Genomic DNA, 72,089 nt, shown 5'->3' on the forward strand with positions numbered 1-72,089 from the left:
TGTGCTTCTGAGGGCATCTTCATCTTGCTGCATATACCTTCTTATTTTTCTAAAGTTAACTCAACATGATGACTTCAGGGAAATTTCCTGGACTACTCTGATTTAGACATTCCTCTCCCAGGCTCGCTTGAGTCCACCACTCTTGCAGAAATCATTGCAGTTGGACTGTGAACACTGCTTGACTTGTCTGTCTCCATTCTTAGGATAGAAGCCAGGTGGGGGCCATGCTGGTTGGACTTGCTGTCCCCTAATAGAAAATATAAAATCAATGAATGAGCACAAGTTTACTGAGTACCCGCGATGTGTCAGTCACTGTGCGAGGATCTACAGGTACCAAAATCTAGAGGAAAGATACATACTAGATTAATAATCATACACCTCACTACATAATCTTGAACTGATCAGTGCTTTGAAGGAAAAGAACAGGATGTTAGAAGACTGTGTGGTAGGAGTCCTTGAATACTCAGGACTTTCACCTTGGTAGGAATGGAGAGGGAAAGTCAGCAGGTGTACTGGATGAGTCAATAGATAAGTGAGGGAGTGAAGGGGAAGGGGAACTTCGTAGCTGCTTCTGCTGACTTGGCTTCTCCTGTGTACCTTGTTCAGGTGAGCGTACTTCAATTTTTTTCTTGGAAATCCAAGCCTCTTTCATTTTCATCCTGACCTATGCCTCTTTCTAGCAATGGGTGCTTGACCTAAACAAATTGGATATGTCATCTCTCAGGCCCTCTCCCATGTGATTAGTCTAGGGATCTTGGCAAAACTATGGAGAAAAACATTTCTTTCTTTGAGCACTTGGGAGTTTCTGCTCAAAAGAGAAGAGAAAAGATGGATGGAGAAAAACAGATTACTGATAATTCTTTTCTTTAGCACCTCCTGAATCCAGACATGCCTGAAACTCATGTAGATACAGCTGTGACTAAATTCATATATGTATGGCTCTTAAGTCTATTGACTAAACAATTCTCTTTATTTGGCTTAAGCTCATTTTCATAGGGCTTCAGTTACTTGCAACTTAAAGTGTCTCTTTCTTTTTTTTTTATGGCTACACCACATGGCTTGTGGAGATCTTAGTTCCCTGACCAGGGATTGAACCCCGGGCCCTCAGCAGTGAAAGTGCAGAGTCCTAACCACTGGACCGTCAGGGAATTCCCTAAAGTGTCTCTTTTAATACATTGATTTTAACCAATGTCAGTTGTTTGCTATATCCAAAGGTAGTAGGGGAGGCCTGCTAAAGCAGTTGAGGAGGTCATTGAGCCAGGAAGAGCATAACCCAAACACACCAACATTTCCTGCACCAGGAGGGATTCCTCCTCAGGTTCTATGTTCTACAGTCTCTTTCCCATGGACCCAGACCCTTGGGTCTGCATCAGTGTTTGAGTGTTGTAGATGTGAAAGTCGATCAGTCGTGTCCGACTCTTTGTGACCCCATGAACTGCAGCACTCCAGGCCTCCCTGTTCATCACAAACTCCCGGAGTTTACTCAATCTCATGTCCATTGAGTCAGTGATGCCATCCAACCATCTCATCCTCTGTCATCCCCTTCTCCTCCTACCCTCAATCTTTACCAGCATCAGGGTCTTTTCAAATGAGTCAGCTCTTTGCATCAGGTGGCCAAAGTATTGGAGTTTCAGCTTCAGCATCAGTCCTTCCAATGAACACCCCAGACTGATCTCCTTCAGGATGGACTGGTTGGATCTCCTTATAGTCCAAGGGACTCTCAAGAGTCTTCTCCAACACCACAGTTCAAAAGCATCAATTCTTCGGCACTCGGCATTCTTTATAGTCCAACTCTCACATCCATACATTACTACTGGAAAAACCATAGCCTTGACTAGACAGACCTTTGTTGACAAAGTAATATCTCTGCTTTTTAATATGTTATCTAGGTTGGTCATAACCTTCCTTCCAAGGAGTAAGCGTCTTTTAATTTCATGGCTGCAATAACCATCTGCAGTGATTTTGGAGCCCAAAAAAATAAAGTCTGACACTGTTTCCACTGTTTCTCCATCTATTTCCCATGAAGTGATGGGACCAGATGCCATGATCTTAGTTTTCTGAATGTTGAACTTTAAGCCAACTTTTTCACTCTCCTCTTTCACTTTCAAGTGGCTGTTTAGTTCTTCTTCACTTTCTGCCATAAGGGTGGTGTCATCTGCATATCTGAGGTTATTGATATTTCTCCCAGCAATCTTGGTTCCAGCTTGTGCTTCTTCCAGCCCAGCGTTTCTCATGATGTACTCTGCATATAAGTTAAATAAGCAGGGTGACAATATACAGCCTTGACATACTCCTTTTCCTATTTGGAACCAGTGTGTTGTTCCATGTCCAGTTCTAACTGTTGCTTCTGGACCTGCATACAGGTTTCTCAAGAAGCAGGTCAGGTGGTCTGGTATTCCCATCTCTTTCAGAATTTTCCACAGTTTACTGTGATCCACATAGTCAAAGGCTTTGGCATAGTCAATAAAGCAGAAATAGATGTTTTTCTGGAACTCTCTTGCTTTTTCGATCATCCAGTGGATGTTGGCAATTTGATCTCTGGTTCCTCTGCCTTTTTTAAAACCAGCTTGACATCTGAAAGTTCATGGTTCACATATGGTTGAAGCCTGGCTTGGAGAATTTTGAGCATTATTTTACTAGCATGTGAGATAGTGCTATTGTACAGTAGTTTGAGCATTCTTTGGCATTGTCTTTCTTTCAGATTGGAATGAACACTGACCTTTTCCAGTCCTGTGGCCACTGCTGAGTTTTCTAAATTGGCTGGCATACTGAGTGCAGCACTTTCACAGCATCATCTTTTACGATTTGAAATAACTCAACTGGAATTCCATCACATCCACTAGCTTTGTTCATAGTGATGCTTCCTAAGGCCCACCTGACTTCACATTCCAGGATATCTGGCTCTAGGTGAGTGATCACACCATCGTGATTATCTGGGTCGTGAAGATCTTTTTTGTACAGTTCTTCTATGTATTCTTGCCACCTCTTCTTAATATCTTCTGCTTCTGTTAGGTCCATACCATTTCTGTCCTTTATCGAACCCATTTTTGCATGAAATATTCCCTTGGTATCTCTAATTTTCTTGAAGAGATCTCTAGTCTTTCCCATTCTGTTGTTTTCCTCTATTTTGTTGCATTGATCACTGAGGAAGGCTTTCTTATCTCTCCTGGCTATTCTTTGGAACTCTGCATTCAAATGGGAATATCTTTCCTTTTCTCCTTTGCTTTTCACTTCTCTTCTTTTCACAGCTATTTGTAAGGCCTCCTCAGACAGCCATTTTGCTATTTTGCATTTCTTTTTCTTGGGAATCATCTTGATCCCTGTCTCCTGTACAATGTCACAAACCTCCGTTCATAGTTCGTCAGGCACTCTGTCTATCAGATCTAGTCCCTTAAATCTATTTCTCACTTCCACTGTATAATCATAAGGGATTTGATTTAGGTCATACCTGATTGGTCTAGGGGTTTTCCCTACTTTCTTCAATTTAAGTCTGAATTTGGCAATAAGGAGTTCATGATCTGAGCCACAGTCAGCTCCCAGTCTTGTTTTTGCTGACTATATAGAGCTTCTCCATTTTGGCTGCAAAGAATATAATCAATCTGATTTCAGTGTTGACCATCTGGTGATGTCCATGTGTAGAGTCTTCTCTTGTGTTGTTGAAAGAGGGTGTTTGCTATGACCAGTGCATTCTCTTGGCAAAACTCTATTAGCCTTTGCCCTGCTTCTTTCCGTACTCCAAGGCCAAATTTGCCTGTTACTCCAGGTGTTTCTTGACTTCCTACTTTTGCATTCCAGTCCCCTATAATGAAAAGGGCATTTTTTTTAGTTGTTAGTTCTAAACGGTCTTGTAGGTCTTCACAGAACTGTCAGCTTCAGCTCCTTCAGCATTACTGGTCGGGACATAGACTTGGATTACCATGATATTATTGAATGGTTTGCCTTGGAAATGAACAGAGATCATCCTGTCATTTTTGAGATTACATCCAAGTACTGCATTTCAGACTCTTTTTGTTGACTATGATGGCTTCTCCATTTCTTCTAAGGGATTCCTGCCCACAGTAGTAGACATAATGGTCTTCTGAGTTAAATTCTCCCATTCCAGTCCATCTTAGTTCGCTGATTCTTAGAATGTTGATGTTCACTCTTGTCATCTTGCCAGATACCCCACGTCCAAGGTAAGGAGCAGCGGCTGTGCTTTGCTGGAGCAGCCATGAAGAGATACCCCACATCCAAGGTAACAGAAACCCAAGTAAGACGGTAGGTACTGAGAGAGGACATCAGAGGGCAGACAGACTGAAACCACAATCACAGACAACTGGCCAATCTGATCACATGGATCACAGCCTTGTCTAACTCAATGAAACTAAGCTATGCCGCATGGGGTCACCCAAGACGGACGGGTCATAGTGGAGAGGTCTGACAGAATGTGTTCCACTGGAGATGGGAATGGCAAACCACTTCAGTATTCTTGCCTTGAGAACCCCATGAACAGTATGAAAAGGCAAAAAGATAGGACACTGAAAGAGGAACTCCCCAGGTCAGTAGGTGCCCAATATGCTACTGGAGATTAGTGGAGAAATAGCTCCAGAAAGAATGAAGGGATGGAGCCAAAGCAAAAACAGCACCCAGTTGTGGATGTGACTGGTGATAGAAGCAGGGTCTGATGCTGTGAAGAGCAATATTGCATAGGAACCTGGAATGTTAGGTTCATGAATCAAGGCAAATTGGAAGTGGTCAAGCAGGAAATGGCAAGAGTGAATGTTAACATAGACTATACAGTCCATGGAATTCTCCAGGCCAGAATATTGGAGTGGGTAGCCTTTCCCTGCTCCAGGGGATCTTCCCAACCCAAGGATCAAACCCAGGTCTCCTGCACTGCAGGCAGATTCTTTACCAGCTGAGCCACCAGGGAAGCCCTGGAGTGTTGAAAGCAAACAGCAAATTAGCCAAGATAGTGGTGGTCAGGCTTTCTCACCCCATAGCCTCTCGCCCCACGTTTTGTAAACACATGGTTATGTAATGGTTGGGATCACTTATAGCACTGCATATGCACGTCACAGTGTACTCACTTGGCCACAGGTCGCTTCTGTTCTGTTTGCCTATATAAGCTCCACCTGGAAAGCCCTCGTGGCTGCATTATGGCTGCGTCCGCTGGGTCCACTGTGAGAGAATACTGCATGTCTGCAGCTACAGCTGCTGTGCTAGTCAGGAGAAAATAAACATATTTGCAGTTCCTACGGCTCCTTGAGTTTTCTTCCAGCTTCTCCACTCTTGCCTTGACTACCGTGGGTTCAGCGAACAGTGAGATACAACAAGACAAGGGTCTAGCAATAGATGTATTGAGGGAGGGCTGATAGAAGGAGATACAAATAGGAACCTTCCCAGGCCCTGGCCCAAGGTTCTGAAACACCACAAGCTGCTTCTATGTTGGAGGAATGTGGAATAACCCTCATTTAAGAGTGGAGAGCTGGCAGGCGAACTGGCCCTTGCTGGACTGTGTGAATCGAACCTGCAGGGCCAGCAAGCCTTGGACCGTCAGTGGCTTCCGTGAGCAGCAGCACCAGTGGGTGTGACTGCCATCTAGTGCCAGATGTCACCTTCTGCAAGTTGTTTCCTTGCTGTTTCCAGCTGAAGGGCATTTTGGGAGCCAAATGGAGGTAGGAGGTCATTACCTCTATCATCAGGAAGAACTTAAAATCAGGCTTTTGATATTATCTCTAATTTATCTTATTATACATAGAGTCCAGAATCAAACTGATTGGATGGAATAAAAGGGCAATCATTCCACAATATAAAATTTGTGTCTCATTTCAAACCTCTAGGTTACTGTGAATTTCATAGATGATAGATAATCATTTTTATAAAGAAATCCTGGAATGGTCACATTTATGATTCAGGAGTCTTGTAGCAAACAGGCAGCACACTTCAAAGGGGTGTCTGGGAAGAGTTTAATGAAAGGGCTGTTCAAAAAGGATGGGAAGGGACTCAGGGAAGCAATCAAGACCAGGAAAGTACTCTAGAGTTAGTGACAGTCGGAAGCAGCTAGCACTCATAGGCCAGATGGAGCAAAAGCAGCAGAGGACCCAGAAGGGCTGTTCCAGGGAGAGAGCCAGTTGACAGTTGCGGTGGCTTCAGCTGCGGTTCTTGGTTGGGAAGCACACCCTTAGAGGAGGATTCACGTGAAAGCAGTGTGATAAGGAATCCTTGGGCAGATCGGAAGGGGTGGGGGCGCAGAAGCGGGGCAGAGAAGGAGAGATCAGCAAGATGTTCTCTCAGGCAGAGTTCTGTGGATGGCGGTGTTAGCCTGACCCCTCAGAGGAAATTTGAGGGGTAGGTTATTACTCAGAAGGTCTACCTGGAGGCAAAGAGGCTTGGCACTGAGACTCTTAACTTGCAGTCATTGGTCAGGTGGATGGGGATGAGAGGAAGCAGGGCATTACATAGGACCTGGACCTTCTAAATATTCAGTTAGGGTGAAGCGCTAACTCCGGGGCTCTGAGAGCACCACCTGGGCACAGCTGAAGGTTCTGGGTGTTAGAAGAGCATGCTGAAAATCACTACAAAGTCATCTAAAGGGATCTGTGTGAAGCAAGAGCATCTGTTTCTACCGGGGATTAAGTCAGTGAGACATGATGGTTCAGTTAACTCCTGAAGGAGGAAGACACTGAGATGGATTTGGAGTACAAGAGGTTTATTTAGGGGAAAGGGTAATGTCTGATAAAGGGGGGCCTCAACACAGTCTGAGCTGACATTCTCAGCCAGTCCCACAGAAACTCTAAAACAAGGATTGTCCATTAGAGGAGTTATGCAGTAGGCAGAAGTGACCAGGCCCTCATACCCCTTGCATGTCCAGGAATTGATTGGTAGCCGACCAGGAAGGGCACGGATCCTGAAGGTCTTACCGCTGGAGGCTCTCGGGTAAAGGTGCTCCTTGTGGCTGAATGGCAAGTTCTTTTACAAGGGAGGTCCAAATGGAGCACTCCCTCAGCTGCCACACTTAATCAAATGCGGTGTTTCTGTTGTCTCAGCCACCTCCCCAACATCAGGAAATTAGAGCTTGCCTGCATGGAGTAGAGAAACAAAAGGCTGAGGGACCTTCCTGGTGGTTCACTGGCTAAGAATCTGCCTGGCAATGCAAAGGATGTGGGTTTGACCCCTGGTTAGGGAATTAAGACTGAGTCTACATGCTGCAACTGAAGCCCAAACATCACAAAAAAGATCCCATGCCCTGCAACTAAGACCCAGTGCAGCCACATAGATGAAATAAATAAACCCTAAAAGAAAAGAAAAGAAACAATAGGCCCAGAGAGAAATGTTGTCTTGGTGGCTCACTTGAGTACATAGATGCAGCCCAGTCACATGCTTGGCTTTTTTAGTTATGTGAACCAGTGAACAGTCTTTCTGCTTAAGCCAATTTGAGTTTGGGTTTTCTTTTTCAGCAAAAGAAATCTTCTTGATTAATATGCTCTTTGAGCTTTACTTTCCTTAACTGTAAAATGTGACTCGGGGTTTGAGAAGGAAGAAGGACAACTAATGTAAAACACAGGCGCAGAGTAGATGTCCCCAAATAGTATTTAAAACTATCACAGAAAAAGGAAAAGGAGGCAAAGCGAGGCAGGGACATCTCCGGAGGGCCCTCTGTGTCCAGGGCCCGCCAGTGGGCTGAGTTCGGTGCTCAGCAAAGGCTGGTACCTGTCTTGCACCTTCCAGAGGCACTCAGCTATAAAACAGGGCTGGCCTCTTAAGTTGCTTTGAGCCTGTGACTTTCCTGCAGCAAATACTCCCTGATTCAGTGTGTTACTGGCCTCATAGGAAGAAAAGAAAAGCTCTCTTTCAGGACAAGATATGAGAGAGTCTTCTCACTCTCTTTTTCTTTATATGGACAGTTCTCTGTATTTATTTTTGTTACTATTACTGTTTGTAGACTATTCCTTTGTGGAAACATGTGAAGTTTATAACAAAATAAAAAGAATAAATATGAAATGACTACCTTTGCAGTGTTGTGATGATGCCAAAGATTTAGGGGGAAAAACCAAGAAAGAACAAAGACCTATAATTTATAACTCAGGAGTTATTTTTGGTTTTCCAAGAGGAATAAAAAATTTTATATTTTAAAGATCTGCTGAGTTTCCCACTGTTCTTCTTCTCATCTCCCTCCAAAATTACAAAAATTTTGACTCCCCAGTAGAGATTTTGTGTTCTGAATGTTAAAACAATGACAGGAATTGGGGAGAGAAGGTGTTGTTACATCTCAATTCTCCCAATCTCCCTGAGGAAGCACATGTCCTAATTACAGGAGCGAACAAAAAGTGGCTTTGAATAGCCATTTTGGTTCATCAAGTATTTAATACCTATTATTAAAGAAGCTTCTGACTGGGCTAATTGCATATTGTGAGACTAGAGCAACTACAGGTATTTTAGCAGCACACGTGAAAGATCTTGAACAAAGTTAGAAATAGCATCAAAAGCCAGAGGAAAGTGGACTTCTCTGCCATCTGTCCTGGTTCTTTCTTACTTTCTGTCTTTAAGTCAGGGATAAACCAGATAACCTTTACTGATCCTTCTCATTTTTCTCAGTATCTGTGAGACCCCAAAAGCCCATCTCTATATAATTTCTTTATGAAGCCCACCCCAGAATTTTCTGGTAGAGTTAGTTATTACTTCCTGGATCCCTGTGGTTGCCAGCACCCAGGATGGCTCTTAGTCATGTTCCTGGGATACATGCCCTCATTTAAAGTCTTGCCACCTTGGATAAAGCTGACCTGTATAACCAATAGGAAACTGCAGAAACGACAGAGTATAGCTTCTGAAGTTAGACCATAAAAGATACTGTGGATTCCTTATTGTTCTTCCACCTACTTCCACACTGAAAGACCAGCTACCATGTCATAAGGACACTCAAGCACCCAATGGAGAAGTCCACATGGCTTTTCAAGAACTGAGGCTTCTTGCCATTAGCTAGTGTGGTGGTTTTAAAAGATGTCCACCATTTCTTTGATACATCTCTCTTAAAAGGTAGAGCTTAATTCCCTTCTTGAGTATGGACTGGACTTGTTAACTCACTTCTTTTTAAAATAATTATTTACATTGTTATACTGTCTTTGCTTATTTTGAGCATTTTTTTTTTTTTTTTGATATCCTAAACTAATGGGAATGGAATTTTTATTCACCACAGTAGTTTAACAAAGGTAAGAATTACAACTCTTTTTCTGGCCATGCCTTGTGGCATGAAACTCTGCTCCCAGCAATGGAAGCACAGAGTCTTAACCACTGGACCACCAAGGAAGTCCCAACTCACTTCTAATAAATAGAATATTGAAGACAGGATGGTTTGTGACTTCTGAGACTTGGTCATGGGTGAAATTGCAACTTTACCCGAGCCCTCTCTTTTAGATCACTTGATCTGGAGGGAATCTGCTGACATGTCATGAGGGTACTCAAATATCCCTGTGGATAAGACCACGGGGTGAGGAACAGGGGCCTCCTGCCAACAGCCACATGTGAGTCACCTTGGAAGCATATCCTCTAGCTCCAGTCAAGTCAGATGGCTGTAGCCCTGCTGACAGCTTGATTGCCACCTCCTTATGAGACGTTCTGTGCCAGAACCATGTGGTTAAGCTGCTCCCAAATTTATAGTCATTTAAGCTTTTAATTAAGTCTTAAAACTACATGTCTAGTTTAATATTGATACCATTAACTAAACTAGAGAAGGAAAATTTATTTATTTTCACTTCTAATGTATCAAAACAAACTTTATTATTTCTGGGTTATTTTTGTCCATTTATATGTCATACTTAACAGTTAAGAGCTAAGACTGCGGTGTATTTTTTGTGCAGGTATACTGACCAATGAAACAATGAAACTGTCAGCACTTAAATAGCATATACAAACAAAATGAAAATAAATAAATTAAAAATAAAAATAATCTTTTCTAAATGGAAGTACAATCAACAAATTGTTTCAGGTATACAACACAATGATTTGATATTTTGTAAATACTACTAAATATTAAATCATTAAATGATCACCACAATAAGTTTAGTTAATATCCAATACCATACATAGTTACAAAATCTTCCTTTCTTATCAAAATAACCTTTCAAGAGAAAGATTACTGAATTAAAGAGGCAACAGAAAAATAGCTGAACTGCTTTGAAAAACAGTTTGGTGGTTCCCAAAAAGTTAAATGTAAAGTTACCATGTGTGCTTAGTCCGTCAGTCTTGTCTGACTCTTTGTGACCCCAAGGACTGTGCCTGCCAGGCTCCTCTGTCCATGGGGATTCGCCAGGCAAAAATATTGGAGTGGGTTGCCATGCCCTTCTCCAGATAAAGTTACCATATTATCTTATAATTCCAAACCGTGGTATATACTTATGAGAAAAGAAAACATGTCTACATAAGAGCTTTTGAATGTTTATAGCAACATTATTTATAACTAAAAAGTGGAAACAACCCTTCCATCACAAAAGATGTCCATCAACTGTGAATGGATAAACAAAATGTGGAATACCCATACAATGGATGTAATACAGCTTTAAAAAGAAACAAAACACTGATACTTGCTACAACAGAGAAAAACTTTGAAAACATTATGTTACATAAAAGAAGATAGTCATAAAAGACAATGCACTCTGTGTGATACAATAAGAACTATATTTGGTCTTCTCCCCAGTTCCTGTCAGAGTTTCAAAAGCCCTTGGAATTTCCTGAGTGATAAGGGCAACAGGAGCAGCTTTTGTTATTCATAAGCCCCTTTTGACTATACCAAGCTTTATGCTAGTGAGATATCTCTTGGTGAGGCTCTAGGTAGCATCAGAATGGAGGCTGGTTGCTAATACAACCAAACATATGAATCAGAGGGTTGGAACTTTCAGTTCATCTCTGGACCTCTTGGGAGGAAGAGGGTTGAACACTGAGTTCAATCACCAATGGCCAATGAATTAATCAGTCTGCTTATGTAATGGAACAGCTATAAAAAACCCTAAATGATAAGGTTTGGAAAGCTTTCCCATTGAGGTACCAGGAGGGTGGTGTGCCCAGAGAGGGAATGGAAGCCCTGTGCCCATAGCCCCATACCTTGTCCTATGCATCTCTTCCATTTAACTGTTACTGAGTTGTATCCTCTTCTAACAAACTGGTAATAGTAAATGATATGTTTTCCTGAGTCCTGTGAGCTTTTCTAGAAAATAACTGAAACTCTGGAGGGGCTCGTGGGGACTCCAGATTTATAGTGGACTGGTCAGAAGTACAGAAACTTGCAACTGGTATCTAAAGCTGGGGTAGTCTTATGGGACTAAGTTCTTAAAATATGGGTTCTGTGCTAACTCCAGTTAGCATCAGAAATGTTAGTGTCAGAAAAGTATTGTCCTATCCATTTCCCTGGTAGTCCAGTGGTTAGGAATCTACACTTTAACTGCCAAGGGCCTGGGTTCAATCCCTGGTTGGGGAACTAAGATCCTGAAAGCAGTGCAGAGTGGCCAAAAAGAATAAATGTATAATTGTAGGACACCCAGTTAGTGTCTAGTGAGCTAGGGAATTGGTTAATGTGGGGGAAAAAACTCCCCTCACTTGGTGCCAGAAGGGGTGTTGGAAAGCACTACAGGCTATATGATTTCATTTATACAAAGTAATCAGAAGAAGTCTAAGTTCATAGAGACTAAAAGTAGATTAGTGATGGCCTTTGTTAGTCTGGTAGTCCCCAAGAAGAGTGTTGAAGTGCTGTCTGGTGTTGAGTGTTGAAGCTCAAGAAGTCTGTGATTGTCTTATGGAGGAAATAAGCGTATTAGAAAAGCCTTGTTCTGATATGAGTCAGAGTGCCATTGGCTGTTAGATTAGTCCAGAAGGATCAACAAGATATAGTAAATAAGGTGTCTTTAAAAGGAAACAAACATAAAAATAGGTTATGGATTAATCAGTTGACAAAAATGTTGTGACCAGAGGCTTGCAGGAACCCAACCTTGTATTTCCTCTAGAAGCAATGTTTTAGTATTCACTAATTCAGTGTTCATGGTGACTTTGTTGAACTCATCTATTTATTTAAATTTATCTTTAGTTAATTATAGTTAATTTACAAAACTTAGAGAATTTAAATACTGCAAATAATGACAACTAGTGATATGTCCTTGTGTAGTTTCCTTTCACAGTGAATATGGCCCAGCCCTATGTTACCAACAGAATACTGTGGAAGTAATTTCCCCATTACTTTCTGAACCCATAAAAGCTTTGCATGCCCAATCTTCTCAAGGACAATACCAAGTGACCCATCTGGAACCCCAAGTTAAGCTGACTGGTGAAGAATTGACTCTGCCAAAATCAATCTGTGAAGTCTGAAAGAGGAGACAGTTTACACAAATGGGCTTATACCAATTAAAAGGAATCAAGGACCTTGAAGAATCAGGTAAATATGCAAAAAAAATGAAGAAAGCTTATGGGACTTATGGGACACTATCAAGAGAAACCACATTCACATTATGGGAATCTTAGGAGATGTGAAAGAGACCAAAAATATATTTAAAGTAGTAATGGCTGAGAACTTCTTTAACATGGGACGAGAAACTGACATCCAAAAGAGGTCCAAAGAATACCTCAAAACAGAATGGAAAAGGACCACACAGAGAGACTCACTAGATTTAAATTATTTGAAGTCAAAGACAGAGAATTTTGGGCTGTGACCACCCTCTGCAATGGCCCGCACTCTTGTCTGTGGAGTGTGTTCTCTCTAAATAAATCTACTTCTTACCTAAAAAAAGAGAGAGAGAGAATTTTGAAAGCAACAAGGGAAAAGTGACAAATCACAAACATATAAGGTAATCCCATAGAACCGTTGGAAGATTTCCCTACAAAAGCATTTTAGGCCAAGAAAGAATGGGATGGGATATTCAAAATATTGAAAGAAAAAAAAAAAAAAACAACCCAACATCAGCGAAGAATACTATACCTGGAAAAGCTGCCTGTGAGGAATGAAGGAGTGATAAAAGACTTTCTAAAATAAGCAAGAGCTGACGGAGCTCCTCACCACTACTTCTTCCTTACAAGAAATGCTAAAGAAAGTTTTTCAAGTGGAAATAAAAGGACACTAACTAACATCATAAAAATATATGAGGGTAGTTGTGTAAAACTCATTGTGAACAGTAAATATGAGGTCAAAGTCAGATTCTCTAATATTGTAATGGTGGTGTGTAATTCACTTACAGCTCTAGTTTAAAAGTTAAAAAACAGCAACTTCCCTGATAGTCCAGTGATTAAGACTCCACACTCCCATTGCAGGGGGCAAAGTTTCAAGCCCTGGTCAAGGAACTAAGATCCCACATGCTTCACAGCATGGCCTGAAAAATAAAGTTAAAAACAAACATATTAAAATAACCATAACTAAAATAATTTGCTTTTGAATACACACTATAAAAATGTAAACTATAAAATCAATAACCTAAAATTTAAAATAAAAGTGAAAGTCGCTCAATCATGTCCAACTCTTTGCAACCCCATGAACTATACAGTCCATGGAATTCTCCAGGCCAGAATACTGGAGTGGGTAACTGGTCCCTTCTCCAGGGGATGTTCCCAACCCAGGGATCAAACCCAGGTGTCCCGGATTCTTTACCAACTGAACAACCAGGGAAGCCCAAGAATACCGGAGTGGGTAGCCTAGCCATTCTCTAGGGGATCTTCCCGACCCAGGAACTGAACCAGAGTCTCCTGCATTGCAGGCAGACTCTTTACCAGCTGAGCTACCAGGGAAGCCCATGTGTAAAGTAAAAATGTCAAGCTTGGGAATGCTATCAAAGTTAGGCTGTCTTCAGTTTAAAATAGAATGCTATAAATGTAAGATATTTTATGTAAAACTCATGGTAACCACAAAGGAAACTCTGTTATAATTACAAGAAGATTATGGTAACAGAGTCAAGGCATACTGCTACATAAAGATATCAAATAATAAAAGACAGCAAGATAAGACTTAAGGAGTAATGGATCCACAAAATAGAAAACAACTAACAAAATGGCAATATTATGGGACTACCAGACCATCTTACCTGCCTCCTGAGAAATCTGTATACAGGTCAAGAAGCAACAGTTACAACTGGACGTGGAACAACAGAATGGTTCCAAATTATGAAAGGAGTACGTCAAGGCTGTATATTGTCACTGTGCTTATTAAACTTATATGCAGACTACATCATGTGAAATGCCAGGCTGGATGAAGCACAAGCTGGAATCAAGATTGCTGGGAGAAATATCAATAATCTCAGATATGCAGATGACACCACCCTTATGGCAGAAAGTGAAGAACTAAAGAGCCTCTTGATGAAAATGAAAGAGGAGAGTGAAAAAGTTGGCTTAAAACTTAACATTCAGAAAACTAAGATTGCGGCATCTGGTCCCATCACTTCCTGGCAAATAGATGGGGAAACAGTGGCAGACTTTACTTTTTGGGCTCCAAAATCACTGCAGATGGTGACTGCAGCCATGAAATTAAAAGACACTTGCTCCTATTAAGAAAATCTTCGACAAACCTAGACAGCATATTAAAACACAGAGACATTACTTTGCCAACAAAGGTCTGTCTAGTCAAAGCTATGGTTTTTCTAGCAGTCATGTATGGATGTGAGAGTTGGACTATAACGAAAGCTGAGTGCCGAAGAATTGATGCTTTTGAACTGTGATATTGGAGAAGACTCTTGAGAGTCCCTTGGGCTGCAAGGAGATCCAACCAGTCAATCCTAAAGGAAATCAGACCTGAATATTCATTGGAAGGACTGATGCTGAAACTCCAATACTTTGGCCACCTGACGCGAAGAACAGACTCACTGGAAAAAGACCCTGATGCTGGTCAAAATTGAAAGCAGGAAGAGAAGGTGACGACAGAGGATAAGATGGTTGGATGGCATCACTGACTTGATGGACATGAGTTTGAGCCAGCTCTGGGTGCTGGAGATGGACAGAGAAGCCTGGCATGCTGCAGTCCATGGGGTCACAAAGAGTCGGACACAGCTGAGCGACTGAACTGAACTGAACTCCTTAGCTATCAATCATTGCTTGAAACATAAATGGATTAAACTATCCAATCAAAAGATGATCCAATGAAATATTGTCTACAAGACATCTAGTTTAAAGATACATGTAGATAGACTGAGAGTGAAGAGATAGAAAAAGATGTTTCAAGCAAAGAGTAACCAAAAGAAAGCAGGGATAACTATTCTTTTTTATTTTTGTGTATTTATTTATTTTTTACAACGGACTATGTTACAGCTTGGTTACAGCCCAGAGTTTCATTTGGCAAAGAAAGGATAGTATACCCTCGAGGAGTGAGGACAGGCCTACCCCAATGGAGAGGCCTCTTTTTTATTTTTATCTTTTAATTGGAGTATAGTTGCTTTACAGTGTTGTGTTAGTTTCTGGTATACAATGAAGTGAATCAGCTATATGTATACACATATCCTCTCCTCTTGGACCTCTCTCTCATCCCCCTCCATCTCACACATATAGGGCACTACAGAACGCCAAGCTGAGTTCCCTGTGCTATACTGCTGGTTCCCATTAGCCTTCTATTTGGTAGCTGTTTTTATGAGACAAAACAGACTTTAAGCTAAAAATGATCTAAAGATACAAAAGGTCATTTTTGGTTGCTATGTCATGTCCAATTCCTTGTGATCCCAAGGACTGCAGCATGCCAGGCTTCCCTGTCTTTCACTAGCTCCCAGAATTTGCTCAAATTCACGTCCACTGAGTCAATGATGCTACCTAACCATCTCATCCTCTGCTGCTCTGCTCTTTTGCCTTCAGTCTTTCCCAACATCCAGGTGTTTTCCAATGAGTCGGCTGATCCCATCAAGTGGCCAAAGTATTGGAATTTCAGTTTCACCATCAGTCCTTGCAATGAATATTCAGGGTTGATTTCCTTTAGGATTGATTGGTTTGTTCTCCTTGCTGTCCTAGGAAATCTCAGCAGTCTTTTCCAGCACTACACTTTGAAAGCATCAGTTTTTTTTTTTTTTTTTGAAATCATCAATGCTTTGGTGCTTAGAATTCTTCATGGTCCCACTCTGATATCCATACATGACTACTGGAAAAACCATGGCATTGACTATACAGACCTTTGTCGGCAAAGTGATGTCTCTGCTTTTCAGTACACTCTCTCTGTTTGCCATACCTTTCCTTCCAAGGAGAAAGTATCGTCTAATTTCATGGCTGCAGTCACCATCCATAGTGATTTTGGAACGCAAGAAAATAAAATCCGTCACTGCTTCTATTTTTCACTCTTCTACTTGCCATGAAGTGAAGGAACTAGATGCTATGATCTTAGTTTTTTGAATGTTGAATTTTAAGCCAGGTTTTTCACTCTCTTCTTTCATCCTCATCAAGAGGCTCTTTGGTTCTTCTTCATTTTCTGCCATTAACATGGTATCACCTGCATATCTGAGGTTGTTGATATTTCTCCCAGGAATCTTGGTTCCAGCTTGTGATTCATCCAGCCCAGCATTTCATGTGATGTACTCTGCATATAAGTTAAATAAGCAGGGTGACATTATTCAGCCTGTCATACTCCTTTCCCAATTTTGAACCAGTCAGTTGTTCCATATAAAGTTCTAACTGCTGCTGCTTGACCTGCATACAGATTTCACAGGAGGCAGATAATGTGGTCTGGTATTCCCATCTCTTTAAGAATTTTTGACAATTTGTTGTGATTCACACAAATGCTTTCACATAGTCAATGAAGCATAAGCAGATGTTTTTCTGAAGTTCCGTTACTTTCTCTACAATCCAAAGAATGTTGGCCATTTGATCCCTGGTTACTCTGTCGTTTCTAAACACAGCTTGTACATCTTGAAGTTCATACTGCTGAAATCTAACCTGAAGGATTTTGAGCATGACCTTACTAGCATGTGAAATGAGTGCAATTGTACAATAGTTTGAACATTATTTGACACTGCCCTTCTTTGGAATTAGAATGAAAACTGAACTTTTCCAGTCGTGTGGCCACAGTTGAGTTTTCCAAATTTGTTGACATGTTGAGTGAAGAACTTTAACAGCATCATCTTTTAGGATTTTAAATAGCTCAGATGCAATTCCATCACCTCCACTGGTTTTGCTTGTAGCAATGCTTCCTAAGGCCCACTTGACTTCACACTTCAGGATGTCTGGCTCTAGGTGAGTGACCACACACACCTTTATGATTATTCTGGTCATTAAGACCTTTTTTGTATAGTTCTTCTGTGTATTTTTGCCATCTCTTCTTAATCTCTCCTGCCTCTGTTAGATCTTTCACTGCACCCATCCTTACATGAAATGTTCCCTTGATTTCTCCAAATTTCTTGAAGAGATCTCTAGTCTTTCCTATTCTATTGTTTTCCTTTACTTCTTGCATTGTTCATTGAAGAAGGCCTTCTTGTCTCTCCTTGCTATTCTCTGAAACTCTGCATTCAGTTGAGTATATCTTTCCCTTTCTCCTTTGCTTTTAACTTCTTTTCTTTCCTCAGCTATTTATAAAGCTTCCTCAGACAACCACTTTTCCTTCTTGCATTTCTTTTTCTTGGGGATGGTTTTGGTCACTACCTACTATTATTAACCTCTGTCCATAGTTCTTTAGGCACTCTATCTACTAGATCTAATCACTTGAATCTATTCATCACCTCCACTGTATAATCTTAAGGGACTTGATTTAGGTCATACCTAAATGGCCTAGTAGTTTTCCATATTTTTTTGAATTTAAGACTGAATTTTTCACATGTAAATCCATGGCTAATTCAAGTCAATGTATGACAAAAACCACTACAATATTGTTAAGTAATTAGCCTCAAACTAATAAAAATAAATGAAAAAAAATTAAAATAAAAAAAAAGACTGAATTTTTCAATAGTGACAAAGGACTCAATCCATTGATATCAAAATTTTAATTTTTTATGTACCCAATATTAGAGAACCTAAATATGTAAAGCAAATACTAACAGAACTAAAAGAAGAAATATACAGTGATATAATAATAATTGAGGGGAATTCCCTTAAATAATAATAGGGGACTTTAGTACTCCATGATTGAAAAATTCTTAAAGAGATGGGAATACCAGACCACTTTACCTGCCTCCTGAGAAATATGTATGCAAGTCAAGAAGCAACAGCTAGCACTGGGCATGGAAGAACAGAGTGGTTCAAAATTGGGAAAGGAGTACAAGGCTGTATACTGTCACCCTGCTTATTAAACTTATATACAGAGTACATCACATGAAATGACAGGCTGAATGAAGCTCAAGCTGGGATCAAGTTTCCTGGGAGAAATATCAATAACCTCAGATATGCAGATGATATCACCCTTATGGCAGAAAGTGAAGAAGAACTAAAGAACCTCTTGATGAGGATGAAAGAGGAGAGTGAAAAAGTTGGCTTAAAACTCAACATTCAAAAACCTAAGATCATGGCATCGGGTCCCATCACTGCATGGGAAATAGATGGGTGAGCAATGGAAACAGTGGCTGAGTTTATTTTGGGGGGGGGGGGCTCCAAAATCACAGCAGATGGTGACTGCAGCCATGAAATTAAAAGATGCTTACTCCATAGAAGGAAAGTTATGACCAAACTAGATACCATATTAAAAAGCAGAGACGTTACTTTGCCAACAAAGGTCTGTCTAGTCAAGGCTATGATTTTTCCAGTGGTCATGTATGGATGTGAGAGCTGGACTGTGAAGAAAGCTGAACGCCAAAAAATTGATGCTTTTGAACTGTGGTGTTGGAGAAGACTCTTGAGAGTCCCTTGGACTGCAAGGAGATCCAACCAGTGCATCCTAAAGGAGATCAGTCCTGGGTGTTCACTGGAAGGACTGATGCTGAAGCTGAAACTCCAATACTTTGGTCACCTGAAGTGAAGAACTGACTCATTTGAAAAGACACTGATGCTGGGAAAGATTGAAGGTGGGAGGAGAAGGGGACGACAGAGGGTGAGATGGTTGGATGGCATCACCGACTCAATGGACATGACTTTGAGTAAACTCTGGGAGTTGGCAATGGACAGGGAGGCCTGGTGTGCTGCAGTCCATGGGGTCACAAAGAGTAGGACACGACTGAGCAACTGAACTGAACTGAACAGATATATAGCTTGCAAATTTTTTTTTCCCATTTTCCAGTTGCCTTTTTGTTTTGTTGACTGTTTCCTTTGTTGTGCAGCAGAAGTTTTCAAATTTGATGTATTTTCATTTATTTTTTATTTTGTTGCTTTGCTTTTGGTGTGATGCCCCAAAACATCACTGCCAGCACCAGTGTCAAGAACTCCCTCTATGTTTTCTTCTAGGAGTTTTACAGTCTCAGGTCTTACATTTAAGTGTTTAATCCATCTCAAGATAATTTTGTAGTATAGTTTAAAATCAAGATGTTTGGCATAGCTTGGGGGTCCAATTTCATTCTTTTGCCTGTGACTATCCAATTCCTCAACACCATTTACTGATGAGATGATCCTTTCCCAATTGTATGCTCTTTGGTGCCCTTGTCAAATATCAGGTGACTGTATATATGTTGCTTTATTTGGGGGCACTCTATTTTTTTAAAAAGTAATTTATTTTATTTTGGTTGCACTGGGTCTTCATTGCTGTGTGCAGGCTTTCTCTAGTTGTGGAGAGAGGGGGCTACTCTCAAGTTGTGGTGCACAGGCTTCTCATTGCAGTGGCTTCTCTTGTCATGGACAACAGGCTCTAGGTGCAGAGGTTTCAGTTGCAGCACACAAGCTCAGTAGTTGTGGCTTGTTGGCCCTAGAGTGTTCAGGATTCAGTAGTTGTGGTTGTTGTCGTGTAAGTTGTGGCTTAGTTGCTCTGTGACATGGACATGTGGAATCTTCTTGGACCAAGAATGGAACCCATGTCCCCTGCATTGGTAGGCTGATTTTTATCCACTGTATCACCAGGAAAGTCCTGGGCACTCTATTTTGTTCTATTGATCTATGTGCCTACTTTTTTTGGCTATACCATACTGGTTTCTTTGTTTGTTTTGTTTTATTTTTGGCCATGCTGCATGGCTTGCAGGATCTCACTTCCCCAACCAGGAACTGAACCCGGGCCACTGTAGTGAAAGCCTGGAATAACCACTAGGCAACCAGGGAACTCCTGAACCATATTGTTTAGATTACTATATCCTTATAGTACAGCTTGTTAAAATTTTTTTCATGGGAAAAGCATTTTATTTTAAATATCACAAAGTGCACATGTCAATCTCAAACTCCAGTCTATCCGCCTTCCCCTTGGTAACTGTAAGTTCATTCTCTAAGTCTGTGAGTCTCTTTCTGTTCTGTAAATAAGTCCATTTGTATCATTTTTAAAAAGATTCCACATATGAGTGATATCACATGATACTTCTTTGTCTGACTTACTTCCCTTAGTAAGATAATCTCCAGGTCTATCTGTGTTTCTGCAAATGGCATTATTTCATTCTTTTTTTTTTTAACTTTAAATTTTCTATTTTTTATTGGGGTATTTCCAATTAACAATGTTGTGGTAGTTTTAGGTGAATAGTGAAGGGACTCAGCCATACATGTACATGTATCCATTCTCCTCCAAACCTCACTCCATCCAGGATGTCACATAACATTGTGTAGAGTTCCATGTACTATACGATAGGTCTTTGTTGGTTATCCATTTTGAATATAGCAGTGTGTACATGTCCATCCCCTGCTCCCTAACTACCCCGTCCCCCTGGCAACCATAAGCTCACTTTCTAAGTCTGTGAGTCTCTTTCTGTTCTGTAAATAAGTTCATTTGTATCATTTCTTTTTAGATTTAATATATAAGGGATGTTATATGATATTTCTCCTTCTCTGTCTGACTTACTTCACTCAGTATGACCCTCCCTAGGTCCATCCATGTTGCTGCAAGTGGCATTATTTCATTCTTTTTAATGGCTGAGTAATATTCCATCATATATATGCATCACATCTTCTTTATCCACTCAGCTGCTGATAGACATTTAGGTTGCTTCCATGGCTTGGCTATTGTAACCAGTGCTGCAATAAGCACTGGGATAAATGTATCCTTTCAAGCCATGTTTTTCTCTAGATATATGCTCAAGAGTGAGATCGCAGGATGATACTGTAGACCTATTTTTAGTCTTTTAAGGAATCTCCATACTGTTCTCCATAGTAGCTGTCCCAATTTACATTCCCACCAACAGTGTAGGAGGGTTCCCTATTTGCCACATCCTTTCTAGCATTTACTATTTGCAGTTGTTTTGATGATGGCCATTCTGTCTGGTGTGAGGTGATATCTCATTGTAGTTTTGATTTGCATTTCTTTAAAAATTAACAATGCTCTCTAAAAATTGAACATCATTTTATGTGTGTCTTGTCCATCTGTATGCTTTCTTTGGAGAAATGTCTCTAGGTTTTTTGCCCATTTTTGGACTTTTTTTAAATTTATTTTTTGATACTGAGCTACATGAGCTGTTTGTAAATTTTGAAGACTCATCCTTTATTGGTCACATTGATTGCAAATGTTTTCTCCCATTTTGCGGGTTGTCTTTTCATTTTGTTTATGGTTTCCTTTGCTGTGCAAAAGCTTTTGAATGTAATTAGGTCCCATTTGTTTATTTTTGTTTTTATTTCCATTACTCTGCAAGACAGATCAAAAATATAGTGTCAACATTTATGTTAAAAAATGTTCTGTCTTTGTTTTCCTCTAACAGTTTTATAGAATCCAGTCTTACATTTAGGTGTTTAATCCATTTTGAGTTTGTTTTTGTGTATTGTGTAAAAGAATGTTCTAATTTCATTTTTCTTTCTTTTTTTTTTTTTCATTTATTTTTATTAGTTGGAGACTAATTACTTTACAATATTGTAGTGGTTTTTGCCATACATTGACATGAATCAGCCATGGATTTACATGTGTTCCCCATCTTGAACCCCCCACCCACCTCCCTCCCCATCCCATCCCTCTGGGTCATCCCAGTGTACCAGCCCCGAGCGCTTGTCTCATGCATCCAACCTGGACTGGCGATCTGTTTCACACTTGATAATATACATGTTTCGATGCTGTTCTCTCTAATTTCATTTTTCTTTACATGTAGCTGTCCAGTTTCCCCAGATCCATTTGTTGAAGAGACTACCTTTCCTCCATTTCATAGTCTTTCCTCTGTTGTCAGAGATTAATTGACCATAGGTGCATGGGTTTATTTCTGGCTTTTTTATTCTGTTACCTTGATCTATATATCTGTTTTTGTGGTAGTATCATACTGCTTTGATGACTGTAGCTTTATAGTGTCTGAAGTCAGAGAGCCTGATTCCTCCAGCTCTGTTCTTCTTTCTCAAGATTGCTTTGACTATTCGGGGTCTTTCATGTCTCCATACAAATTAAAAAAAGATTTTTTTTTTGTTCTAGTTCTGTGAAAAATGGCATTGGTAATTTAACTCAAATTACACTGAATCTATAGATAACCTTTGGTAGTTTAGCCATTTTCACAATATTGATTCTTCCAGTTCAAGAACATGGAATATCTCTCCATCTGTCCATGTCATCTTTGATTTCTTTCATCAGTATCTCAAAGTTTTCCAAGTATAGGTCTTTTGCCTCCTTAGGTAGGTATATTTCTAGGTATTTTATTGCTTTTGAAGCAGCTGTTAAGGGGACTGTTTCATTTCTCTTTCTGATCTTTCATTGTTAGTGCATAGACATGCAAAATATTTCTGTCTATTAATTTTGTATCCTGCTACTTTACCAAATTCATTGATGAGCTCTAGTGATTTTCTGCATATAGTATCATGCCATCTGCAAACAGTTACAGTTTTACTTCTTTTTCTCCAATTTGGATTCCATTTATTTATTTCTCTTCTCTGATTGCTTTGGACTTCCAAAACTATGTTGAATAATAGTGGTGAGAGTGGACATCCTTGCCTTGCTCCTGGTTTTAGAGGAAATGTTTTCAGATTTTCGCCATTGAGAACAATGTTTGCTGTGGGTTTGTCATATATAGCCTTTATTATGTTGAGATAGGTTTCCTTTATACCCACTTCCTGGAGAGTTTTTATTATAAATGGGTCTTGAATTTTATCAAAAGCCTTCTCTATATTAAGATGATCGTATAGTTTTTATTCTTCAATTTGTTGATGTGATGTATCACATTGATTAATTCATAGATACTGAAAAGTCCTTGCATCCCTGGGATAAATCCCACTTGATCATGGTGTTCAGTTCAGTTCAATTCAGTGGCTCAGTCATGTCCAACTCTTTGTGACCCCATGTCCATTGAGTAGGTGATATCATCCAACCATTTTGTCTTCTGTTGTCCCCTTCCCCTCCCACCTTCTATCTTTCCCAGCATCAGGGTCTTTTCCAATGAGTCAGTTCTTCACATCAAGTGGCCAAAGTATTGGAGTTTCAGCTTCAGTGTTGGTCCTTCCAATGAATACCCAGGACTGATGTCCTTTAGGATGGACTGGTTTGATCTCCTTGCAGTCCAAGGGACTCTCAAGAGTCTTCTCCAACTCCACAGTTGAAAAGCATCAATTCTTCGGCGCTCAGCTTTCTTTATAGTCCAACTCTCATACATGACTATTCGAAAAACCATAGCTTTGACTAGACAGACCTTTGTTGGCAAAGTAATGTCTCTGCTTTTTAATATACTGTCTAGGTTGGTCATAGCTCTTTTTCCAAGGAGCAAGCATCTTTTAATTTCATGACTGCAGTCATCATCTGCAGTGATCTTGGAGCCCAATAAAATAAAGTCTGACACTGTTTCCACTGTTTCCCCATCTACTTCCCATGAAGTGATGGGACCAGATGTCATGATCTTAATTTTCTGAATGTTGAGCTTTAAGCCAACTTTTTCACTCTCCTCTTTCACTTTCATCAAGAGGCTCTTTAGTTCTTCGCTTTCTGCCATAAGGGTGGTGTCATTTGTATAATCTGAGGTTATTGATATTTCTCCTGGCAATCTTGGTTCCAGTCTGTGCTTCATCCAGCCCAGTGTTTCTCATGATGTACTCTGCATATAAGTTAAATAAGCAGGGTGACAATATACAGTCTTGACGTACTCCTTTCCCTATTTGGAACCAGTGTGTTGTTCCATGTCCAGTTCTAACTGTTGCTTCCTGACCTGCATACAAATTTCTCAAGAGGCAGGTCAGGTGGTTTGGTATTCCCATCTCATTAAGAATTTCCCAGAGTTTGTTGTGGTCCACACATTCAAAGGCTTTGGCATCGTCAATAAAGCAGAAGTAGATGGTTTTCTGGAACTCTCTTGCTTTTTTAATGATCCAACAGATGTTGGCAATTTGACCTCTGGTTCCTCTGCCTTTTCTAAATCCAGCTTGAACATCTGGAAGCTAATGGTTCATGTATAGTTGAAGCCTGGCTTGGAGAATTTTGAGCATTACTTTACTAGCATGTGAGATAGTGCTGTTGTGCAGTAGTTTGAGCATTCTTTGGCATTGTCTTTCTTTGGGATTGGAATGAAACTGACCTTTTTCAGTCCCATGGCCACTGCTGAGTTTTGCAAATTTGCTGGCATATTGGGTGCAGCACTTTCACAGCATCATCTTTTAGGATTTGAAATAGCTCAATTGAAATTCTATCACTTCCACTAACTTTGTTTGTAGTGGTGCTTCCTAAGTCCCACTTGACTTTGCATTCTAAAATGTCTGGCTCTAGGTTGGTGATCACACCCTCATGATTATTTGGGTCATGAAGATCTTTTTTGTATAGCTTCTATAGTTCTTCTGTGTATAGAGGAAAACAATAGAATGGGAAAGCCTAGAGATCTCTTGAAGAAAATTAGAGATACCAAGGGAACATTTAATGCAAATATGGACACAATAAAGGACAGAAACTGTATGGACCTAACAGAAGCAGAAGATATTAAGAAAAGGTGGCAAGAATACACAGAAGAACTATACAAAAAAAGATCTTCATGACCCAGATAATCACAAGGGTGTGATCACCAGCCTAGAGCCAGACATTTTAGAATGCAAAGTCAAGTGGGCCTTAGGATGACTCAGTAGTTGCAACTCACAGACTGGAGTTCAGGCTCAACAGTTGTGAATCACAGGCTTAGTTGCTCTGCAGCATGTGAAATCTTCCCAGACCAGGGATCGACCCATGTCCCCTGCATTGGCAGGCAGACTCTTATCCAATGCATCATCAGGGAAGTCCTTATAGTTGATTTCTAATCTCATAAAAATTGAGGTTGGAAAAAATACTTGATTTTATTTCAATTTTCTTAAGTTCACTGAGGCTCACTTTTCAGCCCAGGATATGGTCAATTCTGGAGAATGTTCCATGTGTACTTGAGAAGAATATGCATTCTGCTGCTTTTGGATGGAATGCTCTATAAATATCCATTAAGTCCACCTGATCTGATTTGTCATTTCGTGCCTTTGTTTACTTATTGGTTTTATGTCTGGATGATCTGTTCATTCATGAAGTAGGGTGCTAAAGTTCTCCACTATTATAGTGTTACTGTCCATTTCTCCCTTTAAGCTCTTAGTATTTGACTTATATATTGAGGTTCTCCTATGTTGAATACATATACATTTACAATTGTTATATATTCTTCTAGGATTGTTCCCTTGATTATTGTGTAATGTCCTTCTTTGTCTCTTGTAATAGTCTTTATTTTAAAAAGTCTATTTTGTCTTAAATGAGTACTGCTACTCTAGCTTTCTTTTGATTTCCATATGCATGAAATACTTCTTTTCCATTACCTTGCTTTCAGACTGTATGTGTCTCTAGATCTGATGTGGGTCTCTTATAGATAGCATATATATGTGTCTTGTTTTGTAACCTTTTAGCCAGTCTGCTGGGACATTCAGCCCAAGCCTGCCAGGACTGCTGGTTGACCTGCACTGTGGAAAGGAAGAGAGCAAGAGCCAATGACGACCAGGCCCCTGGCCCACACTTGTGCCAGTGATGGTGGAGGACCCAGGCATGGATTAGTATGGTGGCATGCACATACAACCACCATCTCCTGGCCCTTCATTCCCTCCCTGGGAAAGGGGTCCATGGAGTCACCCACCAATGCTGTCTCTCATCTGCATCTGCCTCTCCCCTTTCCCCAGTGTCACCAGCTTCCTTCTTTTTCTGGGTTCATCTGGCCATTCAACATCTTTTGTGGTTGCATGTGAATTTTTGGCAAGCAGATTGTTATCCACTGTACCACCAGGAAACACCTATAATTTTTATATCAAGTAGTAAAATATCTGCTTGCAATACAAGAGACCTGGGTTTGATCCTTGGGTCGGGAAGATCCCCTGGAGAAGGTAACGGCTACCCATCCTAATATTCTTACCTGGAGAATTCCATGGACAGAGGAGTCTGGTGGGAAACAGTCTATGGTGTGACTGCAAAAAGTGAGATACAAATAAGCAACTAACACTTTCACTTATAATTTTTAATGTAGAGATATTTCACCTCTTTGGGTAAAATTATTCCTAAATATTCTATTACTTTTGATGCTACTGTCAGTGGGGCTGCTTTCTTATCTTTCCTGTAGTTCATTGTTTGTGTTTAAAAATACAACTGATTTTTTAAAATATTTATTTATTTAATTAATTTATTTGGTTATGCTGGGTCTTAGTTGTGGCACGTGGGATCTTCGATATTTGTGGTAGCATGTGGGATCTAGTTCCCTGGATAGAGATAGAACCTGGGACCCCTGCATTGGGAGCACAGAGCCACTGGATGGCCAGGGAAGTCCCCTGCAATTGATTTTTTGCATATTGAATTTTTTTGTCCTGTAACTTTATTGAATTAATTTACTAGTTCTAATGACTTTTGTTGTTGTAGTTCTAGCTATAAAAGATCGTGTCATCTGCAAACAGAGACAAATTTTCTTCTTCCTTTACTATTTGCTTTTGTTGTTTAGTCACTCAGTCATGTCCAACTCTTTGTGACCCCATGGACTGCAGCATGCCAAGCTTCCCTGTCTTTCACTGTCTCCTGGAGTTTGCTCGAATGCATGTCCATGGAGTTGGTGATGCCGTCCAACCATCTTATCCTCTGTCATCCCTTTCTCCTCCTGCCTTCAATCTTTCCCAGCATCAGGGTCTTTTCCAATGAGTCAGTTCTTCACATCAGGTGGCCAAAGTATTGGAGTTTCAGCTACAGCATCAGTCTTTCCAATGAATATTCAGGGTTGATTTCCTTTGGGATTGATTGATTTGAACTCCTTACCGTCCAAGGGACTCTCAAGAGTTTTCTCCAACACCACAGTTCGAAAGCATCAATTCTTTGGTGCTCAGCCTTCTTTGTGGCCCAAATCTCACATCCTTACATGACTACTGGAAAAACCGTAGCTTTGACTATAAGGACCTTTGTTGGCAAAGTGATGCCTCTGCTTTTTAATGAGCTGCCTAGGTTTGTCAAAGTTTTTCTTTCAAGGAGCTTTCTTTTAATATCATGACTGCAGTCACCGTTTGCAGTGATTTCAGAGCCCAAGAAAATAAAGTCTGTCACTGTCTCCATTGTTTCCCCATCTATTTGCCATGAAGTGATGGGGCCACATGCCATGATCTTCATTTTTTGAATGTTGCATTTTCAGCCAGCCTTTTCACTCTCCTCTCACCTTCATCAAGAGGCTCTTTAGTTCCTCTTCGCTTTCTGCCATTAGGGTGGTGTCATCTGCATATCTGAGGCTGTTGACATTTCTCCTGGTGTCATGATTCCAGCTTGTGCTTCATTCAGCCTGGCATTTTGCATGATGTTACATAACTTATATAAGTTTATATTATACATGTTAACTTATATAACGTTCATATAAGTTAAATAAGCAGGGTGGAAATATAGAGCCTTGATGTTCTCCTTTCTCAATTTTGAACCAGTCTATTGTTCTGTGTCCAGTTCCAGCTGCTGTTTCTTGACCTTCATACAGGTTTCTCAGGAAGCAAGTAAGGTGGTCTGGTATTCCCATCCCTTTAAGAATTTTCCAAAAATAATTTCCACTTACGTAGGCTATATATCTTTTTCTCATTTAATTGCTCTGGTTAGGACTTCCAGTACCATGTTGAATAGAAGTGGTGAGAGTGGGCACCCTTGTCTTGGCCTGATCTTTCCCCTAAGATCAGGCCAAGACAAGGGAACCCATCAAAAAAAGATACCCCATGTCTAAGGACAGAGGAGAAGCCACAACAAGATGGTAGGAGGGCTGCAATCACATCAAAATCAAACCTGATACTTGCCAGAGACTCTCATTGGGGACAGATAAAAACTTGTGTGCACCAGTACCCAGGGAAAAGGATTAGTGACCCCCAAAAGAGACTAAACCAGACCTGCTTGTGAGTCTTTGAGGATTTCCCACGGTGGCATGGGTCAGCAGTGGCCTGCTATAGGGATGGGCACTGGCAGCAGTAGTCTTGGGATGTGTGGAGTGGTGGCCTAAGTCCTCTTGGACGAGGTCACCATTAGTCCTACCATAGAGCCACTGGGTGGGTGACCCACAAACTGGAGAACAATTATACCAAAGAAAATCTCGCATGGTTGTGAAGGTTCTAGGCCCCACATTAGACTTCCCAAACTAAGGCAAAGGGCTGGGAATCCCCAGTTTTTAAGGTCAATGGGATTTGGTTAGAGAACTTCCACAGGATTGGTGAAAACAGAGACTTTTGGAGGACACAAACAAAACCTTGTGTGCACCAGGACCCAGGGGAAAGAGCAATGACAAAAGTCCATATAGTCAAGTTATAGTTTTTCCAGTAGTCATGTACGAATGTGAGAGTTGGACCATAAAAAAGGCTGAGCACAGAAATATAGATGCTTTCAAACTGTGGTGCTAGAGAAGACTCTTGAGAGTCCCTTGGACAATGAGGATATCAAACCAGTCAATCCTTAAAGGAAATTAACCCTGAATACTCATTGGAAAGACTGATGCTGTAGCTAAAGCTCCAATACTTTGGCCATCTGATGCAACAGCTGACTCATTGGAAAAGACCCTGATGCTGGGAAAGATTGAAGGCAGGAGAAGGGGACAACAGAGGATTAGATGGTCACATGGCATCACTGACTCAATGGACATGAGCTTGAGTAAACTCCAGGAGCTAGTGAAGGACAGGGAAGCCTGGTGTGCTGCAGTCCACGGGGTCACAAAGAGTCAGACACAGCTGAGCGGTTCAACAATAATAGCAACAAAGTTATTAGCTATGGGTTTATCATATGCGGCCTTTATTATTATTATACCTAATTTGTTGAGAGTTTATCATGAAAGAATGATAAATTTTGGCAAATGCCTTTTCTTCATCTGAGATGATCATATGATTTTCGTCCTTGAATCTGTTAAAGTGGTGTATTAGCATTATTGATTTGTATATGTTGAATCTCAGGGTTAAATTCCACTTGATCATCACCATATAATCTTTTTACTCTGCTGTTGAATTCATATTTCTCATATTTTGCTGAGGATTTTTACATCTATGTTTTTCAGGGATATTGTACTGTTATTTTCTAGTTTTCCTTTCATGTTTTGATGTCAGGGTAATTGGCCTTATAAAATAAGTTTAGAAGTATTCCTTTGCCTTCAGTTTTTTGCAAGAATTTGAGAATGACTGGAATTAATTCTTTAAATGGTAGAATTCACTAATGAAACCATCTTGTCCTAAGCTTTTCTGTTTGGGAAGATTTTAAAATTACTAATTCAGTCTTCATGCTTGTTACTGGTTTGTTCAGATTTTTAATTTCTTCATCATTCAGTCTAGACCTTGTACTGACAGAATCAATTTTACTCTTCCTAAGAAAGTGGAAATCGCTCAGTCACTCATGACTTTTTGTGACCTGTATAGTCCATGGAATTCTCTAGGCCAGAATACTGGAGTGGGCAGCCTTTCTTTTCTCCAGGGGATCTTCCCAACCCAGGAATCAAACTGGGATCTCCTGCACGGCAGGTGGATTCTTTACCAACTGAGCTATCAGGAAATGTTGGAGTTTGCTTTCTCATGGTTTTGCAGAGTTGGGCCATGTGCTCACAAGCTTTCTGCCAATGCTTGTACTTGCCACCTCAGGGGCGCACACAGGATGCTGGCTGCAAGGCAGAAGACTGTGTGGGTGAGGTGTGGAGAGTGTTGGGAATGCCTTTGGGCCAGTTGGGGGGACCTGCTGATAAGGCCTCTTCAGAGGTTTGTGGGTGATCCTCTAACGGAGTCTGCAAAACAGTTAGAAGAATTCACATCTCTTTGATGCATTCCAAGCACTGCCTACTGTGCTCCCAGCCTCTCCTCACTCTTAGCTGTGTAACTTACCTCGTATTCTGGATAGGGTAAGGAAGAACTGGGCCTCTTTGACAGTGTCCTGCACAGCTGGGGGAAAAAGTGGGCACTCACTCACATGCTCTCACTTGCCGCTGTGAAAGAAATTCCAGTCCTAGGAGGTCTCTTTTGCTCTGAGATGTGCTACACCAAGGGAGGAATGACAAGTAATGTAAAACTGCTTTTTTGGTCCTCTTTAATGTGTCCAGTCTTGGATTTGCATTTTGCTCCAAGGATGTGCTAGAACTTCTTCACTGGACTCCTGGACTTTCACAAAGATACCTTCACTTGTGTGTGTTGTCAAAACTAGTGTTCTTTGAAGGGAGGATGGTAGAAAACTCCTATTCCACCATTTTGTTGCTCACGCCCCTGTGATTTACTCCATTGAATGGTTTTTGTATGTTGAACATCCCTGAATTCTGAGAATAAATCTCATTTGGGTCATGACATATAAACCTTTCATATGTTGCTAAATTTGGTTTGCTAGTATTTTGTGAAGGATGAAAGTAGTGAAGTGCAAGTGGTAGTAGCTTAGTTGTGTCCAACTCTTTGTGACCCCATGGCTCCTTTGTCCATGGAATTCTCCAGGCAAGAATACTGGAGTGGGTAGTCCTTCCCTTCTCCAGGGGATCTACCTGACCCAGGGATCAAACCCAGGTCTCAGATTCTTTACTATCTGAGCCACCAGGGAAGCTTTTTGGATTTTAATGTATCACTGGAAGGAAGGAATGCAAGTACGGCAGTTAAGACTGAAGAACAAAAATTTAAGTTAGAAAGTTGGAAGAACAGTTTCATGTATTGTTATTTCATATTCTAACAAAAATTATCAGTGAAAGAGACCATGAGCTTGACATTGCACATGTGAAAAATTATAATTAAATATTATACAAATATTATAGAACAGTTCGAATTGCACTTTCCCTCAAAAGAAGATCCCCATACAGGAAAATCATGGATCTGGAATCAATTTATTTCTTTGAAAGACATTTTAAATTCTAACCATTACTCTTGGATAAATTGTTAGCTCTAGCTACTCATTAAGATTGAATATGAATTTCTTTTCTTGTTCCTTGGCATTTTTTTTTTTTTTTTTTCAAAATTGCAGCTAAAGGAAAAAAATCAATGGCAGCCCTGGGGAGATCCAGCCTGAAAACAGAGATGCAGATTTGGGGTCAAAGTGTTTCCTAAACATCTTGACCCCACAGTCCTTGACCACACAATACGGAGCAGAGGGCAGTACAGATCCCCAAGGCCTGAGTGGCAGGGCCAGAGGCCAAGATGCCTGGGTCAGGCCCTTATGACTTTGGGAGTGTACTGTGGGCACACCAGAGACCCAAGTTCCTCCGTATTTTATTTCATATCACTTCAGGTGAGTCATTGGTATGGAGGTGAAGGTCCAACCGGGGTGGATGCTACAGGTGGGTGGTCCCTGGAGTGAGTGGTCTGGCATAGCCTGCAGCATTGCACTCCGAGCATCCTTTTGTGGGCTTTTGATCTGTACTGGATCGCCTTCAGCTCCTTGTGCAAGTAGAGGATAAGCTCAGCCCCATTTTCCTTAGTGGGAATGTGGAAATGCTTGCCTTGGTACAGGATTTGATGCTCATGGCAGACCTGACAAGCAGTTCCTGAAGCATAGACTCCTCTAGCGCCCGCAGGAACACGTTCATGGTGATCTTACACTCCACCATCTGGAACTCACCCCAGGTCAGAGCCAGGTCCAGCAGACTCTGTCGGACTAGTCAAGGCAGGATGACATGGTCCAGTGTCGGAGTCACCAGTTCCAGCGCCCCATCGTCGTGGGTCCAGAAGACGAAGATGTTCATAGTGTCCACCTTGATGAATTGGAGGTCAGGCCCGTAGAGCCAGAGGACCTGATCGCAGCCCTTCTTTTGTGCCTCCTGCTGCACGAACGCGGTGGGCGCTTAATTTTCCCTCAGCTTTCAGTCGCTGATCCCACCTACCCAGGCTCAGATGAAGGATGGATCCGTCAGGAGGGAGACAGGGCTCAAGGCATATCCAGGGAAGATTGCAGACACCTAGCGAGGGTTCCTTCCGGATTACCACCGGCCTCACATAGAGGCTGGAGCCCACGCCCTCAGGACCCAGTCCTTGTCTTCTTCCACCAGTCGGCGGATGCACTCCAACAACTCAGCTTTGTCAAAACTGCAGGCAGAGGCGCAGGGCTGAAGGCAGCCTGAGTTCCATGTTGAGCCAAAGTCGGAAGAGGCGCATGCGCTGGTTCCGCGCGTTTGAACGCCTTCAGGTCTTCGAAGAGCTGCAGGGAGTGGTGGAGAGCCGAGCTGGCCGAGAGCAGAGTGAGGTTTTGGAAGGGCTGGATTTGGGGCTGACCCCAGCCCCTCTCCCTGTTCCGTCCCACCATCAGCATGTGATCGTTGAACGCCTTCCTGAACAGCAGGGGTCAGGCTTCTTTTGCGGCTCCTGTGTCATTTCCAGCTGCCCGTCAGCAGCTTTGAGGCTGGATGAGGCATATCGTCTGGGACCACACAGAAGCCAAAGAACAGGGAGAAAATTTGGGGTCCAAATCTCTCTCCCTTCATCCCCTCTAAAGCCTCGTGCTTCTTTCTGAGGGGACCCCTCCTCCTCCGAATATGAATTATGAAACTACATCATCAGATCATTTTGGATAAAGGGTAAGAATGAATCATGAATTTACTAAAACTGCTTTAAAATCTATTCTTCCATCACCAATAACATAGTTTAATAGTTTAAGATAGTTTTCCTGTCACGAGAACCCAGAGACAGTTTCGATATAAATTTTTCTCTACAAGTGGTGCTTTTATCAATCCAAACTCATTTAGGTAAATGACTAAACAAGAAGCAACCTTATTTGTCACATTGAAAACTTTAAATATTTATATACATTGTCTTCATTCAAAGTGTGCTTACAGGTATTAACATGTAAAATAGAAATTTCACTAATGCTTTTGCTTTCCTTAAAATTGTAGAACAGATATCAGTGCAATAGCCATTGTAATAAATGCTCATTGGCAAATTTTGTCAGAATAAAGTTTACTTTTTTTTTTTCTCAGTCAGCTCTTATAACTGCTTTATTCTTGTTCTCTTGTGCTGTTTACAGTGTCTCCCAGAAAAGGAAAACCCCAGTTGGCAGGGAACGTGATGAGGGACCTTCACTGAACCAGCAGTAACCACAGGAGAATCCAGGGGTGGGAGGGAGAGACAAGGACCTGAGGCAGAAGGACTGTGCTAGTTTGCCCATCTTCTGATCTCCAGTTGCTCAAATGGGAATAAAAGAGGGAATATTAAATGATTGTCTATGGGACAGAGAACTTGGGAGATCTTGGCCATGATCAGGAGGGCAGGATGAAGGCCCGGATTTTAAGCATCTTGTTCGGGTATCACTGGGAGACACTGTGTGGGAGAGGGTGCAGTGCTAAGAGATGGTGGAGGGTGCTGGGGAAGGGGCCCAACTGTGACCAGGGAGGAGGGACCAAGGGCTCTTCTGGGTGGCAGAGATAGGCAGAGCGAAGGGCAGAGGCGCTCATTCTGTCCAGTCCTTCTTAATGGACAGGTTCCACTCCCAGGTGAGGTGGTCATGCTTGTTGTCGTCGGTGAAGAAGGACTTGTTGTGGTAAGTGCCTCGGGCCAGCGTGCCCTTGGGGGCCTCCTCAACTGGAGTCAGAAACTCATATTCCTCTGGCCGAGGCCCATAGCTGCCCACCATGAACGTTGCTTTATCCACTTTTACCCCCGTCCGATAGGTGTGTTGAACATACTTCAGTCCTGACACAATATCCTTGTTCACTTTGAAGTTAATTTTTACTCTATATTCAACACCTTCCTTTAGGACAAAGTTTTCTTTTTTAAGGGCTTCCAGATCCCCATTAAGGTCCATGGTGATTGGTCCTGGGGCACTTTCACAAAGGAGGGTCAGGCGGGTAACCTGTGATGTTGGGGGCTGTTGGGTCTGCTACCACAGGACCGTCCCCCAGGAGCGTTTTCTTGTACTTAGTTAGACTTTCATCATCTTTGTCCATCTCCTGCAGCTCCTTCAGGGATTTCTGTGGGGGGGGGAGGGGCTTGTAGTTGAGCTTGCCATCCAGCTCATCGTCATCCTCCTCCACGTGTGGTTCTGGGGCCTTTTCAGTCATTTTGATCGTGCACCAGCTTGGTTCGAATCAGCTTGGTTCTACAGTCTTTTTGCTTCTTAAAGTTTACTTTCTTAAATTATTTTCTTTGTTATGTTTGCTCCGATTGTTGAAATGTAATTTTTTTAAGTGTAATTTTATGGCTGTCGAATTCCACATTTAAAAATAAACTTGTATTTTGTATATATATTTTTCACTTCATTTTACGAGTAATTTTTTTTTCTTAAAAATACATGATGAATTTAAAACAAACTGGTCTTTCATTGTGGACTCTTAAGTAGTAACAGATCTAAACAGCTAGACGGTTTTGGAGGGCAGACAAATTGCATATTATTCAAATTTGCCCACTAGGGCCTTAGGCCCTATCATATCGTTAAACGAATGAATTTTTAATCACCAACGCTGGGTCCAGGGCGTTAATGACATCTCTACTCCAATTCCTCAATGATTAGACTTGCGAAACTGAAGTTTATCAAACACGAGGATCTGTGCTAAGCAACTCACTCTCCACCTGCTTTTCACTCTCTCTTCTTCCTCTCAGAGAGGCGGCATGCTCAGCACCATGATCCTATCTGTGCTCAATACCACGACCCATTCATTGGTCGAGCCCGACGCCCTTCACTGCGGAGTCGCGGCAAGCCACGTCCCCATGCCGGCCTAGAGGGGACGAACCCATTGTTGCGCCAGAAGATCCAGGCCAAGCAATCTTGTGAGAAGCTGATCCGTGTGAATGGGGGTGTTCCGCAGACCCTCAGAGCCGGCGCACGTCGCGCCTCGCCCCCTCGGCCCGCGGGCTCTGAGCGAGCGCGCCCGCTCTCACCCGTCAGAGCCTGGGTCTGGCTAGCTTGGGCCTGGCGGGCTGAGGCTGGGCGGCCGAGGTACGAGGGGCGGAGCCCGAGCCGCTGCTGCCGCGGCTGCCTTCAGAAAAAAGCTTGTCTGCAACTTGAGCCAAGAAAGTGAAGATGGCCACCAAATCTTGCCCCGAGTGTGACCAACAGGTGGGCGCCGGGAGCCGGGCACCGAACACGCGGGCCAGCGGAGCGGGTGCGCGCGGGCAGGCGGCCGTTGCCCGTGGCCGTTGGCTGTGGAGAGGCCGCCTCGTCCCGGCGGCCGAGCGAGTGGGCCAGCCCTCGGGCTCTGTGGCCACCGCTGGAGCCCCGAACCGGCCCGGCCGAGCCGAGGGGTTGCCGGGGAAGCGCCCGGAGCCGCAGCCCGGCCGGTGTCCACCTAGCGGCTGTCAGAGGGGCGAATGTCTTGCCCTGTGGCTGGGCTGCGTGAGAGGGGGCGTGGGTTTATCCTGAGCCGACGGGGCGACCTGTCCGGAGCCTCCTCGAGGAGCCTGTCCGGCTCCGGTGACAGCGGCAGGAGTGTGGGGCAGCGGCCCAAGTGGACGAGAACGGTCCCTCAGCGCCCTGCTGCCCCGACGAGAGTGCCTGATATGCAAACTCCCAAGTCAGGGCTCCTGGCTCCCAAATCCCCCTCCTGCCAGTCAGGGTTGCTTTGTTTCCATTTCAGATGTGTACGGTGGACCCCCCAAACTGTCCCCGCCACCTGGGCGGATGCTTAAATGTGACAATAAATAAGGCCTGCAGTGTAATGATGCTTTCCTTTTAGACTTAAGTAATTAGTGATCTATATGCTTTTAAATAATTTGCATAATATCAAGAGTCATTAATTTGGTCTAGTTTTTAGTAGAACACTTTAAAATACAAAGACCTCATTAAAATCCTATTTTTCTGAGTTCTCTCCTCTATAATGTTGCATATTCTTCTAACTTTTTAAGAGGTGAGTTTGCCTTACTTGTGTGGTTTCTTGAACTTTCAATATCTGCTTTCTAAACTAAATTCATTAGGTCATGAAGTGGCTTTATGACTGCTGTTGATCTGGGGATCAGATTGACATTTAAACTTAAAAGCTCTCAGCTATGACAATAAACACTGCATGTGATGAGAACAGCATCAGAAGTGTGGTCAGTAAGGATCCTCACAGCATTCCTGAGGCTTTCTCTGCTTCCCTAAGTGACAGCCCAGGTGTAAAGAAGAAGGAAAAAAAAAAGCTCATGCCAATGGTTGCAAGTTATCATGGCTTGGTAATTTCATGTTTCTTAGCCCATGAGCAAGGCCTTAACTTCCAAGGTTTTGCAGAGAATGGAATGATTATACTGCATTTAGGGAAGCCCAAAGCTGTGGCTTCTCACCAGGAGCCTTCCAGTCCAGATGCCAACAAAGGGTCAGTTTTACTTTAAGCAGTATTGCTTAGTAACACTGCTGCCATTCCATCTTTCTTGGGTTAACAGGGTCAGAGTGACAGAAAGGTGACCAAAGGTATTTTTTCTCATGATGGAGTTTTTGTTTACCCTTTACTAATGTGTCATACGTAACCCAATGGAAAAAAATTTTTTTACTGACTCCTACTAACAAAGCTAGTGGATATGATAGAATTCCACTTGAGCTATTTCAAATCCTGAAAGATGGTGCTGTGAAAGTGCTACCCTCAATATGCCAACAAATTTGGAAGACTCAGCATGGCCACAGGACTGGAAAAGGTCAGTTTTCATTCCAATCCCAAAGAAAGGCAATCCCAAAGAATGCTCAAGCTACCGCACAATTGCACTCATCTTACACGCTAGTAAAGTAATGCTCAAAATTCTCCAAGCCAGGTTTCAGCAATACATGAACCATGAACTTCCAGATGTTCAAGCTGGTTTTAGAAAAGGCAGAGGAACCAGAGATCAAATTGCCAACATCCACTGGATGATCGAAAAAGCAAGAGAGTTCCAGAAAAACATCTATTTCTGCTTTATTGACCATGCCAAAGCCTTCGACTGTGTGGATCACAATAAACTGTGGAAAATTCGGAAAGAGATGGGAATACCAGACCACCTGACCTGCCTCTTGAGAAATCTGTACGCAAGTCAGGAAGCATCAGGTAAAACCGGGCATGGAACAACAGACTGGTTCCAAATAGGAAAAGGAGTACGTCAAGGCTTTATATTGTCACCCTGCTTATTTAACTTATTTGCAGAGTACATCATGAGAAACGCTGGGCTGGAAGAAGCATAAGCTGGAATCAAGATTTCTGGGAGCAATATCAATAACCTCAGATATGCAGATGACACCACCCTTATGGCAGAAAGTGAAGAGGAACTAAAAAGCCTCTTGATGAAAGTGAAAGAGGAGAGTGGAAAAGTTGGCTTAAAGCTTAACATTCAGAAAACTAAGATCATGGCATCTGATCCCATCACTTCATGGGAAATAGATGGGGAAACAGTGGAAACAGTGTCAGACTTTATTTTTTGGGGCTCCAAAATCACTGCAGATGGTGATTGCAGCCATGAAATTAAAAGACGCTTACTCTTTGGAAGGAAAGTATCACCAACCTAGGGTCGCACAGAATTGGACACGACTGAAGTGACTTAGCAGCAGCAGCAGCAGCAGATAGCATATTAAAAAGCAGAGACATTAATTTGCCAACAAAGGTTGTCTAGTCAAGGCTATGGTTTTTCCAGTGGTCATGTATGGATGTGAGAGCTGGACTGTGAAGAAAACTGAGCACCAAAAAATTAATGCTTTTGAGCTGTGGTGTTGGAGAAGACTCTTGAGAGTCCCTTGGACTACAAGGAGATGCAACCAGTCCATCCTGAAGGAGATCAGTCCTGGGTGTTCATTGGAAGGACTGATGCTGAAGCTGAAACTCCAGTCCTTTGGCCACCTCATGCGAAGAGTTGACTCATTGGAAGACTCCCTGATGCTGTGAGGGATTGCGGTCAGGAGGAGAAGGGGACAACAGAGGATGAGATGGCTGGATGGCATCACTGACCCAATGGGCATGAGTTTGAGTAAACTCTGGGAGTTGGTGATGGACAGGGAGGCCTGGTGTGCTGGGGTCACAAAGAGTTGGACACGACTGAGCGACTGAACTGAACTGATATGTATAAAATTTTATTATTTTTAACTAGAAAAAGTATTCAAGTTCTCTCAATTAAAACTATTTGTAAGACATCTTTTATGCCAAAATGCAGGCCTTAATATATGTTTCTTTTAAAATTCTTTTTTACTTTCCCTCTGAGCAAGAGAAGTTTACTGCTTCTACTTTCTCTCAGCAGTGCTTTATTGTTTTCAATGTATAGATTTTGTACATATTTGTTAAGTTTTTTGTTATGAATTTAATTTTTTGGATGCTACTATAAGTTGAATTATTTTAAAATTTTCATTTTATCATTGTTCATTAATTATATATAGAAATAAAATTGATTTTTTTATTCAAAAATATAAAATTCACCATATAAACCATTTTAAAGTATATATATACTTCAGTGGCATAATATATTCACAATATGGTATAACCATCACCACCATCTAGTTCTAGAACATTTTCATCACTTCAAAATGAGACCCTGTTTTCAATTAAGCACTCACTTCCTGATTCATGATCCCTCTAGTTCCTAGTAACTACGAATTTGCTTTCTGTTTCTGTGGATTTGCCTATTATTGATATTTCATATAAATGGAGTCATGCAATGTGTCCTTTGATATCTGACTTCTCTCATTTAGTTTATCCATATTGTTCTGTATATCAGTACTTTGTTCTTTTTTATGGCCAAATGACATTCCATTGTGTGGATATATCACATTTTGTTAATCCATTCAGCAGTTGATGGACATTTTGGTGGTTTCCACCTTTTGGTTATTGTGAATAGTGCTGCTGTTAATATTCATGTCCAAATTATGTGTGTGTTTAATATATTCTTTTTAGGACATTACTACTCAAGTTTTGTTTTTTGGCTGCACTGCATGGCTTGTAGGATCTCAATTCCCCAACCAGGGATTGAACCTGGACCATGGCAGTGAAAGTGCTGAATCCTAACCAATAGACTACCAGGGAACTCCCACAAGTTCTGTTTTAACATCTGTTTTCATTTATTATATTCCCATGAGTGAAGCAGGAAGATCATACTGTAATTATGCATTTAACTTATTGAGGAACTGTCAAACTGTTGTTCACAGGAGTTGTTGCATTTTATATTTTCACCAACATCATATTAAAGTTCTAATTTTCCCACATCCTCACCCATACTTGTTATTTTTCATTTTTTAAAAGAAGTAGTATAGTTAGACACCAAAAAAAAAAAAAAAAAAAAAGAAGAAAGAAAGAGAAAATTGTCATGTTCAAAAAGCTTTAAGCTGCAGTGTTGGCTCTTTACAATGATTAACCAAATCCAACAATGGAGAAAAATGGATACTAGTTCTGGAGGCTCCTCTGAAATGTAATTTCCTAGAGCTTGTTATTAATTTAACAAATATTTATTACGTACTTGCTTTGTGTCAGAGACTGTTCTAGTTCAGGAAATAAAACAGTGAATAAAAGAGACAAATAGTCCTTTCTCCTTGGGGAGGTGGGATTAGAATAGTCATCCTAGTACATGTGAACTGGGATGTCGTTGTGGTTTTGATTTGCAATTCCCTAATAATTAAAGACATTGAACATCTTTTCATGTGTTTCTTGGTCATTTATATTTGTTCCTTGGAGAAATATCTATTCAGGTTCATTGCCCGTTTTTTTAAAAAGTTAATTTTATTTATTTTTGGCTGCACAAGCTTGTCTCTAGTTGCAGCAAACAGGGACTACTCTTTAGTAGTGGTGCTCAGGCTTCTCTTGAGGTGGCTTCTTCTTGTGGAGCACAGGCTCTAGGGTGTATGGGCTTCAGTAGTTGTAGTATGTGGGTTCACCCAGGCTCTGGAGCACAAGCTCAATAGTTGTGGCACACAGGCTTAGTTGCTTTGCAGCATGTGGGATCTTTCTGGATCAGGGATCCAACTCGTGTCTCCTGCATTGGCAGGCAGATTCTTTACCACTGAGCCACCAGGGAAGCCCTCATTGCCCATTTTCAATTGGGTTGTTTTATTTGAGTTCTAAGTGGTTTTGTATATCCTGGATACTAGACCCTTCAGTTTGGTTCAGTTCAGTTGCTCAGTCATGTCTAACTCTTTGCAACCCCATGGACTGTAGCATGCCAGGCTTCCCTGTCCATCACCAACTCCTGGATCTTGCTCAAACTCATGTCTTATCGAGTCAGTGATGCCATCCAACCATCTTATCCTCTCTTGTCCCCTTCTCCTCCTGCCTTCAATCTTTCCCAGCATCAGGGTTTTTTCCAAAGAGTTAGTTTTTCACATCAGGTGGCCAAAGTATTAGAGTTTCAGCTTCAACATCAGTCCTTCCAATGAACATTCAGGACTGATTTCCTTTTTTTTTAGACTGATTTCCTTAGGATGGACTGCTTAGATCTCTTTGCAGTCCAAGGGACTCTCAAGAGTCTTCTTCAACACCACAGTTCAAAAGCATCACTTCTTTGGCACTTAGCTTTATGGTCTAACTCTCATATCCATACATGACTACTGGAAAAACCATAGCTTTGACTAGATCTTTGTTGGCAAAGTAAAGTCTCTGCTTTTTAATATGCTGTCTAGGTTGGTCATAGCTTTTCTTTCAAGGAACAAGCGTATTTGAATTTCATGGTTGCAGTCACCAGCTGCTGTGAGTTTGGAGCCCAAGAAAATAAAGTCTGTCACTGTTTCCATTGTTTCCACATCTATTTTCCATGAAGTGATAGGACCTGATGCCATGATCTTCACTTTTTGATTGTTGAGTTTTAAGCCAGCTTTTTTACTCTCCTCTTTCACTTTCATCAAGAGGCTCTTTAGTTCCTCTTTGTTTTCTGCCATTAGGGTGGTGTCATCTGCATATCTGAGGCTTTTGATATTTCTTCCAGCAATCTTGATTCCATCTTGTGCCTCATCCAGCCCAGCATTTTGTATGATGTACTCTGCATATAAGCTAAATAAGCCGGGTGACAACATAGAGCCTTACGGTACTCCTTTCATAATTTGGAACCAGTCTGTTCCATGTCTGGTTCTAACTGTTGTTTCTTGACCTGCATACAGATTTCTCAGGAAGCAGGTAAGGTGATCTGGTATTCCCATCTCTTTAAGAATTTTCCACAGTTGTTGTGATCCACACAAAGTCTTTAGCGTAGAAGTGGATATTTTTCTGAATTCTCTTGCTTTTTCTATGATCCAATGGGTGTTGGTAATTTGATCTCTGGTTCCTCCTTTTTCTAAATCCAGCTTGAATATCTGGAAGTTCTCGGTTCATGTACTGTTGAAGCCTCACTTGGAGAATTTTGAGCATTACTTTGCTAGTGTGTGAGATGAGTGCCTCATCAGACATATGATTTGCAAATATTTGCAAAAACCCATTATGTGGGTTGTCTTTTTACTCTCTTGATGGTACCCTTTGATGCACAGAAGTTTTTCATTTTGATGTAGTCCAATATATCTGTTTTTTCTTTCATTGCTTGTGCTTTTTGGTGCCGGAACTAAGAAACTATTGTGTGACCCAACGTTATAAAGATTTACCCTTTCTCTCATCTAAGGGTTTTATAGTTTTAGTTGTTATATGTATGTCCTTGATTCATTTTGAGTTAATTTTTGTATATAGTGTGATGTAAGAGTTCAGCTTCATTCTGTTATATGTGCATATTTCACTGTTCTAGCACCTTTAGTTGAGACTAGTTTTTCCTCATTGTGTGGTCTTGGCACCATTGTTGAAAGTCAGTTGATGACAGATTAATAGGTTTATTTCTGGACTCTCAATTCTGTTACATTGATCTATATGTCTGTTCTTATTGCCAGCATTACACTCTTTAGTTTTTCTTTTCCTACTGATACACAGGATTCTTTTAAAGACTGTTTAAAAAAATTGAAGTATAGTTGATTTACAATGTTGTGTTAGTTTCAGGTATACAGCAAAGTGATTCAGGTGTATGTGTGTGTATATTTATATATCCCTTTTCAGATTTTCCCATTATAGGTTATTGCAAAATACCGAATATAGTCCCTGTGCTATATAGTAGGCCCTTGTTTTTTATTTTATATATAGTTGTGTGTATCTGTTAATCCCAAACTTCTCATTTTCCCCCCTTCCCTTTTTGGTAACCATCAGTTTATTTTCTACGTCTGTGAGTTTGTTTCTGTTTTGTAAACAAGTTCATATTGTATATTTTTTTTAAGATTCCACATATAAGTGGTATCATGTAGTATTTGTCTTTCTCTGTCTGATTTACTCTACTTCATATGATAATTTTTAGGTCCATCCATGCTGCTGATTATGGCATTATTCCATTCATTTTTAGAAGGAGTAATACCATGTCTTTATCCATTCATCTATTAATGGACACTTAGGTTGCTTCCGTGTCTTCACTATTGTAAATAGCACAGTTATAAACATACGGGGTACACGTATCTTTTCGAATTACAATGTTGTTTGGGTATGTATGCCCAGGAATGGGATTGCTGGATCTTATGGTAACTCTAGATTTTGAGGAACCTCCACACTGTTTTCCATTATGTTTACATTCCCACCGAAACTGTAAAAGGGTTCAGTTTTCTCCACATCCTCTCCAGCATTTATTATTTGTAGATTTTTTGATGATGGCCATTCTAACTGGTGTGAGGTGTTACCTCACTGTAGTTTTGATTTGTATTTCTCTAACACTTAGCAATGCTGAGCATCTTTTCAGGTGCCTACTGGCCATCTGTATATCTTCTTTGGAGAAATATCTATTTAGGTCTTTTGCCCATTTATTAATTGAGTTGTTTGTTTTTTTGATATTGAGCTGTAGGAGCTGTTTATGTATTCTGGAAATTAAGCCCTTGTCAGTCACATTATTTGCAAATATTTTCTCCCATTCCATAGGTTGTCTTTTCATTTTGTTTACAGTTTTCTGTGCAAAAGCTTGTATATTTGATTAGGCCCCATTTGTTTACTTTTGCTTTTATTTCTATTGCCTTGGAAGACTGATCTAAGAAATGTCAGAGAATATTTTGCGTATGTTCTTTTCTAGGAGTTTTATGGTGTCATGTCTTATATTTAAGTCTTTAAGCCATTTTGAGTTTGTGTTTGTGAGGGAGTGTTCTAACTTCATTGATTTACGTGTGACTGTCCCGCTTTCCCAATCCTACTTGCTGAAGAGCCTGTCTTTTCTCCATTGTATATTCTTGTCTCCTTTGTCTAAAATTAATTTTTAAAGACTATTTAAAAAGTGAGGTGTAATTAAGGGGGGGATGGGCAATATAGGGGTAGGAGATTAAGAACTACAAGCTGTCATGTATAAATAAGCTAAAAGGATATATTGTATAACGGGATATAGCCAGTATTTCATAACTACTGTAAATGGAGTATAACCTTTGAAAATTTTGTATCAATGTTTTATTATATACATATAGCATATAACATTGTACATCAACTATAATTCAGTTTTAGAAATTAAAGTGTAATAGTGTATAATATACATAATTATGATTACATGTTGTTTAGTTGCTAAGTCGTGTCCAACTCTTTTGTGACCCCATGGACTGTAGCCCACCAGGCTCCTCTGTTCATGGGATTTCCAAGGCAAAAAGACTGGAATGGGTAGCCATTTCCTTCTCTAGGGGATCTTCTTGGCCCAGGGATCAAACCCCTGTCTCCTGCATTGGCAGGTGGATTCTTTACCACTGAGCCACCAGGAAGTCCTATATATTACAAACATAATTATAAATTTAGTATATAATTATGGAGAAAATAATTGTACATGATATGACCAACAAAGACTTAATTTCCAGAATATATAAACAGCTTATCCAACTCAAAAACAAAAAAAGAAGCATCCCGATGAAAAATGGGGAGAAGACCTAAGCAGGTATTTTTTCAAGAAAGACATACAGATGGCAAATAGGCACATGAAAAGTGCTCATAATCACTAATTATTAGAGAGATGCAAATCAAAACTATAATGGGGTACCACCTCACTTTGGTCAGAATGGCCATCATTTAAAAGTCTGAGGTGTGCTCAGAGTAGGGGGCCTGAAGAAATGGCTCCTTTGCTTACAACACACCCAATAGGAATCTGGGTTCATTGTAACAAGAGGCACAAAATTTGTGGTCTTCTATGAACAAGTATCCAACACATGTCCCCCTGTACCTCCACGTGGCTGCTGGGCAGGACCAGTGGGACAGGGCTCAATATTTGAAGGAAAGCTACAGTATTTAGTAGGTGTTTGCCACCTAGAGCCTATTTGGTCCATATATGGGTAGGCCATGAGCGATCTTACAGACATAAAAGCTTTGAACCTCTCTGTTTATGGAAAAAGAAAGAAAAAAAAAATAGATTCTATATGCCATTCTGGAAAAGACAAAACTATGGAGACAATAAAAAGATCAGTGCCAGGAGTGTGAGGGAGTGAAGGGGAGATGAATACACAGATACAGAAGTTTCTATGAGCAGTGAAAATACTTTGAATGATATTATAAAAATGGTTATATGTCATCAAACTTTTGTCCAAATCCGCAGATTGTGGAACACTATTCGTTTCCTTAAAGTGAAACCTAAACGTGAATTGTGGGCTTTGACTTTGGTGCTATGTGTCAGTGTAGTTCATTCTTGTTTTTTTTTTTTGTTTAAAGGTACTACTATGTTGATATTGGTTATGCATGTGAGAAGAGGGGTGATATGGGGAATTTCTGTACTTTCCTATCAGTTTTGTTGTAAACCTAAAACTTCTTTAAAAAAGTCTCAAAAAAATTAACACTCAGGATAGAAGTTTTTGGCAAAACTTTAGTTTCACTTTTATAAATATATGTATATTATATATGTGTATGTGTTTGTTGGATTGTGTTTTTTTTTAACATCAAAAAAGTTTCTAGGCCACTGTAGTTAAATTATACTGACAAAAGCACAAATTAACCTAAAAAAAACAAGTCTACAAGTAATAAATGTAAGACAGGGTGTGGAGAAAAGGGAACACTGTTGGTTGGAATGTAAAGTGGTGCAGCCACTGTGGAAAACAGTGTGGCGGTTCCTCAAAAACTAAAAACAGAATTACCATATGATCCAACAATCCCACTCTTCAGCATATAGCCAGATAAAACTATAATTTGAGAAGATACCTGAACCCCTATGTTTATAGTAGCACTATAAACATGGGAGCAACCTAAGTATCCATCAACAGATGAATGGATAAAGAAGATGTGGTGTATCTATTCCATGGAATATTACTCATTCTAAAGAAGTATGAAATAATGACATTTGCTGCAATGTGGATGGATCTAGGGTTTATCATACTAAGTGAAGTAAGTCAGAGAAATACAAATACCATATGCTATCACTTGTATGTGGAATCTAAAACAACACAGATGAACATATCTATGAAACAGAAACAGATTCACAGATGTAGAGAACAGACTTGCAGTTGCCAACAGGGGTTGTACGGGAGAAGGATCGGGAGTTTGGAATTAGCAGGTGCAAACTGGTGTATATATAGTGGATAAACAACAAGGTCTTCCTGTGTAGCACAGGGAGCTATATTCAATATCCTATGATAAACCATAATAGAAAAGAATGTGAAAAAGAATATATATATATATAAAACTGAATTACTTTGCTGTACAGCAGAAATTAACATTGTGGATCAACTACAATAAATATTTTAAAAATTGATATAATTGATGTAATGTTATATTAGTTATATGTATTAGTAATAGCAATGGGTTAGTTTCAGGTGTATAATGATTTGATATTTGTATATATTTTGAAATGAACACAGAGTAAGACTTTATTTATAGCAGTTTTAGGTTCAACCAAGTTGAGAAGACGGTACAGAGATTTCTTATATACCCTTTGCCCTCCCACGTGCATAGCCTCCTTCATGGTGGCATCTTCCACTAGACTGTAAATTTGTTAAAATTGATGACCTTACATTGACACATCATTGTCACCTGAAGTCCATAGTTTACATTATTATTCACTCTTGGTGTTGTACCTTCTGTGTGTGAATAAATATATAATGACATGTACCATCATTACAATATCACTGAGTATTTTCACTGTCCTAAAAATCCTCTGTGCTTTGCCTGTTCATCCCTCCTTCTCCATGATCCCTGGGAACCACTGATGTGTTTACCATCTCCATAGTTTTGCCTTTTCCAGAATGTCAGATAGTTGGAATCATATAGGGTGTAACCTTTTCAGATTGTCTTCTTTCACTTATTAATATCTATTTAATCTTCCTCCATGTCTTTTCAGGGCTGGATAGCTCTTCTTTTTTAAAAGAATAATATTCCATTTTCTGGAAGTTCCATAGTTTATCCATTTGCTTACTGAGGGACATCTTGGTTGTGTCCAAGTTTTGGCAGTTATGAATTGAGCTGTTTTAAACATTGTGTTCAGGTTTCTGTGCAGATATGTTTTTAACTGTTTAAGGTGAATATCAGGAAGCACAATTGCTGGACTGTAAGATAAGAGTGTGTTTAGATGTGTAAGAAATTGCCAAACTGTTTTCTAATGTGTGAATTTTACATTCACACCAACAATGAATGAGTGTTCTCATAGCTTTACATCCTTGTCAGCCTTTGGTGTTGTCAGTGTTCCAGATTCTGGTTATTCTAATAGATGTGTACTGGAGTCTTGGGATGGGGAATACATGTAAATCCATGGCTGATTCATGTCGATGTATGACAAAAACCACTACAATATTGTAAAGTAATTAGCCTCCAACTAATAAAAATAAGTGAAAAAAATAAAAGAAAAAGAAAAAAGCTAGACGAAATTCCAGCTGAGCTGTTTAAAATCTAAAAGATGATGCTGTTAAAGCACTTCACTCAATATGTCAACAAATTTGGAAAACTCAGCAGTGGCCACAGGACTGGAAGAGATCAAGTTTTCATTCCAGTCTCAAAGAAGGGCAATGCCAAAGAATGTTCAAACTACCGTACAATTGTGTTCACTTCACATGGTAGCAAGGTTATGCTCAAAATCCTTCAAGTTAGGCTTCAGCAGTACATGAACCGAGAACTTCCAAATGTACAAGCTGGGCTTCAAAGAGGCAGAGAAACCAGAGGTCAAATTGCCAACATTTGTTGGGTCATGGAGAAGCAAGGGAGTTCCAAAAAAACATCTGTTTATGCTTCATGGACTATGCTAAAAACTTTGACCATGTGAATCTCAGCAAACTGTGGAAAATTCTTAGAGATGGGAGTACCAGATCACCTAACCTGTGTCGTGAGAAACTGTATGTGGGTCAAGAAGCAACTGGACATGGAACAACTGACTGGTTCAAAATTGGGAAAGGAATACAAGGCTGTATATTATCACCCTGCTTATTTAACTTACATGCAGAGTATGCCATGCAAAATGCTGGGCTGGATAAATCACGAGCTGGAATCACGATTACTGGGGGAAATATGAACAGCCTCATATTTAGGTGATACTACTCTAATGGCAGGAAAGTTATGACCCACCTAGATAGCATATTAAAAAGTAGAGATATTACTTTGCCAACAAAGGTCCGTCTAGTCAAGGCTATGGTTTTTCCAGTGGTCATGTATGGATGTGAGAGTTAGACTGTGAAGAAAGCTGAACGCCGAAAAATTGATGCTTTTGAACTGTGGTGTTGGAGAAGACTCTTGAGAGTCCCTTGGACTGCAAGGAGATGCAACCAGTCCATACTGAAGGAGATCAGTCTTGAGTGTTCATTGGAAGGACTGATGCTGGAGCTGAAACTCCAGTACTTTGACCACCTGATGCGAAGAGCTGACTCATTGGAAAAGACCCTGATGCTGGGAGGGATTGGGGGCAGGAGGAGAAGTAGACGACAGAGGATGAGATGGCTGGATGGCATCACCGACTCGAAGGACATGAGTTTGAGTAAACTCTGGGAGTTGGTGGTGGACAGGGAGGCCTGGCGTGCTGTGATTCATGGGGTCGCAAAGAGTTGGACACGACTGAGCGATTGAACTGAACTCTAATGGCAGAAAGTGAAGAACTAAAGAGCCTCATGAGGGTGAAAGAGGAGAGTGAAAAAGCTGACTTAAAACTCAACATTTAAAAAAACTAAGATCATGGTATCCAGTCCCATCACTTCATGGCAAATAGATGGGGAAAAAGTGGAAACAGTGACAGACACCATGTTCTTGGGCTCCAAAATCACTGTGGATGGTGACTGCAGCCATGAAAGTAAAAAACACTTGCTCCATGTGTAAAGTTGTCTCTTCGGTTGTTGGAGGAGGGTGTTTGCTATGACTAGTGTGTTCTCTTGGCAAAACACTGTTAGCCTTTTCCCTGCTCCATTTTGTACTCCAAGGCCAAACTTGCATGTTACTCCAGGTCTCTTGATTTCCTACTTTTGCACTCCAATCTCCTATAGTGTAAAGTAGATCTTTTTTTGGTGTTAGTTCTAGAAGGTTTTGTAGGTCTTCACAGAACTGGTCAACTTCAGCTTCTTCAGCAACAGTGGTTGGGGCATAGACTTGAATTACTGTGATGTTGAATGGTTTACCTTGGAAACAAACAGATCATTCTGTTGTTTTTGAGATGCACCCAAGTACTACATTTTGGACTCTCTCTTGTTGCTTGTGAGGGCTACTGCATTTCTTGTATGGGATTCTTGCCCACAGTAGTAGATATAATGGTCATCTGAACTAAATTCATCCATTCCCGTCCATTTTAGTTCACTGATAAGTCCTAAGATGTTAATGTTCAATCTTGCCATCTCCTGCTTGACCACGTCCAATTTTCCTTGATTCATGGACCTAACATTTCAGGTTCCTATGCAATATTGTTCTTTACAGCATCAGACTTTACTTTCACCACCAGACACATCCATAGCTAAGTGTCTTTTCTGCTTTTGTCCAGCCACTTCATTCTTTCTGGAGCTATTAGTAATTGCCCTCTGCTCTTCCTCAGTAGCTTATTGGATACCTTCCAACCTGTGGGGCTCATCTTCCAGTGTCATACCTTTTGCCTTTTCATACTGTCTCTGGGGTTCTCCAGGCAAAAATACTGGAGTGGATTGCTCTTTCCTTCTTCAGTGGACCATGTTTTGTCAGAAAACTCTTCACTATGCCCCATCCATTTTGGGTCCCCTGCACAGCCTGGCTCATAGCTTCATTGAATTATGCAAGCCCCTTTGCCATGATAAGGCTGCAATCCATGAAGGGGATTGGCCCTCTTGGCAGTGTTCAAATAAGCCTAATATCTTTTCAGCTCTTTGAGCTTTTGAAGACAACACATTTCTCATTTACAAATTTTACGTAAGCCTATTTATACTATTACTTACAGATACCTTGAATGGAGACCCTATAACAAAATGCTCTGAAATTTTGTCCAGGTTGAGAAAAACATGCAGTCCCCTTATGTCTTGCTGCTCACATGGTTCACTGAACCCAAGGTAGATAAGGTGTGACAGAGGAAACTGGAAGAAGACTCGAGGAGCTGTGGGGACTGCAGACATGTTTATTCTGTCTGGGCAACATCAGCCAGGAGTCCTCAAATAGTACTGATATACTAAGATAGAACAAAAGTGGCCCATGGTCAAGTGGGTATGCAGGCAACAGTGCTCCAGGTACTTCATAACCATGCAAGGTCAGCAATATTGTTTACAGAACACACGGTAGGAGGGCGTGAGGGAGTGGGGCAGGGGAGCCTGACTGATGCCATGTTGTCTAGGCATTTTCCCCACACCTTAGTTCACCCAAGGACCTCTTCACTGTAGAAGCTTTAGCAACCTCTTCCATTGCTGCCTAAAGTCTCTCCGCTACCCATTATGGCCATAAATTGTCTGGAAACCTTTGATGCAAGAAGCTGCCCTCCTTGATCCCATGCTATACACCGTTAGTAGTAATTGCTGGCTACATACTGATTTTCCTGGAAAATCTGATAGGTCCTGAGACCATGACCCTGCTTCCTCAGCTGCCTATTATGCCTTAGGTCATGGAAGTACTCAGTACATCATCAAGGCCTCCTTCCCAAAACAAAAGCAGTACCTACAGTATAGTTAAATGAGCCTCTGGCATATTTCACCTACAGGAGGGATTGGTCTCCCTTGTCCTCAGTCCTTTGCTAGATGCCATAGTGCTGGAGGATGTCACCCTTCTATTGGACCTTTTAGATACTTGGGGAGCCCCTGGGAATCAACTTAGTGAACATTAAAAGGAGTTTGTACCGTTTTGGATGGCATCACAGTTGATGGAGCCCATGGGAAAGCTGTTGCTGTTAATTCCTTAAGCAGGATGTTCCTGATCAAGGGCAGGATCCGAGGGTTGGCACTACTGGTCAAACTTCACACAGTTATCTTAGCACTATATGCTCTACCCAACAGTCAATTCTCTTTCACATTTTTTCTGACTCTTGAGCCATGGCCAATAGTTGGTTGTCTGGTCCTGCCAGTGACAGCAGCAACTCCTTACTCAAGGTTGCTCCTTTAGGTAAAAAGAATTCTGGGAATCTCTTGCCTTACAAGACACCCAGTATTAACCAAATATTTCTCTGCACGTGCTAACGCCACAATACAAGACCTCATCAAGACATTCTTTATCCCTTTTGAAGTTCCAGATATTATCCATAGTGACCAAGGCACTCATTTTACTTCTCAAATTATACAATGCTGAGCTGCTGAACATGGCATTCAGTGGAACTCTCTCCTTTATTACTCTCAAGCTGCCAACCTCATATAGTGCCAAAATGGCTTAATTAAAGAAGTTCACATTCAATTAAGTGAAATGTCACCAGTTAAGTATGAGGAGTGAATTGTAATAAAATGCCTGACTCTGGTTTTGATACTTGATTGCTAACACTTTTGAAGCCCTAGCACTTCTATCCATTTCTGTCCTATATCTCGGGAAGTTGATGAGAAAGCTCAGATACTTTCTTCTTTAATGCTGACAGAGAGTTCAAGGCATGTAAGCCACAGCTACTCACATACAGAAACCCTCATCCCAGTCTGTTTCCCTAACTACAGTAAAAACAGGACCACTTTCTTTACCTTGTTCTCTCAAACCATCTTAGACCTCCTTAGGAGCTTTCCCTGCTCTCCCCAAATAGACACATTATGAAACCCTTTACATACCTTCCAGGTGCTGGATGGTATCATCAGGGTCAACATCTGAACCAAATTTTGGATAGTAGGTCCTTTCATCTCTGTAGCATGAGCACAGTGGTAGAGAGAGGATTTTTTTCAACAACTAGTTGTGTAGCAATTGGATAGAACATGCAAAAACTCAAAAAAACTTTTTCCCCACTTGTTTTTGTTATGGTGAGATACATATGACATAAAATTTATCATCTTAACCATTTGAATTAAAACTGTACATTTTAAGTTAAATTTTAAACCATGAAGCTTCTAGAATAATCTTTATTAACATAAGTTAGGCTAACGTTTGTTAATTACACACCAAAAGCATGATCCATAAAAGAAAAATTGATAAAATAATAAATTTGACTTTATCAAAATTAAAACTCCTGCTTTTTGAAAGACACTGATAGAGGACTTGTCTCCAAAATAAAGGACTCTCAAAGCTCAATAATAAGAACATCTAATTAAAACAGGGGCAAAAATTTAAATAGATGTTATACCAAAGTAGACATATAGATGGCAATAAGCATATGAAAAAAATGTTGAACATAGTTAGTCATGTGGGATATGCATATTACCATAATGAAACCCCACTACCCTACTAGAATAGCTGAAATTAAACACTGAACCTACCAAGTCTTGCTGAGGATGTTGAGGAACTGAAACTCTCATACACTGCTGGTGACCATGTAAAGTGGTACACTTTGGAAAGTAGTTTGGCAGTTTTCTTAGAAAATTAAATACTTACCTACTATATAATCCAGGAGTAGGAAATGACAACCCATTCCAGTATTCTTGCCTGGAAAATTCCATGGACAGAGGAGGTGTGCTCCAGTATCCTTGCCTGGAAAATTCCATGGACAGAGGAGCCTGGCAGGCTACAGCCCCAGCATCGCAAATACTTGGACACGACGACTGAGCACACACATAAGCCAACCATTAGGCATTTAGTCAAGAGGAAAGAAAGTATGTCTGTACAAAGACATGTATTTGCTGTATTCATAGCACTTTATTTGTAATAGCTGCTGCTGCTGCTGCTGCTGCTAAGTCCCTTCAGTCATGTCCGACTCTGCAACCCTGTAGTCGGCAGCCCACCAGGCTTCCCCATCCCTGGGATTCTCCAGGCAAGAATATTGGAGTGGGTTGCCATTTCCTTCTCCAATGCATGAAAGTGAAAAGTGAAAGTGAAGTCGCTCAGTTGTGTCCGACTCCGAGTGACCCCATGGACTGCAGCCCACCAGGCTCCTCCATCCATGGGATTTTCCAGGCAAGAGTACTGGAGTGTGTTGCCATTGCTTTCTCCTTGTAATAGCTAAAAACTGGAAACAGTCCATATGTACATCAGCAAGTTGATGGATAAACAAATGATGATATATCCTTACATGGAATAGTGTTTACCAATGAACTTATTACATGGAACAGCATGGACAAATCTCAAAATAGTTATTCTGAGTGAAAGAGGCTAAACAAAAAAAAGAGCATGTACTTATGATTCCATTTATATATAACTTTAGAAAATTCAAACTAATCTATAGTGCAGAAAGCTGGTCAGTAGTTACCTGGGGATGTCCTGAGGTGACCATGTATGATAAAAAGTAGAGCTAGTGAATTAACCAATTTATAAATATCTTTGTTATAATTGATTAAAAAAAACAACATCTTGGACATGGAATTGTTAAACCATGTCTGAGAAATGTATGTCAGGACTTGTTCATTTAGTTTGGCAGCAGAAGGGCAGAAGGAAATATAAAGGGAGAGATGTATGTGGATGTGTTCATGTTTATATTTTACTGAAAGCCACTGATGTGTGTGCATCTCTTGGCTGTACTATAGGAATGCATTTTTAAGTAATTCAGTGGAAACACCTGTTTGCTAATACTTGAATAATTTAGATTGGATAATGAAGCATCTTAGAAGCATTATACTTTATGTACTCTGTTGCTTTATGTACTCTGTCTCATTTTTAACTGAACATTAAAGGAATGCGGTATGTTAATACTAATTCTGCCAATATCTTTATCTAGAGACCTGTTGTCATTTTTGTCTCTTCTGAAATTTTTGTCGCCAGAAGCCAGTAAATGCAGATTACAATTTTTTCTTTCTAGGTTGAGTTGATGTAGTGTAATCTTGGTTATCAAAATACTCATAGCTTTGGGATTTTGAAATGATAAATATTCATGATTTGTGAAACAGCATGATACATAACTATAGGATCTTAATTACATGAAAATGGATGCTTAGTTGTGAAAATACACAGTGAGACCTGGAAGGACACGTCAAATGGTAAACTGCTTGTGATTATGAATGACTTTGTTTTTTGCTTCTTGTGTTTTTTGATTTCCTATTATGCGCATGTTACTTTAAGAAATAAATGTTATTTTAAAAACTTTTGGAAAAGGGAAGGGCAGGAGGGGAGGTTACAAAGGGACACAAGGAAACTTTTGGGGATGATAGATATATTCACTGTCTTGATTGTGATAGCTTCATGGGCCTATACACATGTCAAACCATCAAACTGTACATTTTATTTATTTTATTTTATTTATTTATTTTTTTGTGTGTAATAAAGTTTTATTAAAGTATAAAGGAGATAGAGAAAGCTTCTGACATAGGCATCAGAAGGGGGCAAAAGAGTACCCCCTTTGCTAGTGTTAGCAATGGAGTTATATACTCTCCAATGAATCCAAAGAATGTCTGGAGGTTGCAAAGACCTCACCAGACCTACTCCCATAATTTACATTTTAAGATAACAAAGTTGGCCAGAGGGTTTAATCCAAAGATTGTCCTCAGGCAGGATACATCCTTGTAAAGACCAGACCTACTCCCATAATTTATGTTTTAAAATAACAGAATTAGCCAGAGGGTTTAATCCAAAGACTGTCCTCAGGCAGGATACATCCTTGTAAAGACCAGACCTACTCCCATAATTTATGTTTTAAAATAACAGAATTAGCCAGAGGGTTTAATCCAAAGACTGTCCTCAGGCAGGATACATTATTATTATATAATCCTAAGGAATGTAGAGGAAAAAAAGTAAAAAAGTTTGTCCTTTCTTCCTCCTTGAATATCCCAGACCTCTCTCTCCTTGGGGACCCCTAGACTTCTTATCAACCTAGGAAATGACTCTCATTCCCCCCTTTTCTTTTAGGAGAATTATGTTGCCTAGGGAAAAGGGGCATCGTTCTCATTCCACAACTGCTTCTGAGCTGACAAGGGGCATTGTCCCTAAATTGGTGAGGCAACATATTCTCTTAATCCTCATAGTGAGGATGTCTGATCCAGGGGCCCCAAGTAATAGTTGGAGGAGGCTGTGGCACTCATAGGAGCTCGGACAACTATTTGTAAATTAAAAGCACAAACTGTACATTTTAAATGTATGTATTTTATTGTATGTTTTTTATACCTTAGTGAAGTTGTTAAAGTGATATATATATATATATATATATATTCACTTAAAAAATGTGTAAAAATAGAGGCAGGCAGGAAGACTGTGGAGCAGCTGGAAGCTTGCCTGACTCCCAGGACTGCCTCCATCATCATTCAGCACTCTCATCTTGAACTGTAAACTCTTTCCTGGAAGAAGATCAAGTCTTCAAAGAGAACAAGATGGCAGAGGAGTAGGTGGACGTGGAGTACATCTCTCTCCACAGATATATCAGGACTACACCTTCAGGCACAGAAGTGCATGCAGAACACCAGCTGAGAGCGGACAGGAATACCTGACCAGTGGAAAAGAATATATAGAACCACGCAAAACTCAGTAGGATGAAGGAACTAGGGGGAAAAACAGGAGTGGTGGTAGGACTGGTCCTGCCCTCAGTGGGTGGGGAAACTGAAGAATGGGTCCAATCCCCACAACAGGGCAATTGTCTGAGTCAGAGAAGAAACGTTTAAGGCTGAGAGTGAAACAGCTGATCTGTGGCAGCCTAAATTGAATGAGAATCAGAGTCCTTGCTGAAGCCATAGATACCCTAGATGGGAATGCTGGTCCCCTGGAAGGTGCAGCAGCTGGGAGCTGGAGTTTAGGGATTGTGGAGCAATCCCAGGGTGAGAGCTGCTGTTGACTGTGGACAGACAGGTTGAGGGGATGTGAGGGAGGAGATTGTGGTGGGAAATGCTGGTGGAGGAAAGCCAGGCAGCTGTGGAAGCAAGGGGGTACTGCTGAGTCACTGTAGGGGGTGGAGCCATCACCATAGCCTCTCTCTCCCTGCATGCCAGCATCAGTAGCTGAACAGTAGAGAGGCTGGCCCACCAAACACCAGATACACTGAACTACAGAGTAGATCCCCCCCAGGGTGCCCCTTTAAGTGCCTGACACACCGATCTACAGAGTAGGACCCCAGACAGGGGGACTCCCACTATGTGCCTGATGCCCTGAACTACAGAGAAGGACCCCAGGCAAGGGAGCCCTAAGTGCCTGAACGGGCGGAGCTACGGAGAAAGACTGGCAAAGAGGCCTGGTTGCCAGCTAAAAGAGGCTCGAAAAAAAAGGCTCTAATAGGGCCATAACTCCTGCTGCAGATGCAGTCTGTGTCCCTGCACACTTGGTGCTGCCAGGGTCCCCACAAGCCAAGCAGTTGCACCACCCTCACGCTCAACTCTCACTGGGGCAGAGCTGCCACAGGCAAAAAAAGTCTTTCGACACAGGGTTGCTTCGGTTGTGTCTGACTCTTTGTGACCCTGTAGACTGTGGCTTTCCAGGCTTCTCTGTCAGAGAGAGGTATCCCCAGGCAAGAATACTGGAGCATATTGGCCAATACTGGTTGCCATACCCTTCTAGAGCACTATATTTCCTGCTGCCTTAGCTGCCAACCCCCCTGAGTGCCTGGTGCTGCCAGAACCCCTGTGACCCAAGCAACTGCACCACCTCCACACCTGGCCCTCACAGGGGCAAACCCAAGTCCTCCAGGGCAGCCTCAGGTGCAAATCTCCAGTGGATGACCCACATGTAGAGGTGGAAATAAAACCACAATTGAAACCCAAGGGCGGTGTGGCTAAGGAAGAAGACCCAAACCCTCCCCACCAGCTGTACAAGCTGCAAATTAAATCCACATGATCAGCTAGGCAGACTCTCTGTCAATGGAATATATAAAATGTCATTGACAGCTCCCACAAAGGAAAACGCACTAGTTCTGATGGCTGTGGACATCGAAGGCAAAAACACAGAGGAGTAAGACCAGATTAGAATCTGAGCTGCCCCCACAGCAGGTCCAGAGATCTGCAGAGTGTTGGAGGGCGTTCTAGGGGGGTGAGGTGGACTGTGACTCCCCGGCGAGGGAAAGGACTCTGACAGCAGTGACTCAAGAAAAACATTTATTATTCTTATTTTTTGACTTGTTCTATAGATACTCTTGGATTATTTTTTCTTTTTCTCCTTCCCCCCCCCCCCGCCCCCCGTTGTAGTTGTTGATTTAATTGGCACTAAGAAATCCAATTAAGCTTTTGAGCTTTTTTTTTTCTCAGTCACATTTTTTTATTGTTTTCATAATCCTCTGCCTCTATCTTGGGCTCTTGCAGTTCTGTGGAGTTTTCCTCTTTTTTCCCCCCCTTTGTTAATTTTAATTTTCAATTTTTTTACCTATTATTTTTTTCTACATTTATTCCTTTGTTTGCTTTTCCTACTGTTCTTTTCTCCTTGCAGTTAACCTTTAATGTATAGTAACCTTTATCTACCTCTATTTAACTTTGCATATCTGTTCTTTCTTTCTTTTCTTTCTCTCCTTTCCTCTTAACATATTTGTTAGTTTTATTTTCATTGCTTTATTCCCCAATTGGCACCTTGCTTTACTCTTGTTTTCCAGTTTGTGCTTTAGTTTTGTTCTAGTAGATATAATTTTTGGTTTCCTTTGTTTGCCAGGTCAATCTATTGTACTTTATTTTTGTTGCACTGTTTTGATTTTGTTTATGGGTGTATATGTGTATATTCAGTCACACTTTCTGTTGTTGTTATAAAACTGTGTCTCTACATTAGATTTTTGCAGGTCTGTGGAGTTTTCCCCCCCCCCCCCTTTTTCTCTCTTCTTCCTTTTTTTTTTCTTTTCTTTTTTATGACTTTAATTTTTAATTTTTTTAAAACTATTATATTTTTCTACATTTATTCCTTTGTTTACCTTTCCTACTGTATTTTCCCCTTGCAGTTAATTTTTAATGTATATAAGTCTTCTTCATCTACCACTAGTTAACTTTGCATATCTATTCTTTCTTTCTTTTCTTTCTTTCCCTTCCTCTCAACATATTTGTTAGTTTGTTTTCATTGCTTTATTCCACACTTGGCACCTTACTTTAGTTTTGTTTTCCAATTTGTGCTTTAGTTAGTTTTGTTCTTAAGTGGTAAATAAAATTTTTTATTTCCTTTGTTCACTGGGTCAATCTACTGTATTTTTGTTGGACTGTTTTGACTTCGCTCATGGGTGTATATGTATATGTATATATTCCATTATTTTTATTATTATTTGCCTGATTTTGTAACTGCCATTTGTCTGGGATTCACTTTTGGTTTCTCATTTTTGGATATTTGTTTTAATCTCAATAATGCCATAACAAACCACTTGTGGAATCTTTGTTCCTGACCAGAGATCAAGCCCTGACCTTTGGAGTGGGAGCACTGACTCCAAGACCCAAGACTACCAGAGAACTAACCCTAGGGGGTATCAGATAGTGAGAACTCACACATAGGAAACCACATGAATACAAGACTGGGCATCACTCAACCACCAGTAGAACCCTGTGCAGGATGCCTCATCTAAACCACAAACAAAACAAAAATACAAACCCAATCATTAGCAGACAGGATTATCGCCTCACTCAGCCTTGCCCATCAGAGAAAAAATAAACAAACAAAAACTCAGCACAAATCTCACCCTATATGAAGCTCACACAAACCACTGGACCAAACTTAGGAGGGCAGAAACCAAAAGGAAAAAAGAATTCAACCTTCTTCAAGAAAAGAATTCAACTTTCCTTGAAGCCTGGGAAAAGGAGACCTCAAACACAATATGTTAAAAAAAAATAATGAAAAGGCAGAAAAATACTGCACAAATGAAGGAACAAACTAGAAACACAGAAGTCCAAATAAATGAAGAGCAAACAGGCAAACTGCCTGAAAAAGAACTCAGGATAGTGATAGTAAAGATGATCAAAAACCTTGAAAACAAAACGGAGAAAATGCAAGAATCAATGAACAAAGACCTAGAAGAATCAAAGAGTAAACATACAGAGACAAACAACACAATTACTGAAATGAAAAATACTCTAGAAGGAATCAACAGCAAAATATCTGAAGCAGAAAAACGAATCAGTGAGCTGGAAGATAAAATGGTGGAAATAAATTCTGAAGAGCAGAATAAAGTAAAAAGAATGAAAAGAAATGAGGACAGTCTCAGAGACCCCTAGGACCATATCAAATGCACCAACATTTGAGTTATAGGGGTCTCAGAAGAAGAAGAGAAAAAGAAAGGGTATGAGAAAATTTTTGAAGAGATTATAGTTGAAAATTTCCACAGCATGGAAAAGGAAACAAGTCAATCAAGGAAAGGAAAAGTCATTCAAGTCCAAGAGGCACAAAGAGTCCCATACAGGATAAACCCAAGGAGAAACACGCCAAGACACATACTGATCAAACTAACAAAGACTAAACAGAAAGAACATTAAAAGCAGCAAGGGAGAAGCAACAAGTAACATACAAGGGGAACCCCATATGCTTAACAGTTGATCTTTCAGCAGAAACTCTGCAAGTCAGAAGGGAATGGAAGAATATGTTTAAAGTGCTGAAAGGGAAAAATCTACAACCAAGATTACTGTACCCATCAAGGATCTCATTCAAAATTGATGGATAAATAAGCTTTTCAGACAAGCAGAAGTTAAGAGAATTCAGTACCACCAAATCAGCATTACAACAAATGTTAAAGGGACTTATATAGTCAAGAAATACAAAAGAAGAAAAAACATCTAAAAAATCAACCCCAAACAATTAAGAAAATGGCAATAGGAGCATATATATCAATAATTACGTGAAATGTAAATGGATTGAATGCTTCAACCAGAATACATAGACTGGCTGAGTGGATACAAAAACAAGACCCATATATGTGCTGTCTACAAGAAATCCACTTCAGATCTAAAGACACATATAGACTGAAAGTGAGAGGATGGACAAATATATTCCATATAAATGGGAAGCAAAAGAAAGCTGGAGGAGCAATCCTCATATCAGACAAAACAGACCTTTAAATAAAGAAGATTACAAGAGATAAGGACACAACATAATGATCAAGGCATCAATCTAAGAGGAAGCCATAACAATTGTAAATATTTAGGCACCCAACATAGGAGCACCTCAATACATCATAAGACAAATACTAATAGACATAAAAGGAGAAATTGACAGTAACACAAGAATAGTAGGAGACTTTAACACCACACTCACACCAATGGACAGGTCATCAAAACAGAAAATTAATAAGGAAACACACATCTTAAGTGATACATTAGAGGAGATGTATCTCATTGATATCTTCAGGACATTCCATCCAAATGCAGAAGAATACACCTTCTTCTCAAGTGCACATGGAACATTCTCCAGGTTAGACCACATCTTGGGTCACAAACTGAACCTCAGTAAATTTAAGAAAATTGAAATCATATCAAGCATCTTCTCTGACCACAATGTTATGAGACTAGATATCAATTACAAGAAAAAAACTGCAAGAAACACAAACACATGGAGATTAAACAACACGTTTCTAAATAATTGACAGGTTACTGAAGAAATCAAAAGGGAAATCAAAAAAATTCTAGAAAGAAATGACAATGAAAACATGACAACTCAAAACCTATGGTATGCAACAAAAGCACTCCTAAGAGGGAAGTTTATAGCAATACAATCCTACCTCAAGAAACATCAAATAGACACCCTAACTTTACACCTAAAACAACTGGAAAAAGAACAAAAAACCCCCAAAATTAGTAGAAGGAAAGAAATCAGAAAGATCCAAGCAGAAATAAATGAAAAAGAAATGAAAGACACAATAGTAAAGATTAATAAAACTAAAAGCTGGTTCTTTGAGAAGATAAACAAAATTAACAAACTTTTAGCTGGACTGATCAAGAAAAAAAGAGAGAAGAATCAAATCAACAAAATTAGAAATGAAAAAGGAGAGGTTACAACAGACAATGCAGAAATACAAAGGATTATAAGAGACTATTATGAACAACTATATGACAATAAAATGGATAACCTGGAAGAAATAGACAGATTCTTAGAAAAGTTCAATCTTCCAAGACTGAACCAGGAAGAAATAGAAACTTTGAACAACCCGATTACAATCACTGAAATTAAAGCCGTGATCCAAAATCTCCCAAAAAACAAAAGCCCAGGACCAGATGGCTTCACAGGAGAATTTTATCAAATATTTAGGGAAGAGCTAATGCCTATCCTTCTAAACTCTTTCAAAAAATTGCAGGGGAAGGAACACTTCCAAACTCATTCTATAAGGCCACCATCACCCTGATACCAAAACCAGACAAAGACAACACAAAAAAAGAAAACTACAGGCCGATATCACTGATGAACATAGATACAAAAATCCTCAACAAAATTTTAGCAAATAGAATTTAGCAACACATCAAAAAGCTCACACACTGTGATCAAGTTGGTTTTATTCCAGGGATGCAAGGATTCTTCAATATATGCAAATCAATCAATGTGATATACCATATTAACAAATTGAAAGATAAAAACCATATCTCAATAGATGCAGAAAAACCCTTTGACAAAATTCAGCACCCATTTATGATTAAAACTCTTCAAAAAATGGGCAGAGAAGGAATGTACATCAACATAGTAAAGGCCACATATTGATAAGCCTACAGCAAACATTATTCTCAATGGTGAAAAACTGAAACCACTGTATGATCCAGTGATCCCACGCCTAGGCCTGAGGAAACCAAAATTGAAAAGACACATGTATCCCATTGTTCACTGCAGCAGTATTTACAATAGCTAGAACATGGAAGCAACCTAGATATCCATCGACAGATGAATGGATAAAGAAGTTGTGGTACATATACACAGTGGAATATTACTCTGCCATTAAAAGGAATGCATTTGAGTCAGCTCTAATCAGGTGGATGAACCTAGAACCTATTATACAGAGTGAAGTGAGTCAGAAAGAGAAAGATAAATACCATATTCTAACACATATATATGGAATCTAGAAAAATGGTACTGAAGAATTTATTTACAGGGTAACAATGGAGAAACAGATATAGAAAATAGACTTATGGACATGGGGAGAGGGGAACAGAGGGTGAAATGTATGGAAAGAGTAATATGGAAACATATCACCACATGTAAAATAGATAGCCAATGGGAATTTGCTGTATGGCTTGGGAAACTCAAACGGGGACTCTGTACCAACCTAGTGGGGTGGATGGGGAGGGAGCTGGGAGGGAGGTTCAAAAGGGAGGAATATATGTATACCTGGGGTTGATTCATGTTGAGGTTGGACAGAAAACAGCAAAATTCTGTAAAGCAATCTTCGATAAAAAATACATAAATTTTAAAAATGTGTAAAAATCATGGACTACTTCAGGTAGTAAAGGAATTTAGAAAAGAAACAGAAAACTGCAGGGCTTACAGGATTTGTTCAAAGTCTTTCCTCAAGCAGAGACTAGAAAAACCTATGTCTCAGCACCTTTTTTGTTGTCTTCCATATTACTTTCCCTCAAATTGGCTGTTGTGAATGATCCTTTTTCTATAATTGGCATTAACCCTCTTCTTGTCTCAAGTTTGAATTCTTACATTCATTTTCAGTTCTGTTTTATTATCAGTAATCCATTTATCTAAGTCTTACTCCTTACTCCCTTTTGAAGTCTGTCAAATGTTATCTTTTTTTTTTTTTTAATACATTCTATCAGCATTTGCAGAACAGGCCAACAACTTCTCTTTCTGGGATTAATGTAATAAATTTCTAACTAATTCTTTTCTTCCCATCTAATCCATGTTGTAACTATTCTGAAATTGACATTTTAGGGAATGCATTTTTTGTATTTCACATTCTTCCCCTGGCCATTCACATATTAAACATTTGCTAAATATGTGCAATTGTAAAGGACCTGGAGAATGGGAAGGGCATGATTCTTAACTCTAATGAGGAGGCACTTAAATATAAATGTGATTTTTACCTTCAAGTTACTATTGTTTAGTTGAAGATACCACATAAACACTTGAAAAATTTAATAAATAGTAAAATAGAGATTTTTTTTTCATTTTTTCCCCCTCTAGGTTCCTATTGCATAAAAATCTTGTCCCTGTGGTAATGTATTTATTAATAGGAAACCTCTGAAAATAACACACTCAGAGAAATTATCACCTTATACAGGTAGTTGCGAGAGTTTACCACCTTTCCATCTTTTATGTGTCTATTATATAAATTTAATATTAGTTTTTGTGAGTTAAATTTTTTTTTTTTTGCTGATGAAGTCACAATATTAAAATCTATTGAAGTACATTTTTAGCTTTCACTGAAACAGTAAATCAATTTATGATGATTTGTTCTTTATCCAATTTAAATGTTAACTTCTTCACAATACTGATAAACTTTGTAACAAATTTTAATAAGAAAATTTGAGAGTGTTAACTGGAAAAAACAGAACTTTGGTTTTATTGTAAATATAATTTTTAAAAGTACTATTTTGTTCAGTTTGCTGATTTAGACAGAATAAAAATTACTGATTTTAATTTTGAGTTTATAGCTTTCTCTTTAAAGTTGACAAATCTAGATTTATTCAAGAAGTGCATTTAGAGAAGGTGGGTTTTTGTTTTTTTTTTCTCTCTGTGATAAGATCAGATTTCTGACAGTGAACCCCAAATGGGAGTAGATTTATTACAAACACTTATTGAGGCTAACGTGTGCCAGGTACTGTTTCTCTCGGCAAAAAAATATATTCCCAAGACAGATTCAGTGCTATCACAATGGAAAAAAAAAAAAAATATATATATATATATATATATATATACACATAGGAATGTACATATGGAATATATAGGAAAAATAGCAGCTAGTAATAAGTCTAGGTAGGAAATTAAAATAGGGTACTGTTTTAGAGGATGACTGGAAGATGACTTTTGCTTGAGTGGTCAGGGAATGCATATCTTAAGGAAGTAATATTTTAGCTAATATCTGAATAGATGAAGGGGCTAAACATGAAAATGTTTAGAACATTTCTTAGAAGAAATGGAGTAGTCATCATAATCAACAAAAGAGTCCAAAATGGAGTACTTGGATGCAATCTCAAAAACGACAGAGTGATCTCTGTTCGTTTCCAAGGCAAACCATTCAGTTATCACAGTAATCCAAGCCTATGCCCCAACACTGAAGAAGCCGAAGTTGAATGGTTCTATGAAGACCTACAAGACCTTTTAGAACTAACACCCCCAAAAGATGTCCTTTTCATTATAGGGGACTGGAATGCAAAAGTAGGAAGTCAAGAAACACCTGGAGTAAAAGGCAAATTTGGCCTTGGAGTACGGAATGAAGCAGGGCAAAGGCTAATAGAGTTATGCCAAGAGAACACACTGGTCATAGCAAACACCCTCTTCCACACAAGAGAAGACTCTACACATGGACATCACCAGATGGTCAACACCGAAATCAGATTGATTATATCCTTTGCAGCCAAAGATGGAGAAGCTCTATACAGTCAAAACAGCTCTATACAGCAAAAACAAGACCAGGAGCTGACTGTGGCTCAGATCATGAACTCCTTATTGCCAAATTCAGGCTTAACCTGAAGAAGGTAGGGATAACCACTAGACCATTCAGGTATGACCTAAATCAAATCCCTTATGATTAAACAGTGGAAGTGAGAAATAGATTTAAGGGACTAGATCTGATAGAGAGCCTGATGAACTATGGACGGAGGTTTGTGACACTGTACAGGAGACAGGGATCAAGACCATCCCCATGGGAAAAAAATGCAAAAAGGCAAAATGGCTGTCTGAGGAGGCCTTACAAATAGCTGTGAAACAAAGAGAAGCTTAAAGCAAAGGAGAAAAGGAAAGATATTCCTATTTGAATGCAGAGTTCCAAAGAATAGCCAGGTGAGATAAGAAAGCCTTCCTCAGTGATCAATGCAAAGAAATAAAGGAAAACAACAGAATGGGAAAGACTAGAGATCTCTTCAAGAAAATTAGAGATACCAAGGGAACATTTCATGCAAAAATGGGCTCAATAAAGGACAGAAATGGTATGGACCTAACAGAAGCAGAAGATATTAAGAAGAGGTGGCAAGAATACACAGAAGAATTGGACAAAAAAGATCTTCACGGCCCAGATAATCACAATGGTGTGATCACTCACCTAGAGCCAGACATCCTGGAGTGTGAAGTCAAGTGGTCCTTAGAAAACATCACTACGAACAAAGCTAGTGGATGTGATGGAATTCCAGTTGAGCTATTTCAAATCCTGAAAGATGATGCTGTGAAAGTGCTGCTCTCAATATGCCAGCAGATTTGGAAAACTCAGCAGTGGCCACAGGACTGGAAAAGGTCCGTTTTCATTCCGATCCCTAAGAAAGGCAATCCCTAAAAATGCTCAAACTACTGCACAATTGCACTCATCTCACATGCTAGTAAAATAATGCTCAAAATTCTCCAAGCCAGGCTTCAGCAATACATGAACTGCAAACTTCCAGATGTTCAAGCTGGTTTTAGAAAAGGCAGAGGAACCAGAGATCAAATTGCCAATATCCGCTGGATCATCAAAAAAGCAAGAGAGTTCCAGAAAGACATCTATTTCTGCTTTATTGACTATGCCAAAGCCTTCGATTGTGTGGATCACAATAAACTGTGGAAAATTCTGAAAGAGATGGGAATACCAGACCACCTGACCTGCCTCTTGAGAAACCTATATGCAGGTCAGGAAGCAACAGTTAGAACTGGACATGGAACAACAGACTGGTTCCAAATAGGAAAAGGAGTATGTCAAGGCTGTATATTGTCACCCTGCTTATTTAACTTATATGCAGAGTACATCATGAGAAACGCTGGGCTGGAAAAAGCACAAGCTAGAATCAAGATTGCCGGGAGAAATATCAATAACCTCAGATATGCAGATGACACCACCCTTATGGCAGAAAGTGAAGAGGAACTAAAAATCCTCTTGAAAGTGAAAGAGGAGAGTGAAAAAGTTGGCTTAAAGCTTAACATTCAGAAAACTAAGATCATGGCATCTGGTCCCATCACCTCATGGGAAATAGATGGGGATACAGTGGAAACAGTGTCAGACTTTATTTTTTGGGGCTCCAAAATCACTGCAGATGGTGATTGCAGCCATGAAATTAAAAGACACTTACTCCTTGGAAGGAAAGTTATGACCAACCTAGATAGCATATTAAAAAGCAGAGACTTTACTTTGTCAACAAAAGTCCATCTAGTCAAGGCTATGGTTTTTCCAGTGGTCATGGATGGATGTGGGAGTTGGACTATATAGAAAGCTGAGCACTGAAAAATTGATGCTTTTGAACTGTGGTGTTGGAGAAAACTCTTGAGAGTCCCTTGGACTGCAAGGAGATCCAACCAGTCCATCCTGAAGGAGATCAGTGTTCATTGGAAGGACTGATGCTGAAGGTGAAACTCCAATACTTTGGTCACCTCATGTGAAGAGTTGACTCATTAGAAAAGATCTTGATGCTGGGAGGAATTGGGGGCAGGAGGTGAGATGGCTGGATGGCATCACCGACTTGATGGGCATGAGCTTGAGTAAACTCCAGGAGTTGGTGATGGACAGGGAGGCCTGGCATGCTGCTATGGGGTCGCAAAGAGTCTGACACGACTGAGTGACTGAATGAAACATGAAAACCAGGGAAGTCAAATTTTATGCAGGGGGAAAAACAAAGGTAAACATTCTAAGGCTGGATTTATTCCAGGAGTACAAAGTTGGTATTGTCGGCTAAGAAAATTTCCCCTCCTTTTTTTCTTTGTTCTTTTTGCTTAGCAATTAAAATGACATAAAGCAGATTAACAAGAGAAAATCAAGTTTATCACATGAGCATGGTAATCCATATAAGTATAGAGAATTTCACAGAAAGCAAGCGAGGTGAGATCTATAAATATATATTCTGGACTAAGGAGAAGGCGGTAGGGGTCTGACGCTTCAAGGGAAAATAAAGTAATTCACAGGAATATAAAAAGAGATAATATTTGGTTGACAAATATTTGCTGGGCCGTCCAAAGCTAATGGGACACAAAGAGGACTTTGATCAAATGGGCTTTGCTACGTTCCTCCCTCTACCACACCTTATACTTTTCTCTAGTTATCTATGGTGATAGCTTCTTCCCAGGACGGGGCTCCTATCTTCAATTCCTTTAGGCAGTTAAGAGGGAAGTTCAAAGGTTCTTCCTGAGTCATTTGTGCTTTGATTGTTTTCAGCTCAAAATAATCCACAAGTCAGAGTGGCAAACTTGGCCCCATCAGTGTAATATAAGGAAATCTGTTAATATCATATCAACACTGATAAAGTCTTTGGCAATATTCAGTACCCATTCATGATAGAAACACTCAAGAAAATAGGAATTGAAGAATAATTTAACAAAGTATATATGTTGGGTGTGTGAAAGTCGCTCAGTCATGTCCAACTCTTTGCAACCCCATGGACTGTCCTGGAATTTTCCAGGCCAGAATATTGGAGTATTCTGGGTAACCAGGTAACTGTTGCCTTCTCCAGGGGATCTTCCCAACCCAGGGATTGAACTCAGGTCTCCCACATTGCAGATGGATTCTTTATTGTCTGAGCCACCGGGGAAGCCGAAGCATACTGGATTGGTTAGCCTATCCTTTCTCCAGGGGATCTTCCTGACCCAGGAATCAAACGGGGGTCTCCTGCATTGTAGGTGGATTCTTTACCAGCAGAGCTACAAGGGAAGCCCTTAATAAAGTATGTATTTTAGTGTTAGTGTCTTACTTAAATGGGGAAACATTATGAAAGTGAGAGTGAAAGTGAAGCCGCTCAGTCATGTCCGACTCTTTGCGACCCCATGGACTGTAACCTACCAGGCTCCTCTGTCCATGGAATTTTCCAGGCAAGAGTACTGAAGTGGGTTGCCAGTTCCTTCTCCAGGGGATCTTCCTGACCCAGGGATCGAACTCAGGTCTCCCACATTGCAGGCAGATGCTTTACCTTCTGAGCCACCAGGGAACCTAAGGAAACACTGTAGGCATATCCACTAATATTGGGAGCAAGGCAAACATTCCCACTATCTCCACTACTGTTCAATATTATATTAGAGGCAAGTTAGCCAAGACAGTTAAATGAGAGGAATCAGTAAGAGGGATAAGAATGAGTAACAGAGAAGTAAAACAGTAACTATTTGTAGAACATAGTATACCTGGACCGCCGGAGAATCAGTAATAAAACTAACTCAAACTGAAAATTCAGTGAAGGAGCAGGATTTAAAATTAACAAAAATCGGCTTTCCTAAGGCAGGCATACCACATTTTGCTTCACTTTATAGAGTTCACAGATAACTGCATTTTTTTACAAATTGAAGGTTTGCAGCAACACTGCATCAGACACATCTTTACATGTCTTTTTTCCAATAGCATTTGCTTACTTTGTGTCTCTGTATCACATTTTGGTAATTTTCACAAAGTTAGAAGTGGAGTTTGAAGATGTGACTGAATAGCTGCAGTCTCATGATAAAAACTTTATAACACTCAAGGAGTTTCAGAGAAAGTGATTTCTTGAGATAGACTTTATTCTTGGTAAAAATGCTGTGAAGATCATTGAAATGACAACAAATAATTTAGAATATTATATAAACTTAGTTAATAAAGCAGAGGCAGGGCTTGAAAGGATGGAATCCAATTTTGAAAGAAGGTCTACTATGAGTAAAATGCTGTCATGCAGCGTTGCGTGCTACAGAGAAATCATTTATGAAAGTGTTAGGGGAACCACTGACTGAAAATCATCCACCCTGGCTAGGCAAGATAGTAGCCACTTGCACGACTTATATTACAGTAGGAGGTTTTGGTAAGGAATATGGAACTAACAAGCTACCATCAATAAGAAGAATTTGGGAAAGGTCAAAATGAGGGAGGAGACGCCAGTCCATATGTTCTACCGGCCTCCCTGAGTTATTCTCCCTGGAATCCACTTTAGTTGAACTTACGTGCACACCACCAGGAAGGACCCTGAGTGTCAGAATGATTGGCCAGAAACAACCTGGAAACTAACCCCACCACCATAAAAGCTGAGACTTCGAGCCACATGGCCGAGCAGTTCTCCTGGGTTGCCTCACCCTGCTGGTCTCTGCCCTGGCACTCCTTCCCAACAAAGCCTCTCGCTTTCTCAACATGTGTGTCTCTCAGACAGTTCGTTTTCAAGTGTTAGACAGGAGCCCACTCTTGGGACCTGGAAGGGGTCCCCCTTCCTGCAACAAAAGTATGAGTTAATTGACGTGGCAAACTTCCTTTTTGTTTTGTTTTAAGAAATTGCCACAGCCACCCCAGCCTTTCGGCAACCACTGCCTTGATCAATTAGCAGCCATCAACATCAAGGCAAGACTCCACAGCAAAAGGAGAATGACTGAAGGCTCAGATGATGGTTAGTTTGTTTTTTTTTTTTTTAGCAATAAAGTAGTTTCAAATTAAGGTATATACATTTTTTATACATAAGGCTATTACACACTTAATAAACTATAGTATAATATAAACATAATTTTATAAACATGCACTCGGAAACCAGAAACTTTGTTTCACTTGCTTAATTGCAGTATTCATTATTGCCATGGTCTGGAACCAAACCTGCAATATTGCTGAGGTTTGCCTGTAGTAAACAGAACATAATGTGAGAGAAAAGCCCATTTACAACAGCTAACTAGAAGATTAAATACTTATGAATAAATTTAATAAGGTGCAAAACCTATACAAGGAAATTTAAAACACCCCTGAAAGATATTAAAGCAAATTTAAACAAATAGCAAAACATGAAGATGTCAATCCTTTCCAATTTATAAAATCAATGCAACCTTAATAAAAATTCTAAGAAGTTATTTTACTGAGTTAGACTGATTTTTTTAAAGTTCATATGGAAAAACTAATATGCAAAAAATAACCAGGAAAATTGTCAGTTGACTTTCAGGAAGGGTCCCAAGGAAACTAAATGGGAAAGAAAATTTTTTCAGCAAATAGTATTAGTACACCCTGCTGGATATCTACATCTGAAAGAATGCAATTGGGCCTCTATGTCATAGCATACACAAAAACCAATTCAAATTTGATCATAAGCCTAAATGCAAGAGCTAATCAAACTGTTGAGGCAGTCTGGGTGCAGGTTGAAAAAGAATTTCCAGATGCAGAGAATTTCAGAAGGGATTGAGTTTATTAAGAGCAAGGAGCAGAAATATGAAGGCACTGTGAGTGCAGTGGGCTGACCTCCTGACAAACCAGGGAGAGTCGACAGTTTTTGTGGGTTAGTGGCCAATTTTTATAACCTCAAGACAAAATTCCTGCTGGAAGGTTGGCCCTAGAGGATTGGTTAGGGTGCTGTAGGGTGACTACTGCAGTGGGCATCTTTGCCTAGTTTGGAATCAGGAAGCCTGCTGGTGATGATCATAGAGGCTTTTGGCAATGGTTACGATGATGCTGAAGCTGAAACTCCAGCACTTTGGCCACCTCATGAGAAAAGTTGACTCACTGGAAAAGACCCTGTGCTGTGAGGGATTGGGGGCAGGAGGAGAAGGGGACAACAGAAGATGAGATGGCTGGATGGTGTCACCGACTCGATGGACATGAGTTTGAGTAAACTCCGGGAGTTGGTGATGGACAGGGAGGCCTGGCGTGCTGCGATTCATGGGGTCACAAAGAGTCAGACACGACTGAGTGACTGAACTGAACAAAGGGGCTTAGCTTCAGAGTGACCTTGATTCTGGGCTCTATTTTTGTGGCCTTGGTATAAGGTCTTGCACCTGTGGCCTTGGGGCAAGACTCAACATTCCCCCCTCTTATTAATGGGCCAAATCTTTGGCCCCTTAACACCCTGCTCATGTCTAACTACCTGCCTATCCTCATCTCAGATCGTGAGGACCCAGGTCATTGGGGTAAGGGGTGGACACTGCTCTAGTTTCTTCCTGCTGGACAGGAGCAACATGGGGTCCTGGGTTCCAAAGCCTGCTCTCCATCAGGGTGCATTTGTGGAGGGAGATGAGAGTCCATGGAATGATAACATGGCTTGTTCCAGTGTAGTCTGTGTGCTAACTGGCTGTTATCCTTGTTGTAACATCATCTGGAGATTTAGTTATTGTACTCTAGAAAAACAAACTTGACAAGAAGGTTAGATATACACGGCCCAAAGATTAATAGAAGCAGAAAAGCTACCAAGGGGCCTGGAAGAGGGGCTAGCCTGGAGAACCAGGACCAGATAGACATTGGTTTGTGATGTTAGTGTTTCTCTAGGTAAGAGACGATGAAAGAATTGGGGCTTATGAAAATCTTTGAAAATATCTAACAATCTGAAGACTTGTTCTGTCAGTTTTTCCCAGAGCACAGAGTGCCTCATTTCTGATTTCTACCCTGAACTCCTTTCAGAGGATGTTAAAGGTGGCTGCAGTGGCTCCTGATATAATCTTTGTAGAGGCAGACAGCAAGTGCCAGTTCCCAGTTGGCAGGGCTCCTTCATGGCAGTAAATTTGACCATTGGTTTGGGGACATTTTATGATCATTTTGTTCCATGATGCTAGGAATGCTGATTCCCAGATCTAGTGAAGATTTTTCTGAGAGATCACTTAATATGCTGTTACTGGACTTCTTCATGAAAGTAGTAAAAGTTCTGGACCATAGCTTCCTTACTAGTAGTCTCTTATAGTCCAGGAAAATATTCCATCTTGTTGTCTCTTTGCATATTTAGAGTTACATAATTATGATCATTGATCTTATATGGAACTATATATCATCATTTTATTAGAGACTCAGTCACACATTTGGTAATATAAGAGACAACAATTTTATAAAATAAGCACTATAGAAAGCGATATAGCTAGCAGTAATAGTAACTTCACAAGTAAGAATTTAAGAACTTTTATTAGGTGTAGCCCAGAGTATACCTAGGTTATCTGACTTAATCTATTAAATGACTATAGCCAGTGTTAATCTGGTTGTTGATCATGGCACATCTGATCTTTACCTAAAGATTATCAAGTTAGGTTTCAGAAACAAACTTAGAGTGACCTTTACTAGCTCAGTTAAACAGTATAACAGCAAAGGACTAGCTGGGAAGTGAGTCTTGGTAAACACAGACCTTATTAACAAAACTAGAATTTAATATTTGGGCTTTCCAGGTGGCACTAGTGGTAAGGAACCTGCCTGCCAATGCAGGAGATATAAGAGATGCGGGTTCGATCCCTGGGGTCGGGAAGATCCCCGGGAGGAGGGCATGGCAACCCACTCCGTACTCTTGCCTGGAGAATCTCATGGACAGAGGAGTCTGGCAGGCTACAGTCCACAGGGTTGCAAAGAGTCAGACACAGCTGAAATGAATTAGTACAGCACACAGAATTTAACATCTAGTGAAACTTTTTTTTCTAAAATTATTCCCATTTTTATTAAACATAGCCAAGACTAATTTGTTTTTTAAATAAGTTTGGTCCATTGACTATAGATATCATAAACCTGTCATCAGATTTTATCTAAGTGGAATTTTTTCTTCTAGAGGTCCCCAGTATACTTTGAGATTCCTATATCAGGAGACAGTCTTTTTATTTACCTGATAAGGCTGTTCAGAACCCAAGTGTCTTCAGTTTCTGGAGGGACAAGGCAAAGAGGAA

At 40.3% G+C, this 72,089-nt stretch overlaps 2 non-coding genes and 2 pseudogenes across 3 annotated transcripts; 1 reads left to right on the forward strand and 3 right to left on the reverse strand.

The window, feature by feature from the left end:
* Window positions 1-1,074: 1,074 nt before the first annotated feature.
* On the reverse strand, window positions 1,075-1,148 carry TRNAE-UUC. The gene has a single exon. It is a non-coding gene; the product is annotated as a tRNA-Glu (tRNA).
* A 30,418-nt stretch (window positions 1,149-31,566) lies between these two features.
* LOC122421321 lies at window positions 31,567-32,712 on the reverse strand (annotated as a pseudogene).
* A 530-nt stretch (window positions 32,713-33,242) lies between these two features.
* Window positions 33,243-34,373, reverse strand: LOC122420768 (annotated as a pseudogene). The gene has a single exon (XR_006263369.1). The product of XR_006263369.1 is annotated as a rho GDP-dissociation inhibitor 2-like (transcript).
* Window positions 34,374-44,202: 9,829 nt separating this feature from the next.
* LOC122421851 lies at window positions 44,203-44,331 on the forward strand. The gene has a single exon (XR_006263659.1). It is a non-coding gene; the product is annotated as a small nucleolar RNA SNORA11 (small nucleolar RNA).
* The last annotated feature ends 27,758 nt before the right edge of the window (window positions 44,332-72,089 follow it).

Source organism: Cervus canadensis, chromosome 18 (assembly GCF_019320065.1).
Source record: "Cervus canadensis isolate Bull #8, Minnesota chromosome 18, ASM1932006v1, whole genome shotgun sequence".
Lineage (NCBI taxonomy): Eukaryota > Metazoa > Chordata > Mammalia > Artiodactyla > Cervidae > Cervus > Cervus canadensis.